At 42.9% G+C, this 72,089-nt stretch overlaps 2 protein-coding genes across 3 annotated transcripts; both read right to left on the bottom strand.

The window, feature by feature from the left end:
- Positions 1-14,633: 14,633 nt before the first annotated feature.
- LOC137431915 (protein-L-isoaspartate(D-aspartate) O-methyltransferase) lies at positions 14,634-45,573 on the bottom strand. Of its 2 annotated transcripts, XM_068123751.2 has the most exons (9): positions 45,182-45,573; positions 41,772-41,876; positions 41,297-41,328; positions 41,070-41,174; positions 29,569-29,689; positions 19,206-19,291; positions 18,927-19,096; positions 18,568-18,618; positions 14,634-14,973 (listed from the first exon to the last, which is right to left on the bottom strand). In XM_068123751.2, the coding sequence occupies exons 1-8, from the start codon at positions 45,303-45,305 to the stop codon at positions 18,606-18,608; spliced, it is 756 nt and encodes a 251-aa protein (XP_067979852.1). In that variant the 5' UTR covers positions 45,306-45,573; the 3' UTR covers positions 14,634-14,973; positions 18,568-18,605. The 2 variants fall into 2 exon arrangements, with proteins under 2 accessions (XP_067979852.1, XP_067979851.1); XM_068123750.2 differs by lacking the exon at positions 18,568-18,618 and having other exon boundaries at positions 45,182-45,470.
- Positions 45,574-52,966: 7,393 nt separating this feature from the next.
- Positions 52,967-71,861, bottom strand: LOC137432133 (prolyl-tRNA synthetase associated domain-containing protein 1). The gene is made up of 3 exons (XM_068123850.2): positions 71,747-71,861; positions 71,456-71,564; positions 52,967-54,062 (listed from the first exon to the last, which is right to left on the bottom strand). The coding sequence occupies exons 2-3, from the start codon at positions 71,537-71,539 to the stop codon at positions 53,631-53,633; spliced, it is 516 nt and encodes a 171-aa protein (XP_067979951.1). The 5' UTR covers positions 71,540-71,564; positions 71,747-71,861; the 3' UTR covers positions 52,967-53,630.
- Positions 71,862-72,089: the final 228 nt, after the last annotated feature.

The following is a 72,089-nucleotide window of genomic DNA, read 5'->3' as shown; positions in this document are numbered from 1 at the left end:
TATTTCATGTTCTTAATGCAGAAAAATAATACTTTATTTTATGTTCTTAATGCAGGAAAATAATACTTTATTTCATGTTCTTAATGCAGGAAAATAATACTTTATTTCATGTTCTTAATGCAGGAAAATAAACTTTATTTCATGTTCTTAATGCAGGAAAATACTACTTTATTTCATCTTCTTAATGCAGGAAAATAATACTTTATTTCATGTTCTTAATGCAGGAGAATAATACTTTATTTCATGTTCTTCATGCAGGAAAATAATACTTTATTTCATGTTCTTCATGCAAGAAAATAATACTTTATTTCATGTTCTTAATGCAGGAAAATAATACTTTATTTCATGTTCTTAATGCAGGAAAATAATACTTTATTTCATGTTCTTAATGCAGGAAAATACTACTTTATTTCATCTTCTTAATGCAGGAAAATAATACTTTATTTCATCTATCTATAATTCCAGTAATCTCTGTCTGTACGTTTGTTTGTCTGTGACCGCTGTTTCTCGACAACCACGGGTCCGATATACTTTTAACTTGCCAGGTATATTGCTGGGGACCCGAGGATGTGCCTTTTCAAGGTTTCATATTAATCGGACAATTACTTACCGAGCTATGTCCAAAAAACGATTCAACCAATCAGAGAGCAGCGAACGATCGCGTGTGCCGAACGTGGCGGGCACACTCTGCCTCGGATGGCACATTTGAGAGCGTATTCATTTATTTCACGTTTGCAAACTATGTTGGCGTTAAACTATGTTTTACAACTAATAAAAACGAATTTGCGTTTCATTCGCTTTCCTGCGCGTTTGTGCACGCGATGGCGATTTCTTTACCAAACTCCGGAAGCCGTTCGCTTTGGACCAAACCATTGCATGTAAATAGAGGGGGGGGATTGTCACCACTCGCAAGCCGTTCGCTTTGGACCAAACCATTTCATGTAAATAGAGGGGGCGGGGGGGGATATAATTTTAGATATAGATATAGTACGGGCATGCCCTAGTGTTCTTAATGCAGGAAAATACTACTTTATTTCATCTTCTTAATGCAGGAAAATAATACTTTATTTCATGTTCTTAATGCAGGAAAATAAACTTTATTTCATGTTCTTAATGCAGGAAAATACTACTTTATTTCATGTTCTTAATGCAGGAAAATACTACTTTATTTCATCTTCTTAATGCAGGAAAATAATACTTTATTTCATGTTCTTAATGCAGGAAAATACTACTTTATTTCATCTTCTTAATGCAGGAAAATAATACTTTATTTCATGTTCTTAATGCAGGAAAATAATACTTTATTTCATGTTCTTAATGCAGGAAAATAATACTTTATTTCATGTTCTTAATGCAGGAAAATACTACTTTATTTCATGTTCTTAATGCAGGAAAATAAACTTTATTTCATGTTCTTAATGCAGGAAAATACTACTTTATTTTATGTTCTTAATGCAGGAAAATAATACTTTATTTCATGTTCTTAATGCAGGAAAATAATACTTTATTTCATGTTCTTAATGCAGGAAAATAATACTTTATTTCATGTTCTTAATGCAGGAAAATAATACTTTATTTTATGTTCTTAATGCAGGAAAATAATACTTTATTTCATCTTCTTAATGCAGGAAAATAATACTTTATTTCATGTTCTTAATGCAGGAAAATAATACTTTATTTCATGTTCTTAATGCAGGAAAATAATACTTTATTTCATGTTCTTAATGCAGGAAAATACTACTTTATTTTATGTTCTTAATGCAGGAAAATAATACTTTATTTCATGTTCTTAATGCAGGAGAATAATACTTTATTTCATGTTCTTCATGCAGGAAAATAATACTTTATTTCATGTTCTTCATGCAAGAAAATAATACTTTATTTTATGTTCTTAATGCAGGAGAATAATACTTTATTTCATGTTCTTCATGCAGGAAAATAATACTTTATTTCATGTTCTTAATGCAGGAAAATAATACTTTATTTTATGTTCTTAATGCAGGAAAATAATACTTTATTTTATGTTCTTAATGCAGGAAAAGAATACTTCATTTTATGTTCTTAATGCAGGAAAATAAACTTTATTTCATGTTCTTAATGCAGGAAAATAATACTTTATTTTATGTTCTTAATGCAGGAGAATAATACTTTATTTTATGTTCTTAATGCAGGAAAAGAATACTTCATTTTATGTTCTTAATGCAGGAAAATAAACTTTATTTCATGTTCTTAATGCAGGAAAATAATACTTTATTTTATGTTCTTAATGCAGGAAAATAATACTTTATTTTATGTTCTTAATGCAGGAAAATAAACTTTATTTCATGTTCTTAATGCAGGAAAATAATACTTTATTTCATGTTCTTCATGCAGGAAAATAATACTTTATTTCATGTTCTTAATGCAGGAAAATAATACTTTATTTCATGTTCTTAATGCAGGAAAATAATACTTTATTTTATGTTCTTAAAATGCAGGAAAATAATACTTTATTTCATGTTCTTAATGCAGGAAAACACGACTTTATTTTATGTTCTTAATAGAGGAAAAGAAACTTTATTTTATGTTCTTAATTGTGTTATTCATGAATAAAAAATAAACAGCACAAAAACGATGAACAAACTTAAGTAAGGGTACAGTTTGGCCAAATTTTAAAGTTGAAGTTACAAACCCAATTTTACCCCATTGCACCTTAAGTTTGCGGATTTGCAGTTCACAGTGATTTTCTAAAATGTAACCCCACGAACAGCAAGGCCCTCCTGTTTGCATTTGAACACTGCGTGTGGTATCATGTTCTATGAACTCCAGTTGATTCTTTTTTTCCACCCCTCTTGGCCTCTCCACTCCAAAGTAATTTAACATCCCTTTCTGTGCAGACTTTAGTTGAACATTGATCCATGAATAGAGATTTGGCCCTGATTAAACAACATTTGAGATATGGCATGTGGTTATATTGAACTTTCCTTTGGCAACTTTCCATCTGGCAAATAATATCACAAATTTTATGTTTCAGCATTATTCGGATGCATGCTGCAAGCAAATGGGCCCAAACATCTTCAAACATTCACAGAGTGGTCGATTCAGTGTGGTATGAATGCTAAAATGGCTGCTGCCATGATCAATGAACTTGGTATCTCCAGCTACTCGGTCCTGCTTGCCTGTGCTGAGCCACCCTCTGTACGAGCAGAGTTGTATACTCAGGTTCAAAGTAAATTCCCCTTTGGTTTTTATGCCTCATTACGGCAACTCATCGAAACGTACTTCACACACAATGAAGGGGAGAATGCTCCGAGGAAGAATGGCATGGGTTACGTTCCATTCGAGGAGAGGGTTCTTACCCCGTTGCTAGATCTTTTGGCAGGACTGGCAGAGGAGCTCATGATGTGTCGTCAGCGGGTGTTTGGTCTGGTGTTCGGAAGTACTTACTTCACCCAGCGAGTCCATAAAAGACAACGTCTCACAATGGAACAGTGGCCCATCAGGTAGATAATTTTTTGAATCATTGTATGATCTAAGTTATTTTTTTGTGGAACTGGCCAATTGAAAGCTTCATTATCATGCATGAAACATTAGATATGCTGTGCTTATGAAAGTTGCCGTGGACATGTCAAAAAAAAATAAAAAATTCAACACCCCATACCCAGAAAATACAATAAAAGCACCAAAAGGTTTCTTGAAAAACAGTTTTCAGTTTCGTTTGTGTTACTCCACAATCTCTGTCATGAATAGACAAGTTATTTTAGAGTTTAGCTTTTTGCAAAATCTGACTTACCTGCTAATCTCTGAAACTACCTGTTACCAACAAAACTCGACACATTCATGTTCCATTCTCCGATCAGTATCGTTCATGCCTCTGTGTTTAAACATTGGTTCATTACTCCGCACACTTATCATAAAACGGAGTTAAGCATTTGATTCATCGTCTACCTGTCCGTCTGTCTAAGTCTTGTTCTTAACCTTTTTGGTGCCCACACCCTTTGGTTTTCAAAATATTTTCTCGCACCCCTTCTCAAACATGAACGATTTAGGACAGCTCTTAGAATTGAAGAACCTCGAATTTGATTCCTAGCACTCGTTTATTAACCAGAAATGACATTTCACACCCCCAGGGGATGCGTGCACCCCAGGTTAAAAGAACCACTGGTCTAACTACTTAATTTCAATTTAGGTTTATAGATTGAAAACTAGAAGAGGAAATTGAACATAAATCGGAACATGAACCTGCAGTTCAGCAGTACTTTGGCTCTGAATTTAGCAAATAGTATTGACTCTCATCTCAAACCTGCATGCACAGTCACGGACGGTAGATCAATTGCTTCATTCTCTGTCAAAAAATTAAAAACATTCCAAACAGAAAACTTACTTATTTTAGGGACGTCACAAAGGACATAAACAATAGGCGTGAAGAAATCATTTAATCTACCACATAAAAAAAACAATTTTTTTTTAATGCCCCAAGGACTCAGAAGACCCCCCCCCAAGGACTCTGAAGATCCAAAATACCCCGAAGACCCAATGGACCCCAAAGACCCAATGGACCCCAAAGACCCAATGGACCCCAAACACCCAAAATACCCCAAACACCCAAAATACCCCAAAGACCCAAAATATCCTGAAGACCCAAACAACCCCAAGAACTCAAATGACCCAGAGGAATGTGTGTGTCTGTCCCCTTGTCCCCATCAATGTCCCTGTGTCTGTCCCTATCCCCTGTTTGAGTAGTGCTTTAGGAGGGATTTGAGGATGGAGGGATTTAATGGGCAATCCTTTAGTACGACTGTGTGTCCACTGGTTTAAAGACCTAAAAGACTGAGGACCCAAAATACCCCAAGGACCCAGAAGACCCAATGGACCTCAAACATCCACAATACCTGAAGACCCAAAATACCATGTGGACTGTTAAAGACCTTGAAGACCCAGAAGACCCTAAGGACTTTGAAGACCCAAATTACCCCAAAGACCCAAACAACCCCAAGAACTAAAATGACCCAGAGGAATCAAATGATCCAGAGGACCCAAAAGACCCCAAGGATGCAGAAGACTCCAAAGGACTCTGAAGACCCAAAATACCCCAAAGACCCAAAAGAACCCGAGGATCCAAAAGACCCAAAACAACCCTGAGGACCCAAAATGCCCCACTCCGAAGACCCAAAGATCCAAAATACCCTGAAGACCCCAAATAACCAAAAGACCAAAAAGACACAATGGACCCCTAACGCCAAAAATACTAAAAAGACCCCAAATACCCTGAAGACCCAAAATACCCTGAAGACCCAAAATACCCTGAAGACCCAAAACACCCCGAAGACACAACATACGAAAAAAACAATGAAGACCCCAAAGACCTAATAGACCCCAAAGACCCAAAATACTAAAAAGACCCAATTGACCCCAAAGACCCTGAAGACCCAAAATACTAAATAGACCCCAAAGAACCAAAAGACCCGAATACCCAATGTACCCAAACGCCAAAAATACCCTGAAGACCCACAATACTAAAGAGACCCAAAATACTAAAAAGACCCAAAATACTAAAAAGACCCAAAATACTAAAAAGACCCAAAATACTAAAGACCCAAAATACTAAAAAGACCCAAAATACTAAAAACACCCAAAATACTAAAAAGACCCAAAATACTAAAAAAGACCCCAAATGCTAAAAATACCCAATGGACCCTGAAAACCCTAAATACTAAAAAGACCCAATGGACCCTGAAGACCCAAAAGACTGAGGATCCAAAAGAACCAAACAACCCCAAGAACTCAAATGACCCAGAGGAATCAAACGATCTAGAGGACCCAAAAGACCCCAAGAATGCAGAAGACCCCAAAGGACCGTGAAGACCCAAAATACCGAGAAGACCCAATGGGCCCCGAAGACCCAAAATATCCTGAAGACTGTTAAAGATGCAAAATACCCCAAATACCCTAAAGACCCAAAAGACCCTTAAAATACCAGGGTATTTGGGGTCTTTTGGGTGTTTAATGAATACCATGAAGACCAAGGACACAAATGACCCAGAGGACTTAAAAGACTGAAAACTCCAAATACTCCAAAGACCCCAAGACCCTTAAAGACCCAAAGGACCACAAACACCCAAAAGACAAACTATGCTGAAGACTGTTAAAGACCCAAAGATCAAAAAGACCCTGGAGACCCAAAGGATCAAAAAGACAAAGACCCCAAGACTCAAAATATCCCAATGACCCTTAAAGACCCCAAACAATCGAAAATACCCAGAAGACCCTTAAATACCGAGTGGACCCCAAAGACCCTTAAATACCCCAAATATCTAGATTGAGGACCCAAAATACTCAAAAGACCTAGAGGACCCAAAAGACTCCGATGAATCAGAAGACCCAAAAGACCCCGAGGACCCAAATGACCCAAAAGACACAAATGACTCCAAGGACTCTAAAGATTCAGCAATGATTTGGAATGATTCAGCAAAAGATTCAACTTTTATCAGCAATGTCGTCTATCCTGAAGTTCTCAGCTGAAAAAGAGAAACAAAATCATTCCTTTTTTTTTACCGAAAGAAAAGCGTAGTTTATATCACGATTTGAAACACGATGGAATAATATTTACCGATATGAACAGTGATGTGGTTTTTTACTGAAATTTTAAGAATACTGTTTAGATTTTGATGATTTGCGTGTGATATTTAACGGATGTTTATATAAATCGTTTAAATAATCATTTGCGCCTCCCAATTGAAGCCCCGCCCTTAGGGCGGGTACCGTTGCTCGTATTAGAAATGCTCCTTCCCATTGCGTAGTGGGATAACTGTCCATAAATGCGTTGGTGAAGGGTAGAGAGGTTTTTTTTTTAACCCCTTTTCTCCCCATTTTCTAGGGGTTAATTGTAAATTACATAGTCATGTGAAAAAGTAAGTACACCCCATGTAATATAATATAACAAATATCATGAAACATTTACATTTTGTAGTCCATTGTATAATTTAAATAAACATAAATGCAAATTTCACATGTGGAAAAAGTAAGTACACCCCGGCCATTTATCAATACTTCAAATACCTAAAATTAGAATCAGGTGCAAATGATTAGAACATCGTCAGAGAGGATCTTGGAGGAACCTGTCTTATTTAAACCTCAAACATTTAGTTTGGTTTGCTCTTTGTTGTTGAAGTGTGCGGCGTCACCATGCCTAGATCAAAAGAGCTCTCTGAGGCCTTCAGAAAGAAGGTTATAGATACCTACGAGTCTGGGAAGGGATTTAAAAAGATCTCCAAACAATTTGAAATCAATCATCCGACTGTCCGGAAGATCATCTACAAGTGGAAAAGATTCCAAACAACTGCCAAATTGTTCAGGCCAGGCCGCCCCAGCAAGTTCAGCCCGAGAGCAGACCGCAAGATGCTGAAAGAAGTCTCTAAGAACCCCAGAATGTCATCATGGGACCTACAGGTAGCTCTTGCCACTGTTGATGTCAAAGTGCACGAGTCTACCATTAGAAAGAGGCTGCACAAATTTGATCTACATGGGAGGTGTGCCAGGAGGAAACCGTTGCTGTCCAGAAAGAACATTAGGGCAAGACTAAAGTTTGCCAATGAACACCTAGGCAAAGACCAGCACTTTTGGAACAATGTGCTCTGGACAGATGAGTCAAAGGTAGAGCTATTTGGCCACAGTACCAGAAGACATGTTTGGCGAAAACCAAAGACAGCATTTGACCACAAGAACCTGATACCAACTGTAAAGCATGGTGGTGGAAATATTATGGTTTGGGGGCAGCTTTGCTGCATCAGGGCCTGGGCATCTCACCATCAGAGAATCCACTATGAATTCTTCATTGTACCAGAGGGTGCTTGAGGATAATGTGAGGCCATCTGTCGGAGATTTGAAGCCGTTACGTGCTCCTCCCCGACCCCCTGGTCACGGTGTACCTCCGAGCCCCGAGAGGAGTCACGGCAGAAAAATGTGTTATTCTGTATGTCAAAGATCAATGGTGAAGCCACACCAATTGTTACTCACAAACAAATATTGTATTAAGATCACACAAGAATAACAGTACAACAATAATATGAATCAAAAGTACAATCAATACCCTATGATGGTACATTCAGTTTTGTAATATATAACTCACTGTGCTCCAAGTGAGTGAAACAAGAACATCCCCAATGTCTCTAATCCCCGGCTTCAAGCCATTGTCGATCCGCTCCAGCGATCGACAGATCAATGTCCAATCGAGACCAGAATCCCGTTCGGATGATAGTCACAGTCACACGGCCAAAGCTGTGCAAAGGCGCCCTTAAGGTGACTGGGAAATCCAAAGGTGCCCTCCAGGCAACTGGGAAATCACACCCTCGGGTATGGACTTTCACGGCTCACAGTCGGCGAACCGCAAATTAATCTTCAAAAGCCACGGTGCACATACACACACCGAATACGTCTGAAAGCGGTGAAAACGGCTGACGAAACAAAGAAACCTTGCTCGACACGCGAGTCAAAATGGCCGACGACCCGTTCTTGAGACGTAACGGCCCGACGATAATTCTCCTCGGAATCCACCGCCAAAAACCTGACACGCAGGTTGATCGGTCACAGCGATGACAACTCTGTCGCAGGAATCCCTTTCCCAGGAAACCCGAAAGTTTGCTAGTGACTCCCGTTCGACAACGTTTGCTTCAGAACTCGGAGCAGCTCTGCTTTCTTGTCCGACTCACTCGCTCCGCCCTCTTTTCTCCTCTTCCTCTTCGTCCAGTTCCTGTTTCATTTAAAACATTAACCTTTTACCTTTTGACAATAATAATAGCTATTTCCCTCAAACAACAATAATATTTAATACATGGAACCAGAAATGTTTCAAGTGGATGAAAACCACAACGGAAGTGACGAATCCGTAACAAAGCTCAACCGAAGGTGGACCTTGCAACATGACAATGACCCTAAACACACCAGTAAATCCACCAAGGAATGGCTGAAAAGAAAGAAATGGAGGGTTCTGGAATGGCCAAGTCAAAGCCCGGATCTAAATCCCATCGAGATGTTGTGGGGGGATTTGAAACGAGCTGTGCATGCAGAAACCCCTCAAACATCACACAGCTGAAAGAATTCTGCATGGAGGAGTGGGCAAAAATTTCTCCCAGTCGATGTCAGAGACTGGTAGATCATTATAAGAAACGCCTACTTGAGGTTGTTTCTGCCAAAGGGGGCAATACCACCTATTAGAGCCAAGGGTTTACTTACTTTTTCCACATGCGAAATTTTCATTTATGCTTATTTAAATTATACAATGGACTACAAAATGTAAATGTTTCATGATATTTGTTATGTTATATCACCTTTATCTATCAATATTGTTGAAATGAAGATGAAATAGCTGTATGTTGAAATATGTTGAAAAAGTCAAAACTTTACATGGGGTGTGCTTACTTTTTCACGTGACTGTATGAGCTTCGTGGGTGTGCTGTACAATGTGCGTGCTAATTTGCATATTGCGCCAAAAGCTGGTTTTAATCGTGCGCCAAATCTCCCCTTCCCCTCATCTTCCAGTCTCTGAATCTTCCCCTTTGTTACACGATAAGGACACCACACTTAGCTTTTATTAAATACATTTTTTAGTTCCACTTTATTTTGTTTTCATTATAATTTTCATGTTAATTTCCATTGCATTAAGACATTGTACACGCCATTCATTGCCACCTGAAAAACCTCCACTCGCCACAACATTGGATCCAACTACACATGACTCTCACGTGCCATCACCCTCACCTCATCAACCGAGCAGCATTTGCTGCAGATGGTACGGAGGGGGAATTGGAAGAGAAATCTCTGGAGGCGGCGGCCAACGCTTTCATTCGCCAGACTTGGTTTTACCTCAGAACAGAGGCGATAATTCACCATTTGCGTCCTGTGGACATTAATCGCTCCGTCTGTTTTTACAAAACTATTATACGCTTCAAGCATTCATCCCATGCTGAGGGCAAGTCGCTACCCCTCCCACCCATGTTAATTGCAAAGCCCCATGCCGTGGTGCGTCTGAAGTGCCTTCTGGGGCACATCGGCTGTGAAAGGCTGGTGAAGGCGGAGCGAAGTGGCGATGTGCCAATCAGCATCATGGATTGCACCGAGAACCTTCTAGATTGTACTGGCAGGCCCCGCCCTCGCTAATGGATTATAAAAGCACCACTGACAAAGGCCCTCACTCCCTCTCTCCGGCTGCCACTCCCTGCCTGCGTGCCTGCATGCTCTCACTGCATGTGCGTTGGTGGACGATCTGAGCTCGAGTGGTGGTGCTCGCATTGGCGGTTCATAGCTCGAGGCCTTGGCGTCGACGAAGCAAGCAAACCGAGGTGGGCCAAACCAAGTTGTGCTCACATATTCCTTTTAGACTCACACAGTAGGACTATCCTCTCACACTTTTTTATTCTTATCTTTCTTTCTTAAACGCACACACACTTTCGCATTCCCTCTTGCATCATCCACATTACACGCACTTCACCTGCAACTTGACTCTCATTCCACCATCGTCACCTCAGTATTATTTCGATCTTTACCCCCTTCTTTATCGTTGGGTTGTGAAAGCACGACCGCTTTCGCCGGGTAAGCGAGAGGCCGTGATCCTCACACTGTCTCTATCTTCTGTTCTTTTCTCCCTCCATGAATGTCTGCTGGGCACCCTGTACTGTGTAATAGTGATAGATAAGGCATAGGTTAAGGTTTTGCTCTCGGTCATTTTCTTTCCTGCTTATAAATATCGCTGCACCCTTCGTTGTAGCGACTGTTTGTACATTTTGATTTACATTCCCCCCATTGCTCCCTTTGCTTGTACCTTCCCCTCCCATGAACATTAAAGCCCTTGAGTTCTCTCCCCCTTCCCCCATTTTCTTGATCCCTCCTGTGCCTTTTTAAAAATTCTAATAAATCCCTTGAAGTTCCTTTCCAATCTATTCGTGCCCGTCTTTTCTTCCATTGATCCAGCGCGTTCGCACTAGTTTAGCAAGGGAGACTATCATTCCCCGACTAATTGGCTCATTAATCCAGCTTGCACCAAGCGGGTGCTCAGCTGCCATCATTAAAAGATTTAATTAAGATAAGATTGCTGCATAGCCAAGGGCGCGTATCCCGGTCCAAAGGTCACATGACATTCAGGTAAATGGTATTCGACGGCAGATACTGAAGCACATGAATAACTGATTAACTGGTTGGCATCTGCGGTTGATTAGCAACCTGCTGCGGCACAAAGTTATTAATGCACGGTAGCCTCAGGCCTGGCAAGTTGGAGGGGAACCGAGGCTACCCCCTCTTAGTAGACCACTGACCCAGGGCTGCTACAGTATGTTTTAGCAGGTGATCTTCAGTGTCTATGTATCATTCACTGACACATTAATCTTATATCATCTTTGGTCAGGTATTTTAACTGTTACTGGTTCTACTACCAGTTTTTTTTGTCAGGAGAGTGCCTGGTGAGAGTGGAACTAAAAACATGATCCACTAAAAGGCTGATTAGCTCCTTGTGAGTCAACTACCATCCAGTTTGGTGTTTGGCTTGCTTTTGCTGATCTACAATTTGCCCACTCAGTTGGGTCTTCAATAGCTCGCCATTTTTTAGTACCCAGTGGGTTGTCAATTTGTTTGTTACTTCCACCACCGGAGGTGGATGGAGGTTATGTTTTCACCTGGGCTGTTTGTCTGTGAGCAAGATATCTCAAAAAGTTGTGGATGGGTTATGACAAAACCTTGGGAATTGGGAAGGTAACAACAAGCTGATTATATTTTGGTTGAGGTCTGGATGCCGATCCGTCCTATCAATGGGCTACAAAGCGTAAACTGTTCACCAGGCGTCGGTATCCACTCCACCAAGAGCCATTCTGGTTTCCATATGCAAACATGCAATGGGAAAAATGTTTGCAGTGGTAGACAAAGCTGGAATACTTTCCATGTTGGAACTGCAGCACCTACTATCCTGAAAGTGTGCAAAAGTGAGCAAGTTCTTTGCACTGCAAGGCAGTCAGACAAGATCAGATGAAACCAGATAAGTAGCTTGTGCTGCAGTGGGTTGTGGCAGCACGGACCAAATATTGGAGAACAAAAAACAAGGTGGATGAATAAATTTGTGTGAAACATGTCATGGGGGGTGGGAGAGGGGGGGGGGGGGATTATTTTCAGACTCCTCTCCACCCAGGTTGCACAATTACGTTTGAGAACGCACAGTGGCTTATTGCAAAAACAGGGTTGGGGAGGGAATGAAGGATTCCCAATTGCATAATCTCATTGCAATTCTGGTCCAGATAATGTGTGAAATGATTCACAAGATGCAAAATTCCCACATTTCTGGATGTATCATATCTACATACATTTGGTCCTCACTTAACATCGTGATTACACTCTCGAAAAATGTGACTTTAAGCATCTTACCCTGAACTCGGTTCGAATCTTCTTGAAGGATTTTGGTCTCAAGTAGATTTTGACTGAAAACTATTTTTATTTGGTTGTCCACAACATCTTGAGAAAATGGAGCTATCTTGTCTAAATTTCAATCTAATGATGATACATGAACTCCACTTTGCACATCTGCAAAAAGTAAGATGTTATGTCGTTGGGGTAGAGATGACTTCAGACCAGGTAGATTTGTGTCGGTAGCATGCTCAGACTTTCGTGAAGAAGATGAAGAACCACCACCATGTAATAAGTAGAGGACATGTTTAGTCCGAACGTCAGATTAAGTTGTATATTTGTCCCCGTCACGAGGGGACGGGGCATGTTATTTAGCTCAAGCATTAGGTTAAGTAATTCCTTGTACGTCATTCCCGATGTGATTTACCCCTTTGGCTCTTTTGGCACCGCACCACACATTGGGCTAGAATCCCACATTAAACACCCTAATAATAAAACCTACTGGAATCCAGGCATCAAGAAATAGGGCTGACAACCCCAACTTGGCAGGCACACACAGTTTTTTTTCTTTTTTTTTGTATACATAATCGAGGCTCGGTGAAAGAGCTAACATTTATCACACAAACAAATCAAACAGACAAACAAACAAAGTATATAAAAAGGGGAGCGGTAGACAAGATGGGGAGAGAAGGGGAAGCACATAAACACATTTGTGAGGGACATCAGGAATGTGTGGGAGGGAGAGGGCTTGGGGGGAGGCGGCATGGGAAGGGGGGGGGGGGGGGGTGGGAGAAGTATAAACACAAGGACACCAAGGACTTCCAGGAAAGAAGTTGGTATTTCAAAAAAGAGGATTTGGGGTGAAATTAGCAGGGGTAGAAAAGATCAAGGTTTTGGATGGGGGAAGATAAGAGATGGTGGTGAACAGCTGTTTTAAAGACCTAGAGGGAGGAGTGGGATTGAAGGGAGTGGGGGAGTTTGTTCCAGAGGCGGGAGAAAAGAGGAATGAAAGAGTGAAGGTGTGAAGGTCTTGGGCTACAAAGCCGAAAAAATTTGCACCTCTATATCTCCGTAACCACTCATGGAAAAAATCGATTGCCTTCCGTGACTCTCCCGCTGTTAACTGAGAGCTGTCACACGACAATATCATTCGTACTGAGGAAGTTAGAAATAATGTCGGTACCACTTTTTTATGGTCACCCTGTATTTTTATAATACAGTCGAGGATCGTGGAAGAGCTGGGACCACTAATTTTGTTTGAGTATTTGTTGACAATCAAGGTGGCTTTACTGGTTACCCTCACCAGAGAAGAGGGTATTGCATTTGGGTCCATTTGTTTGACTGTCTGTTTGTCCACACAGAACATAAGTATGCTTTTCTCTGCAACCGTTGGTCCGATTGCCAACCAATTTTCACCATGGGAGCACCTCCTCCAGTAGAATTTTATGACGTCATAGGTCACGTGGTATGGACGCCATCTTAGAAAAACCGAAAAACTTTGCACCTCGATATCTCCGAAACCACTCATGGAAAAAATTGAACCATGGCTCTACTGTTACGTACTCCATACTGGGAACGTGTTGCATGATGTAATCGGTGCCTTCATTATGACTTCATAATTAGACAAGTAGGATTTTGATCTTGATCTTGATCCGATAATTTTTTTATTTGTTGAGCATGATCGACACAAAAACTGTATGGGCGAATTAAATTGATGACATCAGTCATGTGGTTCGGCAGCCATATTGAATTGAACATATATCGATGTCAATAAACCACACTAGCATAGCAGCTAATAACCACCACACATTACATCCTGGCGAGGGTCCGCAATCCGATTGCTCTTGTGGTACAAATCGGTTCAAAATTTTATTTGGACTAGGATCACAATTTTGTTTGAGTATTTGTTGGAAGAGAATTTGTTGACAATGAAGGTGGCTTTGCTCATTTGCTTTTGTGGTGCAAATAGTTTCAAAATTAAATTTGAAAAAAAATCAAAAGAAAATCAAGGCAACAGGTGATTGACCGACCGAATCTGCATGATGGTGACTTGACCCGATTGACACTCCGAGTTTGCAATTAAGCGCTCTCCTCAAGGTGTTGCAAACGGCTGCCCTGAGGCATGTGACCATTGTAAATAACCACTTGTGCATACCCCATGTCACCATCATGCAGATTGTCAATAGGTAGATCGATCCAGCTTCAGCATAAATTACCAAATTAATTTTAAAAATAAAACAAATGCTTCATCAATTTAAAATTCAAACCCAAAATGCATTTTGCAATCTCACTGGTTTATTTTGAGGAAATTATTCTCAATTCATCACAGCAGAGTTTTGTGATTATGCAATGTGTATTTGAACATAGCACCAAGCACTTAAAACCAGAAAATGTTTACCAGCAGTCAGTGAAAACCATTGTCTGGTTTCAACAGAACCAATATGAGCATGTAAAGTCCACCAATCCCATTTTCCCAACCACCATGCCTCCCCACACCGTTGGAAAAGGCCAATCAAAATACACAGTTATGCAAACTTTAGTAGCAGCAGCAGCAGCATCACCATCAGTGGCGTGAGATCAAAACATTCCACTCCAGCCATTCACATCTCCTCTCTGCAGTCAAAAGGAGGGAGGAAGGTTATAATGATAATCTACTAAAAATGGATGTGTGTGTGTGTGTGTGTGTGTGTGTGTGTGTGTGTGTGTGTGTGTGTGTGTGTCATATACTTTTTGTGTATTAATTAATTACGTACTTTTGAAATGTACCCTTTAACCCTTTGGACTGCTGACTGCTGAGACCTATTCGACCTTTGAAGACCCTAAAGACCCCGGACGACCCAAAGGTCCCCGAGGACCCAAAAGACCCAGAGGACCCAAAAATCTCTGAGCACCCAAAATACCCTTAAGTCCCTGAGGACCCAAAAATCTCTGAGCACCCAAAATACCCTTAAGTCCCTGAGGACCCAAAAGACCCATAACATCCAAAAGTCCCAGAGGACCCAAAAGACCCAGATGATCCAAAAGTCCCTGATGACCCAAAAGACCCCCTCAGTCCAGCAGGCAGGTAAGCTACAACGCAGTGAAGGCCAATGTAAATTTGGTACAACGGGCCCACTAATGAAAATGTTTCAGCACCAGATCAAAAAAAAAGAAAAGGAAAAGCACAGCCTCATAGATTTCTCTGACTCAAGTCAACTGCACAAACATGTGCTGACGTCGTGATGAAATATCGACAAGTTACTATCTACATTATGTTAGTACATAACATATGTGAAAGACAAGGCTGTTGTTAAAAACAATCTTGGGGAACAATTTTTGTTGGTGAAGTTATAATCTTACAATGCATGTGATATATACGAACATAACTGGTTATAAAACAACCATAGGAAGAGCAAAAGACCGGAATCAGGAATGCCTGTTCCACAGAAAAGAAAAGCATTATGAAAGAATGGATCAGGTGCGCATTGAATTTATACTTGGAAAGAGTAATGAGGAAAGGGTTTCTGGGAAGGGCAGTAGTCAGGCAGAGAGGTAAGAGGGTAGGGAAGAGCAAGACCAGAATAGGGGCAGAAAACTATGAACCAACTGCAAAGCCACCAACCTGTAGCAAGAAGCAGGCCCTGACATGAGATGCCAATGCAATGAAGAGTATTGGATTACAGGGCCTCAATCAGACAAAATGCAAAGTAAAAGTACCAGTCCACAATGGGGAGCCATATTTGATGACCGCATAAAGGCTTTGGACACACTCGCAAGTTGAATATGGAGGAATAATGGATACCGAATATCACTCACACACACACACACACACACACACACACACACACACACACACACACACACACACACACACACACACACACACACACACACACACACCGCCTAGGTTTGAATCTCAGCACAGATATAAACTGCTGCGCTGACGTTTCACAGGCAGGGAGATTTATCAGTGTGTGTCGTCCCTCAGAAGGACGTTAATCTGGATCCACATCTGGTCGCATCAAATAGTAGACGTTAAAAATGTCAGTGTCCTTTGCAAAGAGTAGGCAAGCTATTGCTGGCACCATGAACAAATGATAAAGTCCTGCACACTTAGTGGAGTATCCTGCATCGGAGTGCTGACCCCTCCAGGAACGTATCAAGCCAAAAAATCATTTTGCAGGAATCAATGCTCCATATAGACTACAAAGCATGGTGCACAAGGCAGTTGGGAAAGAATGACAAAGGAGTGGAGATCAGCGGTTAGCCAAGATTTGGGGGAAGGTAATGATGCACAACTCCGATTGTGCGATTGTGGTCTGATGAGGCTTGAGGGCAAGAGGAGAAAGACGAGATAGAAGGCAGTGGAAAACTGCTCTACCACCAACCCGTTTGTGGTGGGAGATGAACAGAGGCTGCACCTCAGCCTCCTACTATCACCTGGTGTTGGCCTAATGGTTGGGGCAGCGGGTTTGGGATCCTAAGGTCCTGAGTTCGAATCCTGTTGAATTAACGCCAGGTGGGATTGACTCAGCTTGTCATCCTTCCGAGGTCGGCAAAATGAGTTCCAGATAACCGGTTATAGATAGGCACTGCATCAGCGGCAGACGTGCCCACTGAAAACGATGCAACCAGCAGCCGGGTGGCTGCACTCGATCCACCACCAGCCTCCTACTGAGATAGTAACATTATCATTGAACCAATGAATTGCACAACGTCCTGGGAAGCAAGGTGAGATGTGGGAATGCCATTCCACAGAGAAGAGCCACCATAGTCAATGGCAATCCAATGCAGAAGTAGGATAGTCTTATGGATCTTTATGTAACGGTGTGTGTGTGTGTGTGTGTGTGTGTGTGTGTGTGTGTGTGTGTGTGTCTCGAGATAGGGAATGACATTTCAGGTGGTTGGACCAGCTACTTATGAGGATGATGCGACTGTGGCCTGCCCGTTTTTGGTGTGAGGGACTTTTCTGTGTGGAGTCATCCACAAATGATATACGATAGTGGGTTTTTCGAAACAGGCCAATAAGTCATCATACTGTATAGAATTTGGCTTGTGTGTTTGACTTTTATGCAATCCTAAACCGCTGGGTAGAATAAGTTGAAATTTGGTGGTTGTACTTGGGGTGCGATCAGGGAGGTTTGGGAGGGGGCGGCGGGAGAGATGACCAATTCCCTACGTAAATGTGTATCGTACGCACCATCCGGTGGTGGGAGATTTTTCTTAAGTCAACTGTGGAAATTACTTGCAAATTACACATACATGGCATAGTCCAAGTGCTTTTTACTAACCCCTGCCAGAAGGAAGGGTTAATATGCTTCTGTATGGAATGGATGGTTCTAGTTAATGTAAACCAAGAACAGGATCGGTCCCAGGCTACAACATAAAAGATCACCAGCCCCTCAAGCTACAGCATGTGGAAAGGATGCCACTGATGACATCATTGCTTTTGAGTACAAAGATGATGCACTCGTCAAGGAGAGAATCCCAGGTACAATTGGCAGAATGTTTATAGATCAGAACTCATTGGCAGAGTGTGTTGGATGCTCGGGAGATGTCCAGCGAGATTGCTCTGACCTCTTGGTTGTGTTTGAAAGCATCCATCCATGTCAGGACATAAGCAAATCATGCAAGTGACAAAAACAGCGTCATGGTGGGAGCTTTGCGGAACCATGCCCATGAAAGTGTAAAAGGGTGCCAAGAGAAGGCTGGCATGGAATAAAATCCTATTGAGTGGGAGTGGGTATCACATTCCACCTGATGTTCACATTCCCCAGGGTATTCAATCTGTTAGCATGATGGACAGTGCAGATGTAATATGAAGAATAATGAGAAAAGTTGATAATTTTAACAAGGTTGGATATTTGATCCAACAACAGACTTAAAATTGAGAAGACATAGGAATACTGAATGGTTCTTATCATACTCAAAGGTATAAATACTCCACTGAATTGAACTGTTTATAACACCTTCTTCTTCAGTACTTTTTATTTTATTTTAAATAACATTAAAGTGATGACATAACAGCAAAGTAACTTGTGCTTTCTAATCGTATGGCAGCATAAATCTGTTTGCATTTGAAAATGTAAGCCAATTTGCCCCTTTAGAACACCTGAATTTCATTTCTAAAAGGAACGATCATCCTCTATAAGAATGAGAAACAACACAGAGCGATCACAGCAAAATTGTGACATGGCGCAAGCAAGCGAAGAGCATGCATGTACACACCAGAAGAAAAAATTCAGTTAGAAAAACTGCTGCAGCTGTTAAATTGTACATCTGCAAAAGGACAGACAAGATGAGAGGAGTTGGAAAATAACAGATCAAGAGAACGAAGCAAACATCATAAGACTGACTGAACTGTGTTCTTCACGTACATACATTTCTCAAAGGTGATGAACATGTTTAGCATCTAAAGTGTCAGGTTACTGCCAAATTTTTTACCTGTTTATTATAGGGGGAATAATGTTCACAAGGATCAATAACAAATCAATGAATACAGAATTTACACAAAACTCAAATCGTTGTGTACTCAATATGCCAAAGCATGATCCAAAGAAATATATGGGACGGTCACACGAACACACCTTGACCACTGTGCATCTCGATCAGTGAGAGGTACATAAATAACCCCCATGAGGCGCTTCACGCTGATCGATCCATTTGCCAACTTGTCGTACTGCTCCAGCATCTGATCCCCACCAGCAGGTCCTACTGGGAGCACCAGCCTTCCCCCGGGCTTCAACTGATCGAGGAGCTGGGTTGTTGAAAAGGAATCGTGAATCAATTTAGCAATGGTCAGATGCCTCAAGCTCGACCTCTGTTTCCTTCATGCTAAGGCAATCCTGGGACAAGGCAAGACTCACAGGCTGTGGGACAGATGGAGCTGCAGCTCCAACATGAATGGCATCAAAAGGAGCATCCTCCAGATAGCCCAGCCTCCCATCCCCAGCTGCAAATATTGAGAGAGATTGGTAATTAATAAATAAGTAAATAAGGCCACATCAATTATATTGTGTTTGACAAGCCCCGCTGATGCTTAAAATAATTGGTTCACGAGTTATCAAGTGACCACTATATTCATCATGTGTGTGCGTCTGTGTCTGTGTGTCCGCAGCATAACTACCCGATGATATCATCCGATCTTGATGAAACTTGGGTGGGAGGTTGATATCATGATCTAGTTGTCCTGCCTAGAGTGGGCGTATTGCGCCCATTGTGGGCGGAGCCACGCCCGAAAAAGATGTCTTTTTAGGGGGTAATCGAGTTCAAGCTACATCTTCTCCGAGGGAGTTGGTGGAATCTGACAGGGGTTTCGGTATTTGGTTAGGCCAATGTCATGTGTCTAGCCACATGGAGCTCGATTTTTCATTTATTTATTTTTCATTCTTTAAATTGTTTTTTTTTTTCATTTCATTTTTCACCGAATTTTCGGTATTGTGTAGCTAACTAACCTCATAACTGATTATACATTATTTTCTATCTCATTTCAAGGTCAGTCACCTTCGTTTTGACATTTCCGAGCCTGGCCTGTCTGGGCCTGTTTCGGTTAGTCCGTCGTTTGTCATTGAATACTGCTCGCTCGTGAACAATCGTCGTCTTCTGACTTGTAATTTAAAAAATCGAAAACAAAATCTGGAAATTGTCATTTTATTTTTTGCTGCACAAGTTGTGACAGTATTAAAAAAAACATATATTTATTTATATATATATATATATATATATATATATATATATATATATATATATATATATATATATATATATATATATATATTGTTACAGACGCGGTTGTGGATGTTGGTTTACCGAGCGGTTTGGTATGACCGCGTCTGCACAGTTTACCCGATTATACTCGAACGTTGGCCGAGTCGCGCTATGCTAAATCAATTAAGGAAAGGACACAACGGCTGGATTAAATGACACGACACCAGGGGTACAGTTCTCAAGACCTCCGGAGGAGGTTATAATATTACGGAACGTTGAGATTACAGGGATGAGAGGTACAGCATAGGAAGGTAGGCACTTAATCACGGTCTTATAGTAACCCCGACAGACCACAGATAAACAGGACAAAGACTGACTCACACAGGGATTGATGGCAAGGAAGGGCAGGTAGTCGAGGCTCAAGGTGCACCTTGGCGCAGTGGCAGAATCGACCCGGTCCGGTCCAGAGATGCGGGAGGTCTCGTCGCGCTGGAGGTGGCGTCTGTTTCTCCTTCGTGGCTGAGGCGCATCTGACGTCACGTCCGGTAAGTCGCTGCGTATATCCGGCGGGGAGTGACACGCCCTCGGCTCGTTAGCTCCGCCCCAGATGGAATCGGCCCGCCGCTTCTTATTGGGTGCTGGGGGTTACCGGGCTCCGCCCTTGACGAGGAGCTGACAGCCAGCCCCTTCGTGGTAACCCCGTCGGCGCACATGGGTAATGGCGGCTAACCGAGCCGGAGTGAGGACGCACACTCCCCGCGCGCGGTTGTGGTAGTTGTTGTTGCTGTTGTTGTTGTTTCATGGGGAAGATGGGAGGAGGTATGGGGAGGTCCTAAACTCACTACTGGTGCCATACAACAACATTCTGGTGCAACGAAGAGTCAGAATTAATGGAAACGAGTCCTTAACTGACATAGACTAAGAATAACTAGCAAGATGTCCGAAAGTTGTCTACGTGAGATGCGGTGGACCTGGGCACGACATTTAATGGGGGAAAAAGGGGAAGGTCGGTTCAACAGAGGGTTATTTACAGACAATGGGACTAGGGAATGGGGGATTGGGGATAGTTGGGGAGTATTGGGGAAATAGGGGAATAGGGGAATATTTACAAGCGGATATGGAGGCCAAATCCCATATCCGCAACAATATATTGTTGCGGATATGAGAACTGTATATTTTTTTTGATTGTGTGCTTTATTATTATTATTATTGTTTATTCTGCGCCCCCTACCTCCGGAGCTGTGTAAAGGTGAAAGGGCATCCCATAATTAGTCCACAAGCATACACGTCAGCCAAATAATAGAATACCCCTGTTTGATAGTTATCTCTTATTCTGTGTTTTAGGGTAAGGCTGTGTCTCCCATTAATTGAAGTACTCCATTGCACCAGTGAAAGAGAATAGATCCCCTTTCATTCACATCCCCCTTTCGTCATTGCCGAGCCTCGATTGCCAATTACCTCCCCTCCAAAACCACCATTGAACAAGCGCTCGGGTCGGAGAAGAAAGGCGTGCCCGCCCGTCGTCATCAAGGGCGGAGCCAGAGGGTCGCATGACCAACCGGGGCCGAGGTGAGCACACCGATGGGCGTGTCCTGAAGGCCGGCGGCTTAATCGCCGGAGGCGCTATAAAGGCGCGCGCGCAAGCGGTGGTGAAGGGTCGGAGTCAGTCAGTGGAGTCGGTGGTCAGTTGGTTGCGTTGGTTGCGGTGAGGAGTCGGTGGTGGTGGTCAGTTGGTTGCGTTGGTTGCGGTGAGGAGTCGGTGGTAAAGAGTGAGTGGACCAAGAAAGAGTTGAGGGTTTGGACCAGACGAGTCGGACAAGTCCTGGGAAAGCACGCGACGTCCACAGCAGCCACAACAGCAGCTTGGGGCCTGAACGGCGGTTTTGAGCAGGGCCGCGAAGGAACGGCGGCTGCTAAACGCTCCGGTTGTGCTGCAGGACCCCCTTGGACCTTCCTCTCCCTCCAGCCATCCACCTCCTGCCTTTCCACCCTTCTTGTGTACGTGAGTTTGTTTTGTTTGTTCGGTCCCTGGGTTAAGTCTGTATAAGCTAGTATTTGCACTGTGTCACCTGCGTCTTATGTGTTGTAAATAAACTTGATTGCTCCTTTTTGCTTGTGTGTGTACAATAAATCCAATTACTCTTCTGTCCGTCTTCTCGTTTTATTCCTTTTCCTCTTTGCGTTTCGTCGTTTTAGAGTTTTCCAGATTGGGCAGCTGCGGTGCGATACGGCCAAAGTTCTGGGTGAATCGGGTGAGTCGGGGATCCTGTAACGGTCGCGGTTGGACCATCCGATCGGCCCATCAAAACATCTAAACCGCGATCAGTAACAATTGGTGGCGGGAAGTGGGATTGGACCCGAAGCGCGCTTAACGCGCTCAAAATTATAAAGTGCTGAAAATTTGTGTTGTTGTAAAGGAAAACCCGAATTTTGAAATCGCGCCATGGCTGGTCAAGGCGACGGGATGCCGGTGGGAGAGATAGACGGGGTAGAATCGACCCAGGACCCCAGGGAAGAAGTGGGGGAAATGGTGGAGGAGAGTAAAGAAGGTGTGGTTGAGGGGGTATCAGGTGCACAAAATGGCGCTCTCGCGCACGAGGTTTCAGGCGCGCAAAAAGGCGCCTCGCACGAGCGCGGGGTAGCCGCGCCCGCTGCGCAAATAGCGGGAATTGATGTGCGGGACCTCATGGCGCAGATTAATGCAACCATACTAATGGCAAATATGGGGCTAGAAGCAAAAATGGATGCTCAGGGTGAGCGAATGGGACAAATGGGAAACCAAATGGGGGAAATGAGGGACGAAGCGAGGGGTACCAATGCCCAAATCGGGGAATTCGACAAGAAATTTGAAGGGATGAAACATGGGTTAACGGGGGTGGAAAATAGAATGGCTGCCCAGGAGAATCAGATAGAGGGGATGAAAAATGGGTTAATGGGGTTAGAAAATAGGATGGAGGACAAATTGCGGTAGATAGGAGAGCAATCCGCCCGAGAAATTAAACAAATGGGAGAGCAGATAGAGGAGGTAAAAATCGGGGTAGAAACCAAATTGGATGCTCAGAGGGATGAATTGGGACAGATGAGGGCGGCATCTACAAAAGAAAGGGAGGAGATGAAAGAGGAGATACGACGAGGTGTGAGTGAGGAGGTTTCGGGGCTACGCGAGGAGGTAAAGCGAGGTGAGAAGCGTATGGAGAAAGAGGTGAGAAATAATACGGCGAAGTTACGAGGGGGAATAGAAGATCTGACGGAGGAGGTGGAACAGCTGACAGAGGGACAGACGGAGTTAGTGGAGCAGGTTCAAAAGAACACTGCGGTACTAGGAGGGTTAAAGGCGACACAAAAAGAAATTAAAAACGAATTAATAGCGACACAGAGGCAATATCAGATGGTACGTGAGGAACTGACAATGAGGGTGGACGAGGTGACAGAGATAATGGAGACAAAGGACCGGCAGGTGAGGATGCACATCGAGACGGTCACGGTAGCCTTAGAGGACGAACTTGAGGAGACGCACCGAGAAATAAAAGAGGTTAAACAAAAATTAGAGGAAGTGGAAGAAGAGGTGAGTGAAATTAAGAAGTGACGGACAGAAACTAAGAGAGAAATCCAGGAGGAGGTAATGGAATTGGTACAAGGTCGGTGCTCAACTCATAATGTGCTGCTCACTAACCAAATAAAAAGTTTGCAGGTGGCAAAAGAGGTGCGGAGACGAGGTGCCAAGGTGAGTGGCGAAATATTCGGCAATGTACATGATGTGAGGAAAGCTTCAGTCGGCTTGGGGATTGGTTTGGATCCGGGTGTTCGTGAAAGGCCGTTGGTGAAGTGTGCGACAGGTTTGGTGTGCGAAAAAAAGGTGTGCGAGAATGTCCGACCATGGGGTGTGTGAGGAAAAAGTGCGCGCCGACCAGTGAGTGTGCTGTCGAGAGTGAGTCGGTCGTAGCGCGTGTGCGAGGGGGTACATGGAAGCGCGGTGTGGTAAGTGTTACGGAGGAAGTAACGAAAGAGTGTGCGCAAGAGGATGCGCGAGAAAGGTGTGTAACGGACAGGTGCATGGGGAAAGAGTGCGCTGTCAAGAGTGAAGGAGAATGCACGCCTGTGGTGAGTGTTACAGAGGATGTAACGGGAGAGTGTGCGCAAGTGTGCGCGAGAAAGGTGTGTAACGGACAGGTGTGTGAGGAAAGAGTGCGCTGTCGAGAGTAAGGGTGAGTGCGTTGTCAAGAGTGGTGGTGAGAGTAGTGAGAGTGACAAGGAGCATGAGTTGGTTGTGACAGGTGAGCGAGGATGTACACCTGGAATGGAAGGATGCACACCTGGAATGGTAGAGCGTGTGTGGGAATGCACACTTGAGTTGGTCGTGAGGCACGTGGTTGGGTGTGCGAGTGAAAGCACACCTGTGATTGTCACAGAGGAGGTGACCAAGAAGGGGGCGCGAAGGTGTGTTGGTGAGGTGTGCGAGCGACGAATGTGTGCCAAGGTGTTCGGTGGTCAGGTGTGTGACCAAGTCTGTGGGCGGAATGAGTGTACCGAGGTGTGTAAGGAAAGGTACGAGGAGCATGGGAACAGCTGGAGGTATGAGCAAGAAAGGGGTAGCGTATGCATGTAAGCATCCAGGTGAGGCATCGACGGTGACCGGGTTAGCGGTTAGAGCGACTTTTAGCCGAATCGGGCCCTCGGTGCGTGCCGGGCTTCGCGTGCCGCGAGAACCAGCGGGGATCTGAGCCACGGCGGGTTCGAAAGGACCGCCGTACGCGATCCACGCTGGGCCTTGCTTGGAACGGCCGCGTCCGTGCTCCACTAGGCGGAGCGGGCAGCTCGATAGGAAGGGTCGTCATGGCGACCACTTTTTATTGAGACGTGCCGGCAGGTCGAGATCGGGACATTGGATGGCTCCACGCCGAGGTGGTGCGTGGGATCTCGGCACGGGTAAGCCCCCGTCCCTGCACCGAGTGCCGGACGCATCTAGCCGCCGGCACCAAAGAACCCGCGTTCATTGCTCGGCTGTACGAAGCCGAGCTTTAGAAGGGAATTGGCGCACCGAGAGGATGTAATAGGTAGACGGGTGATGAGGTTAGTGTTTTGGACCCAAAATTAGAAAAAGGCGAAATTTGATGATTGGTACGGTGATTGGCAGAATTTTTGATTGGTTGGATTTAGGTGTGCGAAATTAATAGTAGGACCTCCCCGATGTGGTGGGATGGCAAATCCACCATCCCTCACAGTAGGGGGGGCAAAGGAGCACTAGCTTATGGGGTTGATGGCAGTGAAAACTAGCCCGGGTGGGTTAGGATATTGTGTGTAGGGATCTAGCGAAGATGACATTAGGTGACGTTAAGATTAGTTAGTGACAAGGATACCTGTAGTGGGGATGCAGGTAGATTAGTATGGATGATAATGACGAGGGAGCGCAATAGTTTAAAGGGACGACTGGGAAGCGCAAGTTTCAGAGGGGAGTAGTTAGATGAGATGATGCCGTGTGTTTGAGGATTGAGCAGGTGTGATTGCACAGGTGTGCAACTGAACAGGTGGATGGAGCAGTGTATGAGTGAGTGAAGGTGATTGTGTATTGTGCTGACCCAATGGTCCAGGAAGAGGAGGAGGGTGCAGGTGGCACCAGGTATGATTGCACAGGTGTGCAACAACAGGTGTATGTGGCTGTGTGGAATAAATGGAGTATTGGAATGGATGGTCGTGGAGTGAGTATGGTGGAAATTGTGGAGTGGAGTGGATGGTGCGAAGGTGTGAATGGGGGAAGAGTGGACCCCCATCACGGATACCCGGGGCGGGTAGTGTAAGTGTTAGGTAGAGGGTATAGGTAAATTGTGGTTGGATATTGGCATCTGTGGTGCGGGTGACAGAATGGTATTTGGATGGGTGCATTAGTGTTGTGGAAATGGCTGGGCGTGTAGCCTGTTAGTGTGTGTAGTTGGTTTGGGCACTCCACCACTGTGAGGATGTCGGCCAGGTGAGGCCGCAGGTGGGCTCTGGGAGCCGGTAGTTGTGGATGGGGCCCGAGGATCCGGAGGACGGACCCGGGTAGCCCAGTGCCAGAGGGCACCAAGGGGTGACAGAGCCAGGAGGGGCCTTCCCAAGTTAGTTAGGTTAGGGTGAGGAGCTAGGTAAGCTCGGGTGGCAACTGCAGTGGTGGAGGTGTGCAGGTGGGTAGACCTGCTGGGAGAGCTACACGTCGCAGCCCAGAAATTGTGCGAGGGCACCGGGAGATGAATCGGGGGAGTGAGACCCCAAATTGAGAAGCACCACAGTTTGGTCAATGGGAATTGGTTTTTAGAACCCATAGTTAAAGTGGCCAATGGATTGGCAGGGAAAGACCCCGGGTAGTGTAAAGTGTGTTAAAGTCATTTAGAGGATAGTTAGGAAGAAGGATCTCCTCGCACCATCTGCATCCACTCACCTGAGGTGACAGGTACTCCACACCATGCCATGTTTTGATTATTTTTTACTATGCAAATGTTTGGATTGTGAGACGCATCATGACGTGGGTGTGACATTGTGCTTTGATGTTCCATCTCTTCCTCCTTATGAGGATTGATGATGAATTTGGTGATGGCAAATTTTGAAGTAGAGGGATTGTGGTGACGAATTTGGTATAGAGGAAATATGGGGAGACGTGACAGTAGCGACGGATTGGTAATGTGTAGATTTTTGTACATATGGGGTAAGGGCAAGGGTAGTGTAGGTGACAGGGGGGAGACGTACGGTCGGGACGAGCTTTCTCACTTCGCCCTCCGTACGCATTTCGCCTTGCATTGCCTTATTGATGTGTACCCTTGTGACCTTACCCCTCGCTCAATTGTCCCTCTTTTGTCTCCCACATGACCTGTGCGCCATTGGGCGCCGAGGGGAGCGTGCGTGAGTCGGCCATTGTGCGCCCGAAATTCCCAGAACCAGCTGTCTGCATCGATGCACCACACTATGGACCACATGCCTGTGGCCGAGCACCACTGATGGAACCCATGGGTTGGGGCATGGCCCCTCTGCTGGAACCGGCCATGAGGGCCCGAAATCTTGCTGGCGGACCTTGGCCACAGGGCACCGATGCCCCACAGGTGAACCACACGTAGTCGGCCCTGTGGGCCATAAATAAAAGAAAATAAAAAGGACACATTGGGCACACTTTATTGCAAATAGGCCGCCAGTAAGAAAATGAAAGAATGACAACATCTGGAAGAACAAATAATAATAACCAGCAGAAGGAGCCGAAGAGCAAGAGACCACCTGCAGGGTTAGGGGTTGTTGATTTTATTTTGATTGAACATTGATGAACAATGGTGACTGCACCGATTGGTGCTTGGGTGTATATTGGTGCGTTTTTGGGTGCTTTCATGGTGCGTCGATGCAGAGCAGACTGTCTCCCCCCCAGAAAGAACAATCACAGGTCCTGGGTTAGTTTTGTAAATAAAAATAGCGTCATTGTAAATAATGCTCCCCACCGTCAGTGTATAGTTTGAAGACCATTCCGCAATTCGGTTAACTGTGGGCGTAAGTCTGTTAGGCAGAGTGCAATGGAGCAGCGGGACACATTTATTTATGTTTTAAAACTGTCGCACTCAGGGTCAGGTTAAAAGTAGAGGGAACTACACCTACGTGTCACACTAAATAAAAGTTGTAGGCCCGGGACGTGCCTAAGAGGAGGAGGGTGCAGTGTTGCGGATATGAGAACTGTATATTTTTTTGATTGTGTGCTTTATTATTATTATTATTGTTTATTCTGCGCCCCCTACCTCCGGAGCTGTGTAAAGGTGAAAGGGCATCCCATAATTAGTCCACAAGCATACACGTCAGCCAAATAATAGAATACCCCTGTTTGATAGTTATCTCTTATTCTGTGTTTTAGGGTAAGGCTGTGTCTCCCATTAATTGAAGTACTCCATTGCACCAGTGAAAGAGAATAGATCCCCTTTCATTCACATCCCCCTTTCGTCATTGCCGAGCCTCGATTGCCAATTACCTCCCCTCCAAAACCACCATTGAACAAGCGCTCGGGTCGGAGAAGAAAGGCGTGCCCGCCCGTCGTCATCAAGGGCGGAGCCAGAGGGTCGCATGACCAACCGGGGCCGAGGTGAGCACACCGATGGGCGTGTCCTGAAGGCCGGCGGCTTGATCGCCGGAGGCGCTATAAAGGCGCGCGCGCAAGCGGTGGTGAAGGGTCGGAGTCAGTCAGTGGAGTCGGTGGTCAGTTGGTTGCGTTGGTTGCGGTGAGGAGTCGGTGGTGGTGGTCAGTTGGTTGCGTTGGTTGCGGTGAGGAGTCGGTGGTAAAGAGTGAGTGGACCAAGAAAGAGTTGAGGGTTTGGACCAGACGAGTCGGACAAGTCCTGGGAAAGCACGCGACGTCCACAGCAGCCACAACAGCAGCTTGGGGCCTGAACGGCGGTTTTGAGCAGGGCCGCGAAGGAACGGCGGCTGCTAAACGCTCCGGTTGTGCTGCAGGACCCCCTTGGACCTTCCTCTCCCTCCAGCCATCCACCTCCTGCCTTTCCACCCTTCTTGTGTACGTGAGTTTGTTTTGTTTGTTCGGTCCCTGGGTTAATTAAGTCTGTATAAGCTAGTATTTGCACTGTGTCACCTGCGTCTTATGTGTTGTAAATAAACTTGATTGCTCCTTTTTGCTTGTGTGTGTACAATAAATCCAATTACTCTTCTGTCCGTCTTCTCATTTTATTCCTTTTCCTCTTTGCGTTTCGTCGTTTTAGAGTTTTCCAGATTGGGCAGCTGCGGTGCGATACGGCCAAAGTTCTGGGTGAATCGGGGATCCTGTAACGGTCGCGGTTGGACCATCCGCTCGGCCCATCATAACATCTAAACCGCGATCAGTAACAATATATATATATATATATATATATATATATATATATATATATATATATATTCAATAGCAGTCTTCTGTCTTATGAGGATGCCAACAAAGAATGATCTTTTTGTGGTTTCGGTGTACTGGTATAATGTCGCTAAACACAACTTCGCATTGAACAATGCAAGTTATTCTGGTGTAATGACATTCAATAACAACATCTGTTAAACAGGGAACCTTCTTCGTTGTTCAAATGTAGAGTTTTCATGGTACTATATTCCAGTTTCAGTGCACATGCGCCCTATTGTCTCATCCGATACGAGCACAAAATGGTGGGTCCTTCAACATCAGACACCACATGCTTTTCAATAAATAGAAGATCAGTGCCTCTGCACGAAACATGAACTGCTGCAGAATAAACTAAAAGAGGTTCAGATAGGAAACGATTTAGACAAGGTTGACTCCAGTTAATGATGTCGATAGTGTTTGATGTGAAGTTTTGGTTGGCAGTTCAGTCGAAAGGCTGTACGTCAAATTGCGAAATCAAGAAAAAGCATGTGCTCCATTTGACTTTGGATGAAAGTATATAAAATTTATAGAACGTGTCAGTCTTTTGTAATTCCCTTAATGAGATCCTTTTAAAAATAAATCCCAATGCGAAAATAGTTTTCACTGTCAGCACAACTTAAAAATAAACAAAGAATGACACTCACTTATTAATTTAAGTCTTCCCGTACTCAGAAGGCCAGGGTCGTCTTTTTTCACGTTTTTGATGGAGTCATTGACGAGCTCAGGGATGTGGTCGATGCCAATCACCTTACCATGAGATCCAACCTGCAATGCAGCATTATCATGAGATACAACCCACATCATGCAGTTTTCAAAAAAGAGGTGAACGGCACTCTTTGACGTCACGATGTCGACCAATATACCTCCGCCCACATTATTACATCATTATACATACTTGCACCAAGTTCGATTTAAATCCCTTCAGCTGTTATCAAGAATCACACAGTTTACCTGGAATGACCTCTGACCTTCGACGCTGAAATCTAATTAGTTCATCTCTGCATCATAATATACTTACACCAAGTTTGGTCAAAATCCCATCGCTGGTTCACAAATTAGTGCAGCAAAATGATTTTTACCTTGACCACTTGACGGCATAATTTAATCCGTTTATCTTTTCATCATTATCCACACTTGCACCAAGTTTGACTTGGATACCTTCAGCAGTTCCTAAGTTATCGCGGTAATGAAAACCCATCATGGATGGACGAATAACCCAAAAACATAATGCCAGTCACCGGAGGCATAAAATGTGATTTATTTGTTAACTCAGCGAAACAGCCAGAATAGACAGATTGTGCTCACTGAACTGTTGGCAGTTAAGAGGCCCAAGATTCATATTTCTATGTATTGATCAATCCAATTTGATATCATTCATAATGTCTTGAGTTATGCAAGTTTCACCTTCTGCTTCACTTTGCTTCCAGATCATCTCTGCCACCGAAGGTGGACAGCAGTCATGTTTTCACCCGTTTGTAACTTGCAAAATCGAACATTTGCAAGTACAGTATGTATATTGGTTGGTCTGGTCTGTTATTTCATGTCTGTCTGTCGCCAACAGGTCACGTTTTTACTCCGATCTTCACAAAACTTAACCACCTGGTAGAGGCAGCGACAGGTTGGAAGCCTATTGTTTTGGAGGTCAATAGGTCAAGGTCACAAATCACCAATTTATATCCAATTAACTTTCTATCCATATATACAAAAGAGATGTATGTATGTATGTATGTATGTATGTATGTATGTATGTATGTGTGTGTGTGTGTGTGTGTGTGTGTGTGTGTGTGTGTGTGTGTGTGTGTGTGTGTGTGTGTGTGTGTGTGTGTGTGTGTGTGTGTGTGTAACGGCCAGTGTATTTATTCCTCTGTCACGGAGGAAGTGACCTCACATTCAAGGAGATGATGGTGCTACTGCCTTTGTCCCATTGGTTGGACAGCTTGCCTGACTCCGCCCACAATCAAAATCATCTGCCACCATTTTGTGAAGCAGCATAGGCCGCAGGCTTCAGCCCTTCGGCGCCAGGGGTCAGCCCATGGCCCAGTGCAATTAGAATTGTCCCAGGTAAATAACCACAATATATTACACATACACATGAGCAGCATGCATGTTTTTGCTTCGTGTATGCACACCGGGTTATTTTTATTATTTTCGGGATAATCTCAGCAGCGATCTGTGGTATTATACACTGCCCAACTTATTTAATAAATGAAGGCTTTTGATCGTAATTTCAATTTAAGCACGACTTTTCAATGCTGAATTGTTTGACAATATAGAAGGGTGTTCCTTCACACATGTAATTCAAATAAAGAGGAGCAATTTGCTCGATTTTTGTTGACATTGCACAAAAATTGTTGTTTTGAAGATCGCTCTGTTGAGGTAATGTGTGTGACGAAAGCTTGGTGTTGGCTTCACGGTTAAGGTGACGAGCTCAAGTTTTTAGGATCTTGAGTTTGAACCCCAGTCGTGCTGATAAATAACAACATCAGGTGGGATTTTTCAGCCCTTCATCCTTTTGAGGTCAGCAAAATAAGTATGGTACCAGCTTATTGTAAGCAGGGGCATTTCATCAGTGGCACAACAATGCCCCCACAACCACCAATGATGCAAGCAGCCATAGGCTGCATACGAAATATAATAGTGTGTTTGTCGTTGGCTGCTATCTCCACCCATGGGATGGTTTGAGGAGATGGTAGAGAGACCTACCAATTCTCAAAGTATTCACATGTGTCGCTGATTGTTATCTACATTTGCAGGTTTCAGAAGGTGGAAGAATGTTATCCCAGAGCTCAATCTCCACGTCCTTTTTCGGTAAAGGATCATTATTCATGAACCAGATTGTGAAACATTTTACTTATAGCTTCGTTCCAAGGGTTAATGGAACTCTTTCGGCCTTGGCTGCCAGCTTTGCTTGTTTCAAATGGTTCTTAATATTTCTCCTTTACCATGAGGCCCTATGCCTCATGCACAGAATACGCTTTGCAGTGCAGGATGATTTCCTTCTCCGCTAAGTCCCAGCTCTGTTCATTTAATCTTCTCCGATTCATCTGGAACCAGGCGTTGTTGGTTTTACAACAGGAGATAACTTTTTAGCTCTTAGCTTTGGTGTAGAGCTCTGTCCTATAATGAGGCAGGGATCCCCTTCCTCACTACTGGAGAAGGTGCAGTCATTATCCGATTCAGTACATATAGCAGCTGCTCGGTGTGGTCACACAGATTTAGGCCTCATCCTACAAGGGGTCTGTGTCCCTTTTAACATTTTCTCAGACTGATTGTCGTTGTTTGGCATTTTTTTTTTAATACAGCCAGCCATTTTGTTTTCCCCAAGAATAACATCAGATGGGGCCTCGACAGCTTGATAGGGGTCACCGATGTCATGCCAGGGTTGTGTTTGGCTGCTCCCTTTCGCCTTACTGGTTTGCTTCATAGCTTGACATCGCTCGGGATCGATCCCAGCAGAGGTATCCATAACCAGACAACCAAACTCCAAACTCCCTAATGCACAACTTTGTGTGCGTCGTTGGTTGTCATTTCCATATGCGGATTTCAGAAGGTGGAACGGAGCCTTCCCAGGTATCAAGGTGTCCGTGTGTGTGTGTGTGTGTGTGTGTGTGTGTGTGTGTGTGTGTGTGTGTGTGTGTGTGTGTGTGTACATGCAAGAAGTTGCTGCTGTTGGCTGCTATCTCTACATATGGGTGGGTGCATGTCAAGAGGTGGAACGGATACCTACCAGGCCTCAAAATGCCACCTCTATGTGTGCGTATATGTGTGCATGTATAAAACGCCGCACGCGTCAGAGAAAAAAAAGGTCCCGGGGGGGGTTGGGGGGGGGGCAAAGAGAAAAAAAGGTCCCACGTGGCAAATAGAAAATTTTGTGCAGATCAGTGACAAAAAAAAAACAACTCAATTTAATCCATTTTTAATTCAGGCTGTCACAACAAAATGTGAATAAAAGTCAAGTGGTGTGAATACATGCAAAAAATACAAAAGTTGAAGGCACTGCAGAAGTTTTTCATCAATCCCCACTCGAGACCGGTGCTGCTGCTTCCAATCTTGCTATCCCAGAAGTGATCCGAGCGCGAGGCTTCCCACTTTATTGGCATATCTCGTCAGGAAATGAAGTCCCAAAGTCTGTCTCACCCAATTCAGGCAAGTTGGTGGATTATATTTCCGATGGTCTCAATTATGTCCTCACTCCTCCCCCAACCTGAACACGTCCAGAATCGCAAACCTATTTACTCCCCAATTTTAAACTGAACACTCACCTCAAATTCCTTCATCATATTATTTTATCTGTATGTATATCTAAGCCTGGTGTTGGCTTAGCGGTTAGTGTGCCGGCTTGGGATTCGAAGATCCTGGGTTCGAATCCCGGTCGATCGCTGAATTAACACCAGGGGGGTTGACTCAGCCTGTCATCCTTCCGAGGTTGGCAAATTGAGTACCAGCTTACTGGGATGAATGATCCCGGTGTGTACCCCGGTTTAGAATAGGTACACCGTGTCCCTGCGCATCATAAGAGGCGACTATGGGTTGGCGTCAGGAAGGGCATCCGGCCATAAAAACATTGCCTCAAACAGGGAAGCATGATTGTCATGGGGCCCGCAAGGCTAACCCCCGCTCTAGCGGGGAAAATGGCCTTAAAACGATCATTCATATTATTTTATCTGTAGAACTATTATTGTGCCTGTATGTATTATTTTTGTGATGTATTATACTTGCATTATTATGTTTGTGCCTCTTCCCATCACCATCAAACCTTTTGTCCTCCTCATCCTTCCCTTTCTCCTAACTCTTCTGCAATCTCTGACACACTATCAACAGCTCTCCCAACCTCCCCCTCTCACCCCTCATCTTACCCGACCCCTCCCCTCTCATGTCCTGTACCCGATGCTCCCCCTCCCTCTTCCTTAACGGTATGGACCTGAAACATCCGGGGTCTTCGCTCAAACCTCACTGATCTCTCCATACAGGTTGCTTCTAACAAACCAGATGTGATCTGCTTCACAGAAACTTTCCTCCTTCAAGATGTCTGATTCTTTAATATCACTTCCTGTTTATCCCTCCTCTGGTATGATAGACCTGAGCCTCGTCCTGGTGGTGGGGTTGCTATCTTTATCAAAAACTCTTCCTCACTCTCCTTGCACTGCCCTCTCGCCACCCCACCCCCAAGAGTACCTCTGGCTGCAGCTTCCTCTCCGATCCCACCTTTTGTACATAGTCACATGAAAAAGTAAGTACATCCCATGTAAAGTTGACTTTTTCAACATATTTCAACATACAGCTATTTGATCTTCATTTCTTCATTTGATCTTCACAATATTGATAGATAAAGGTGATATAATATAACAAATATCATGAAACATTTACATTTTGTAGTCCATTGTATAATTTAAATAAACATAAATGCAAATTTCACGTGGAAAAAGTAAGTACACCCCTACATTTATCACGACTTTTTTTTTTTAATGTATACAAGATCGAGGCTCGTGAAAGAGCCAACATTAATCACACAAAAAGTCAAATCGACACATAAAACACAAAATAAGGGGAGTGGTAGACAAGATGGGAGAGAGGAGGAAGGACATAAACAACATTTGAGAGCAGGGACATCGAGAGAACTGTGGGAGGGAGAGGGCTTGGGGTATAAAACATATGAACACTGCAACGACTTCCAGGAAAGAAGTTGGAATTTCGAAAAAGTGCATCTGGGGTGAATTAGCAGGGGTAGAAAAGATCATGGTTTTGGATGGGGGAAGACAAGAGATGATGGTGAACAGCTGTTTTAAAGACCTGGAGGGAGCAGTGGGATTGAAGAGAGTGGGAGAGTTTGTTCCAGAGGCAGGAGAAGAGGGGAATGAAAGAGTGAAGGTGAGCAGAGAGCCTAGATTTTGGCAGTTTAACCATAAGAGGGTTGCTGGCAGATCTTGTGCGACCTGGAGGAATATTTGGGGGACAGAGCAGAGAGAGCTGGGAGAGCAAGGCCGGAGAGGAGCCGGTAGAAGACAGAAAGACCACCAACCTGCCTGCGGTGAGTGAGTGAAAGGCCCTCGGAGTTAGCTTCATCGCAGGAGATTCCAATGATTCTGAAAGCTTTGGCTTCAACAGCGTGAAGCCGAGCTAGGTGTGAGGCAGGAGCACCGGCCCAGAGGGGGGAACACTACTTCAAATACCTAAAATTAGATTCAGGTGCACCAGCTCAGGTGCAAATGATTAGAACATCGTTAGAGAGGATCTTGGAGGAACCTGTCTTATTTAAACCTCAGACATTTAGTTTGATTTGCTCTTTGTTGTTGAAGTGTGCGGCATCACCATGCCAAGATCAAAAGAGCTCTCTGAGGCCTTCAGAAAGAAGGTTATAGATGCCTACGAGTCTGGGAAGGGATTTATAAAGATCTCCAAACAATTTGAAATCAATCATTCGACTGTCCGGAAGATCATCTACAAGTGGAGAAGATTCCAAACGACTGCCAACTTGTTCAGGCCAGGCCACCCCAGCAAGTTCAGCCCAAGAGCAGACTGCAAGATGCTGCAAAAAGTCTCCAAGAACCCCAGAATGTCATCACGAGACCTACAGGTAGCTCTTGTCACTGTTGATGTCAAAGTGCACGAGTCTACCATTAGAAAGAGGCTGCACAAATTTGATCGACATGGGAGGTGTGCCAGGAGGAAACCTTTGCTGTCCAGAAATAACATTACGGCAAGACTAAAGTTTGCCAATGAACCAATGAACCAGCAAGGCAAAGACCAGCACATCTGGAACAATGTGCTCTGGACAGATGAGTCAAAGGTAGAGCTATTTGGCCACAGTACCAAAAGACATATTTGGCGAAAACCAAAGACAGCATTTGACCACAAGAACCTGATACCAACTGTAAAGCATAGTAGTAGAAATATTATGGTTAGGGGCAGCTTTGCTGCATCAGGGCCTGGGCAGCTCACCATCAGAGAATCCATGATGAATTCTTAAATGTGCCAGAGGGTGCTTGAAGATAATGTGAGGCCATCTGTCGGAAAGTTGAAGCTCAACCGAAGGTGGACCTTGCAACATGACAACGACCTGAAACATACCAGTAAATCTTCCAAGGGAATGGCTGAAAAGAAAGAAATGGAGGGTTCTGGAATGCCCAAGTCAAAGCCTGGATCTAAATCCCATCGAGATGTTGTGGGGGGATTTTAAACGAGCTGTACATGCAAGAAACCCCTCAAACATCGCACAGCTGAAAGAATTCTGCATGGAGGAGTGGGGAAAAATTTCTCCCAGTCGATATCAGAGACTGGTAGACAGTTATAAGAAATGCTTACTTAAGGTTGTTTCTGCCAGAGGGCAATGCCACCTATTAGAGCCAAGGGTGTACTTACTTTTTCCACATGTGAAATTCGCATTTATGTTAATTTAAATTATACACTGGACTTCAAAATGTAAATGTTTCATGATATTTGTTATATTATATCACCTTTATCTATCAATATTGTTGAAATGAAGATCAAATAGCTGTATGTTGAAATAGTCAAAACTTTACATGGGTGTCCTTACCTTTTCACATGACTATGTCTGAACCTTGTGAGCGAAATATCTTGAAAAATAAACGAACTACTAACATAATCTGGTGTGTGGGACCAACTTCTCTCCACTCATCCCAATTCTCTCTTCTTCACATGTGGTGACTTCAACTGTCATGAAGCCAGCTGGCTTGGGTGTGGGTACCTCTCTCACCAGACATGGCGTCTCAGCAAAGGACTTCTGCGACTCACTGGGACTGACACAATCTGTAAATTTCCCGACCCGGATCTCAGTCAATGGAGTATCTTCTCTTCTCGACTTGGTTATGACAAACTTCCCTGCAAATGTCTGCTGCTATTCTTCTGCTCCAATCGGTTCTTCTGATCATTTCCTTGTTGAAGTGGACATCTCGCTGGCCATTGTCAGAGAGCCTCCTCAGCTCTGACAAGTCCGGCATTTCACTCAGGCTGACTGGCACGGTCTTCAAGCAGCCATAAATCATCTGGACTGGTCTCCCATCTCTATTGCCTCTGACATCAACTCTTCCTGGGAATTCTTCCAAAGTAAACTGCTCTCTCTCTCATGCACAGATTTATCCCATCTCGCCTTCAGTTGTCATGCCCTTCCTCTCGTCCATGGTACACTGAATCTTGTGGTGAGGCAGTTGCCATGAAGCAACTTGCCTTCACCTCATGGAAGGCTAATCCAACTGAAGAAAATCTCATTTCCTTTCACAAAGCTCAGAACAAGTGTGTGTCCACCCTCAGGAGAGCCAGGAAGCAATATATCTCCACTCTCAAGACCGAACTCTCAAACCTGTCTCCATCTTCCAAATCCTGGTGGCTTCTGGTCAAATCAGTTTCTGGTGTTTGTTCCTCCTCCATCCTCTCCCTTACCTCAAACGACTGCACAGCTGACACCGCACGTGATAAAGCCGAATGCCTCAACTCTGTGTTTGCCTTAAAATCTTGTGTCCCGAACCCATCTCTCTCTGTACCCACCTTTCCCAGTCGAACCCAGCTGCTCCTGGACCCTGTTCTCTCCTGACAAGGTGGAGAAGTTTTTGTCAAACCTAGACTCTGATTCTGCAACTGGACCAGACTGCATCAGCCCACGGATCCTAAAGTCCTGCTCTGCCGCTCTATCTCACCCTCTCTCTGTTCTCTTCACCCTCTGTTTCACTAAAGGTCATCTGCCATCAGCTTGGAAATCAGCCAACCCGGATCCATTTATGTTAATTTAAACTGGTCACTTTGCACAAAAAAGGTGCAAAAACAGATCCTTGCAACTACAGACCAATAAGCTTGCTCCCAATGATCAGCAAGGTCATGGAATCAATCATCGCTTCTGACATCAAATCCTTCTTTTTCTCCAATGGCTTGATCTCGGATCATCAATTTGGATTCAGACCAGGTCATTCTGCTTCTGCTGTATCAACAATGGAAGGAGGTCCTTAATGCCAAACAGGAAATCAGAGCTGTCTCCCTTGACAAATCATGTACCTTCGATACGGTCTGGCACCCCGCTCTGCTCTCCAAACTCTCCTCCTGCGGTATCCATGGAAATCTCCACGCATGGCTTGCGGACTTACTCTCTGGTCATAGTCAACGTATGGCCCTGAATGGATTTCTCTCATCTCCCCTTCCTGTTCAGGCTGGCGTTCCCCAAGGCAGTGTTCTGGGCCCTGGGCTTTTTCTGATCTTCATCAATGATCTCTCCGACTGTCTGGAAAATCCTCTCTGTCTTTGCTGATGACTTCACTCTCTGCCGCTCCATACCTCATCCCTCAGATCTGCAGCCTCCCCATTCTCTGCAGACCGGGACAAAATCACAGACTGGTCAAACAAGTGGAACATGTCTTTCAATCCTGACAAATCTCACACTCTCACTATGTCTCTCTGAAAAGATCGTCTGGAAAACCCTCCCATCTACTTTCTGAACAATCCTCTCCAAGACGTTCTGTCACTCAAGATTTTGGGTCTCACTATCTGCCATTATCCTTCCTGGGAAAACCACATTTCCAAGCTGGCCTCCAAAAGCAGTCGCCGACTGGGCATCATCCGTCATGCGAAGTCCTTCCTTGGCACATCAGAGCTCCTCACCACATACAAGGCTTTAATCCGCAGCTCAATGGAATATTGTTCTCCCCTCTGAGCTGGTGCTCCTTCCTCACACCTAGCTCGGCTTCACGCTGTCGAAACCAAAGCTTTCAGAATCATTGGACTCTCCCGCGCTGACTCTAACTCCGAGGGCCTTTCACTCAATCACTGCAGGCAGGTTTCGTGGTCTTTGTCTTCTACCGACTCCTCTCCGGCTTAGCTCCCCCAGCTCTGTGTCCCAAATATTCCGACAGGTCGCACAAGAGCTGCCTTCAACCCTATTATGGTTAAACTGCCAAAATCAAGACTCTTTTCACCTTCACTCTTTCATTCTTCTTTTCTCCCACCTCTGGAACAAACTCCCTCACTCTATTCAATCCCTAACAACTCCTCTGTCCAGGTCTTCAAAACAGCTGTTCACCACTATCTTTTATCTTCCCCAATCCAAAACCTTGATCTCTTCTACCCCCGTTAATTCACCCCAGATCCACTTTTTTGAAATTCCGACTTCTTTCCTGGAAGTCCTAGCAGTGTCCATATGTTTTACACCTCTCCCTCCCCCTCCCAATTCCCGTGTCTCCTCCTCCAAGCCCTCTCCCGATGTCCCTGCTCTCAAATGTTGTACTTGTGTGCTTCCCTCCCTCTCCCCATCTCGTCTCCCACTCCCTTTATCTTATGTTTTTTGTGTCAGTTTGTCTTTTTGTGATTAATGTTACAAAAAGGAAAAAAAAGAAAGAAAAGAACAGCCCCCCCCCCCCCCCCCCAGCACACCTTTCCTTTCTGCAATGCATATGCAATGTTCTTTCTTGTCTCCATTTGATCTGTGAATCTGTGAATTCACTACGCACCTCCAAGAAGCAAGATTTGTGTTTGCAAAAACAGAATTAGAATAATAATAACTAGACAGGCCACTTTATAACTACGGGCAGTTATGACCAGGTTCCAAGCTGCCCCGCTTTGTTACAGCCCCGCTTTATTACAGCCCCGCTCTTTTTTGGAAACATGACCCCTGACGCTTTCTTCTTTAAATTTAAAAGAAATTCTCACTGCCAGACCGTGCGACCCATCACGTTGAAATTTTAAACATGTATTCTCCTTGACGACTCAATCATACTTGTAAAGTTTAACTTCAATCCTTGTGGTGGTTTCAGAGAAATAATTATTTATTTTAATTTGATCCAACATGGCTGCCAGACCATGTGCCTATGACTTATTCATAAACACCCTGGTATTCCCAAAGTTTGGGGAACATGTGGATGAAGTTTCCACTCAATCTGTCGAGCCGTTCTGGAGAACTTGATTATTTAATTTTTTTTACGCCTTGTTGCATAAAGCATCCTTAAGGAAAGATTTGAGGATTTACTTACGTTTCGCCTGAAGAACATCAAGGTGAGGATGGTTGCATATATGAATATTCCTCAAGTTTTTCATAAAGTTTAAGGGAACCCCCCCCCCCCCCCCACCCCCTCAAACTCAAACCTTTGAGTTTCCAAAAGGCATTCTTCATGGAAATTGGACATGGAGAACAATTATTGCAGCACAACACCAGAGGCTGATGCACAAATCGCCTTTTTGACACTTCCAAAACCCTTCCGCTTAGCAGTACCTGGCCAAAATAGTATGGCATTTTACATCATCACGACCAATCAAATTTGCCGCTCATAGACCAGAATACCAGAATCCTGGTGTTGGCTTAGCGGTTAGGGTGCAGGCTTGGGATCCTAGGATCCTGGGTTCGAATCCCGGTCGATCGCTGAATTAACGCCAGGGGGGTTGACTCAGCCTGTCATCCTTCCGAGGTCGGCTAATTGAGTACCAGTTCACTGGTAATTCCCTGCTTGTCGTAAAAGGCGACAAAAAGGGTTGGCGGCAGGAAGGGCATCCGGCCGTAAAACATTGCTTCAAAAACGGGACCGAAAAACAACAACCACGGTCCCCGAAAAAGGCCAACCCCCGCTTGCGGGGAAAAAATGGCCTCTAAAGATGTTTTTTAAATTTTATTATTCATTCATTCAGACCCCGACTATGTCCTTGTTTCTCAAGACTGTATGAGGTAAGGAGTTCGATGAACTCTAGCTTTTTAGGTTTTTTTGTACCAGTTATATTCTGGTCTTGCTCATGCCCCCTCACCTTTCTGTGTAGCCACTGCTCCAACAAGTCACACACATTCTCCAACAAACCTTCTTTCTTACTGCACCAAAATGCCAAAGTTCTACATTCACCTCCATTCTTTCAGACCCTTATTTTCTTGCCTGTGCAACTGTCTCTCCGAGTCAGTTGTTTCAAGCTCTTCTCTACAGATTTCAAGTCTGCTGCCTAGTGCCAAGTCATAGTCCCTCAGTCCCAATCCCACCACTAAGCTTTCTTACACCTACTGAAAACCTGTTTCCACCTTCCTGCAATTCCTTTCCTTGGGTCAGGAACAATGTGCGACAATGGATATAAATTAGAGGAAAGGACTAACATCTGTACTGAGTTTCACTTAATGGTTCACAACTTGTTGCACACCTATCCCCAAATCATCTCACACTACAAATCCTCTTACCATGCGGCTGAAGCAAGAAGCCAGAAAGCCGCTCCCGGAGCCCACATCCAAAGCCGAGGCATTTTCATGCAGGTGTTCCGAAAGTAACTCAAGTGCATGGGCATGCTGCAGATAGCAAATGACATGACAATAAGCTTTTTGATATACTAACCTCTACCCACAAGTGTTAAAGAAGGCACAGGTGGTTGGTCACTTACAAAAACTAACATTACACAACTTGTACTTACCATGTGTGGAGCACTGATGGTTGCCTGGTAACCTGTGTAAAAATAAAACAAAGGTTTTTATTTTATAACATCTAACTTCAGTAGAAAGCAAAACTGGCTCACTACCGTATTGTATATGCAAAAATGGCATACCAAGTCATCATATACAAGATAGTAAAACATTCAACCAGCCAAGGTAAAACACAAAATATTGGATACTTTGTATGCAAATTACAGTTGGACATCGAGCAAAATAAAAAATATAAAATGCAGACTTTGGAAAGGCTTTACATTTCACAAAAACAGTCACTTGCAAATTAAAACAAAACATCCACGGAAACTTTACACGTCTTGATTACAATGTTCATGATCTGTTTACAAAACGCACCGCCATGCAGAAAAAGGTAATGGTCGTTGCAGACAGTTTATATACCCCCACTACCTTATTCTCCATCCCCTTCCCCTCAACAAAAAATGAACTTGAGGATAAACACACCTATCGACTGTGGCGTGTCCACATATGGGTTGTATTTGGCATAGTGGACTCGATCTGTCGCCAGCATTACCTGATAAACACGGTCAGACTTGATGACACCATTTTCTGCAAACACAAAGCACAATATGGGATTCACCAAAAATCAATTCCGAATAAAAACCAATAAAACTTGTATTGTGAGATTTCAAATGACACCGATCTGAACATTCCCCCAAATGAGAATGCTTAATGCTTGTACCGGGCCATGTATCAGCATTCCAATGTCTAAGTAACTCACAAGCAACATGGACCAAAAATAAAGCATCCCTGCAAACAGATACGTCAAACACAGGGTGTGGCTATGAATACAGTGCAACATGCACAGGGCATGGTAATCGCTACAGTGCAACAAGCACAGGGCATGGTAATCGCTACAGTGCAACAAGCACAGGGCATGGTAATCGCTACAGTGCAACAAGCACAGGGCATGGTAATCGCTACAGTGCAACAAGCACAGGGCATGGTAATCGCCACAGTGCAACAAGCACAGGGCATGGTAATCGCTACAGTGCAACAAGCACAAGGCATGGTAATCGCTACAGTGCAACAAGCACAGGGCATGGTAATCGCTACAGTGCAACAAGCACAGGGCATGGTAATCGCCACAGTGCAACAAGCACAGGGCATGGTAATCGCTACAGTGCAACAAGCACAGGGCATGGTAATCGCTACAGTGCAACAAGCACAAGGCATGGTAATCGCTACAGTGCAACAAGCACAGGGCATGGTAATCGATACAGTGCAACAAGCACAGGGCATGGTAATCGCTACAGTGCAACAAGCACAGGGCATGGTAATCGCTACAGTGCAACAAGCACAGGGCATGGTAATCGCTACAGTGCAACAAGCACAGGGCATGGTAATCGATACAGTGCAACAAGCACAGGGCATGGTAATCGCTACAGTGCAACAAGCACAGGCCATGGTAATCGATACAGTGCAACAAGCACAGGGCATGGTAATCGCTACAGTGCAACAAGCACAGGGCATGGTAATCGCTACAGTGCAACAAGCACAGGGCATGGTAATCGATACAGTGCAATCACAAACACAGGGCGTGGTAATCCATACAGTGCAATCACAAACACAGGGTGTGGCTATGAATACAGTGCAATCACAAACACAGGGTGTGGCTATGAATACAGTGCAATCACAAACACAGGGTGTGGCTATGAATACAGTGCAATCACAAACACAGGGTGTGGCTATGAATACAGTGCAATCACAAACACAGGGTGCGGCTATGAATACAGTGCAATCACAAACAAGGTGTGGCTATGAATACAGTGCAATCACAAACACAGGGTGTGGCTATGAATACAGTGCAATCACAAACAAGGTGTGGCTATGAATACAGTGCAATCACAAACAGGGCATGGTAATCGCTACAGTGCAATCACAAAGACAGGGCATGGTAATCGCTACAGTGCAATCACAAAGACAGGGTATGGTAATCGTTACAGTGCAATCACAAACACAGGGTGTGGCTATGAATACAGTGCAATCACAAACACAGGGCATGGTAATCGCTACAGTGCAATCACAAAGACAGGGCATGGCAATCGCTACAGTGCAATCACAAACACAGGGCATGGTAATCGCTACAGTGCAATCACAAAGACAGGGCATGGTAATCGCTACAGTGCAATCACAAAGACAGGGCATGGTAATCGATACAGTGCAATCACAAAGTCAGGGCATGGTAATCGATTCAGTGCAATCACAAACACAGGGCATGGTAATCGATACAGTGCAATCACAAACACAGGGCATGGTAATCGCTACAGTGCAATCACGAACACAGGGCATGGTAATGGATACAGTGCATTCACAAACACAGGGCATGGTAATCGCTACAGTGCAATCACGAACACAGGGCATGGTAATGGATACAGTGCATTCACAAACACAGGGCATGGTAATCGCTACAGTGCAATCACGAACACAGGGCATGGTAATGGATACAGTGCATTCACAAACACAGGGCATGGTAATCGCTACAGTGCAATCACAAACACAGAGCATGGTAATCGATACAGTGCAATCACAAACACAGGGTATGGTAATCGATGCAGTGCAATCACAAACACAGAGCATGGTAATGGATACAGTGCAATCACAAACACAGAGCATGGTAATCGATACAGTGCAATCACAAACACAGGGTATGGTAATCGATACAGTGCAATCACAAACACAGGGTATGGTAATCGATGCAGTGCAATCACAAACACAGAGCATGGTAATCGCTACAGTGCAATCACAAACACAGAGCATGGTAATCGATACAGTGCAATCACAAACACAGGGTATGGTAATCGATGCAGTGCAATCACAAACACAGAGCATGGTAATGGATACAGTGCAATCACAAACACAGAGCATGGTAATCGATACAGTGCAATCACAAACACAGAGCATGGTAATCGATACAGTGCAATCACAAACACAGGGTATGGTAATCGATACAGTGCAATCACAAACACAGGGCATGGTAATGGATACAGTGCAATCACAAACACAGGGCATGGTAATGGATACAGTGCAATCACAAACACAGGGCATGGTAATCGATACAGTGCAATCACAAACACAGGGCATGGTAATGGATACAGTGCAATCACAAACACAGGGTATGGTAATCGATACAGTGCAATCACAAACACATGGCATGGTAATGGATACAGTGCAATCACAAACACAGAGCATGGTAATCGATACAGTGCAATCACAAACACAGAGCATGGTAATCGATACAGTGCAATCACAAACACAGGGCATGGTAATCGCTGCAGTACAATCACAAACGCAGGGCATGGTAATTCATACAGTGCAACCACAAACACAGGGCATGGTAATCCATACAGTGCAATCACAAACACAGGGCATGGTAATGGATACAGTGCAATCGCAAACACAGGGCATGGTAATCGATACAGTGCAATCACAAACACAGGGCATGGTAATCCATACAGTGCAATCACAAACACTGTGTATGGTAATCCATACAGTGGAATCACAAACACAGGGCATGGTAATCCATACAGTGGAATCACAAACACAGGGCATGGTAATCGCTACAGTACAATCACAAACGCAGGGTATGGTAATTCATACAGTGCAACCACAAACACAGGGCATGGTAATCGATACAGTGCAATCTATCATACATCAATGCATTACATTACAACTGAGCACGTGGTTGCATCAGCAAAGATGAAAAATAACCTTTTGGTTTCAGATATTTATGGCATCGCACAGAACTCGTCCTGGAGCGATAATCACCGCAGTGAGCAACAGTTCTCTTTCAGGGAGACAGATGGAGACAGAGAATAGCAAAGAGAATGTAGTGATTGTGCCTGCGGACTCACTGCGGAGGTTTCCCACCAGCTCGGCGTTCGAAGCTCCCGAAGAGCGCCACGCCATGATGGAGATCCGTTCACTCACCAGGAGGAATGCATAGGCCGGCAACACCCCGCGCCATACGCGGTACATTACCACATAAAATGATGCAATCTCTATTTATTGCTATTAACTTCCGTGGTTTTGATTTAAAATTAGTTTTTCTTTTACGGGAATTCTTCAGCATTCGCTTTATAGTTTTCGAGGTTGTCTTCCTAACTATAAAATCACAACGACTCCTTTATCGTTTATTTTATTAACAATAATTTAAAAACTGAGCTGTTTGATATTTTTGGTAACTGCTAATGTGTATATTTTTGTTGCGTTAATCGTGAGCTGCTTCTAATGCGCCCTCCAAGTCGACACTTGCCCGCCACTTCGTTTCTGAGGTGACGTCATAGTGAAGCACCAAATGGTAAATTCCATCAATAACGTAATTAATTTCATTGGTAAAAGTTACTATGACGTTCCTTATTATAGTCTATAACTTTTAAACCTCCTTTAGTAAGAATATCCTTTTGGAACTAGGTACTCTGGTTATACTGTATTTTTGCAAATTCCTTAATTGCATGTCAAAGGTATTGTGGATGTATTTGAAGAAGGAGCGTTGCTGGTCCATATAGTCCGGGAGCCAAAGGCCTGAATTTTGGTGAACCTGGTTTTGTCGGATAAAGTTTTTTTCTTTGCTGTTTCTTATAGCCTGGGGGTATCTCATTAAGATTTAGGAGGGTGCCCGGTGAGATCCCTTGGGCAACTCAAGATATTGTTACGGTTCTCCGCCGCCCTTCTTCCCTTTACCAAGGGGGATTAATCACCTTGTTCTTTCTGGGCTTGGCGGAACCGAGAGACTTGAAACGCCTCTTCCGGGCAAAACGCAAGGTAGGGTTTCGGGACCAAGTCTCGCTCGTACCTAAATCCCTGCGCCGCCACGGAAGCGAGGAAGCAAGCCTCGCACGAGCCACGCGTGATCTGGATACACCGAGCGGATTGAGTACCACGTGGTCAGTGCAGTTTTAGGTAGTGGAACCCGATTCAAGCGGTTCTATTCGTACCACGCTTAGCCAATGAGGAAATCACAGGAACGATCGAATGGAAAAGGAAGAACACAGGTTTAATTATGATTCCCACACGTATATACAGTGATCGGTGGACGCAGAGACACAGAGCAGCACTTAGTCAGTCTTATCTTATCACCCAGACTCGGGCCCGTCACACTCACACAGGGAATTGCAGGCAGGTCGACGTTCCGGCCAAAAGCGTCGACGTGGTCGTCCAGGAACAGCCCTGTCCGGCTCTCCACGGTCCCAGCACGTCCCGCGAAGATGGCTAGCAGGCGGTGGAAGGGTTCTTGTAGTGTGTCTCCGGAACAAAAGGCAGCCGATGAGGTAGAACGGAAAATACGCGTCTCTCAGCGCGGCTGGCGGTTAAACAACCGTTATCACTCGCGTAACTGAATGCACTGTACGCAGCTCGGCTTAAAGCTCAACCGAGCGTCGCTTTATATATGAGCGCGTATTCTGGTTCATGCGCGTTTTCCGCCGATCGCGTATCTCTCAAAGTCCTCTTCGGCTCACCGTGCTCCTTCAACTCTCAAGTCCTTTGACGCTCTCCACTCACAAGTCCTCAGTTCATCAGTTCTTCTCACGCGAGACCTTTGTTCAACGAGTCCTTTTACTGCTGCGAGTACTCACTGGTCAGTCCTCCTGGGAGCTTTGTGCGACGCTTATATAGATACGCCCCAAACCTTCTCGAACCCTCTCGAACCTTCCAACCACGCCCTGTGACACAGTGCTGCCGGCACACCCTCTGAGCCCTGGTTGGCGGCTCGTGCTTACCGTCAGCTCCTCTGCCGCCCCTCATTCGGCCTCGCCCCGACCCTCCTAGGCCTGCCTCGTGTTAATTCGCCCAAAATGAACCAAAGTCAGCGCAAAGGGGCATGAGGCTAGGGAGGCGAGATAGTCAGTAGAAGTAGGACCTATTCTCCTTACTCTACTCAACGCAGAATTAACATAGGAAAAGGACTAAGCTCACAAATACTAAGAGATAACTACACTATCGCGAGGCTACATGTTGCTTGTGTGACTGACTATGAGGGGGAAATTTTAACCTTTATTATACTGACTACAAAACTCAAAACCGCAACAATATTAACCCCTTTATGTCCGATACGCCCAAATCATGACAAACAGGAGTTCCCTTCGTTTCTTCACAAAGTATGTTTATCAAAGGCTCTAACATGCTTGTTTTTATAATTATTCATGCAGTAAGGTGTCGTGAGATAAGATGGTTCCATCCGAGGGATGCCCTCCATCTCCGAAACGTTACTCATGATGCTATTCCGACGCCGACCGCGTGGGGAGGATTTATATACCAGCTATGAGTAAGGATGGGTCATTCCGCTCTCTTGTGTCTTCGAGTTGGTAGGATTGTTGCCAGATCTGTGTTACATTTGCTAATATCTCTGCAATGGCGTAATGGTGATGAAAGTGGCCAGAGATGCTTGCTTAATAGCTTTTGTGTTTCCTTTGTAGATCAGTCACATTCAAGTGAATAAAAGCTCACAGCTTGGAGTTTTGGTGAACCGTCTCGTTTCGTTTCACCACATAGGGCATGTGCAAGCCATTTTTAAACAACAGTTTAAGCAACAGTTTTGATAATTAACCCTTTTCTGATCGATTTATGGTAAGACACTTGGGTGGTGTAAGGCGTACACAAACAAAACAATGAGAATTTGATGGTTTGCCATTGTCACTCAGGTTAATGAGATACTTCAGTTAGTTAGGAGTGCAATAGGTGGCAGCACTTCATTGTTTTAACTTCCTGATGCAGGAAAACACATGTTTGCCATTCCTCTGTCTTAAGTTTTCACTCCAGCCAAGCTTCAGATCTTGGTTTTTGGCTGTCTCACAAGCCATAAATGTAAGTAAATGTACTATAGAACCAACTGATTAATGTATGTGAAATCATTTATATGATCAAGGATGCTTCCAATGAAGTTTTAATTAGATGAAGCCAACCTCTCAGATTAGTATGTGCTGCCTTCTTTTAGCAGGTTACAAAACTGTTTGCATCAATGTGAATCCTTTCTTGTCAAGTGTAGTTGCATACTTCCATTACTTCTGAGAATTAAAGCGGACCCTGAAGCCCTATAATTGACAAAATTTATCTGTTATCAATCCTTTAGTCGATAAAATGAGACCACTTCTTTAATCTTAATGAAAACAATTTCGTAAATTAGATGTTATTTTCACGAATTAGAGTTGTTGGTTTTTAACTTGATGGTTTATCAATGTTGCCAGTACTGATGCACTGAATCAGAGTCTAAATTTTTGGGGTAGAATGTGAGAGTCTTACATTTTTGTACAGGGTTGACATTGATGGAGCCTGATCTTGAGGAATGCTACTTCAGTTGGAAGTTCAACTGTCGTACGAAGACGGAACAGTTGATCCGTGCAGGAGCCATCCGAATAACGAACATTATCCGGTGTAGCAAGATATATGTTGATGAAAAACACTTTGAGCTTGAAAAAGCATTAGACAGGAACAATGAATTAGACAGGAACAATCTAGTGACCGTGATATTGACGTGAAGGATGTCCTTTCCTATGAGCTTGTACCTGTCCCAACCGCAATGTTCACAAAGGATGGAATGCGGCTTTGTAAAGCCAAGTTCACACTCAAGAGGTTGCTCCAGGTTGAAGTCTCCAGGAGGAATGCTGGTGATGCAAACGTCACTGTCATAGATGGATCAGCCCTTCTTTGAACCATCCATTGGCCAGCAGATGGCACAGTAGCCGATTTCATTGCGAATGTCAAGGAGCGGATAACTTCATACCTGACAGACAGTGACGTTTACCTCATCTTTGACAGGTACCACGAGTACAGTATAAAGTCCGTCAGGAGGGATGGCAGGGAGACTGGGGTTAGCAGGAAACATAATCTGCTACGGACAATGAAGCTTCCAGCCCAGAAGGTTGTCTTGTCATCTGTTGAAAACAAGAAACAGCTTATCCGAATATTATGTGATGAACTGACTCAGGACAGGCTTTTCCATCTACGGAGCACGGAGAAACACAAGTTGGTTGTGACAGGGGAGGACCCTTGTCCCATCGAAATCAAGAAGGAAGAAAGAAGGAGCCGGTACGATCTAGAAACTCATCATGAAGAAGCCGATATCATCATTGTCCAACAAGTCTTGGAGTGTGCTGGAGAAGCCCATCAAGTCTCTGTGGTTTGTGATGACACGAATGTGTTCGTATTGCTACTTCATCATTACCAATTGGCAAGACTGGAAGTGCCACTGGCCATGGAATCCCCAAGCAAGGAAAGGGCAATAGTGGACATCAAGTCAACACTGGCTAAGCATCAAGAAATTGTAAAGAACCTTTTACCTGCCCATGCCATATCAGGATGTGACACTGTAGCATGTTACTTTGGCATTGGAAAAGGCTCTGTAATCAAAGCCCTGAAAGCTGGATATGAATTATCGGCCATAGGCAATGTGGACGCACCGCTCCAACAAGTCATTAATCAAGCCACTGGCTTCATCTCAGCCTGTTACGGCATAGAGGACAGCAAGGACATGTCACACACAAGGCTGCTTGTATGGGGGGAAAAGAATGGAAAAGGTCATACGTCTGCACCAAACCTGGCTGCTCTTCCGCCAACGAGAGAAGCATTTATTGAAAATGTGAAGAGGGCCCACTTTCAGGCAATTTTGTGGGGAACCCTCAATGTAAATCCTCCGCCAGCTCTGAATCCAGAAGAATTTGGATGGAAGAAAGACACAATCAACAGGTCACTGAGCCCAACCAATCTACCAGAAAAATGCCAAACTTGCCCCAGACTACATTTTGGAAATGATCAGATGCGGCTGCAAAAGTGAACCCCTTTGTAACTCCAAGAGATGCAGTTGTCAGGTTAAAGGCTTAGCTTGCACAATGTTTTGTGCATGTTTCAGGGTAGGATGCTCAAGCCCCAAGTAGCCTGAACTAGGCCATCAGAATGCCAGTGTTTCTAATTCTACCATGTATTGTAGGACATGAAACAGCACACTACAATCTGTCAGTAGGTTTCAGAACTTGTCCTTGCTCGTTTCAAATTTTGGACAGGGACACGTTTTGGGCCACCCTGTAGTACATAAACGTGATTTGATACATGTTTATTGTAGGTTGGTAGATAAGGGTTAAGAAGGGTTCAAAATTCCTCATAGTCACTGTGACATTATTCTGTAGATTTCTCTCTTCATTTACTCTGGTCTACAAAATGTCGATTTCTAAAGCGTGTAATCAGAATTGTGGAAATTCACTGATTTGGAACAGCTAGAAAAGGATTAATTGTTTCAAATTTGAATCATATTTGATTGTACATTAAGTACTGTGTGAATAGATATCAGAGACAGCAAATTTGATGCATTTGATGTGAGTATTCACCATGCAATTATGAGAAGTTCCCATTTTTTCATGATTTGGGCGCATAGGGCATGAAGGGGTTAATATCTTGAGTTGCCCAAGGGATCTCACCGGGCACCCTCCTGAATCTTATTGAGCTACCCCCAGGCTACAAGAAACAGCAGAGAAAAAAAAACTTTATCCGACAAAACCAGGTTCGACCCCACGGCTCCCGGACTATAACCGCTTCATACTCCAGGTCTGAATCTCTAAAGTCTAAACTCTAAACGATGACAGTTCAGTTCACCTTCATTTTCGTGCCAGATTTGCATATTGTTGTACCGGTGCCATGGTTGCTCACTCTCCCCGAAGTGGTGTAGCCTGGGTTTGAATCCACACCCAGCTATAAACTGCCATCCTGGTGTTGCACAGGAAGGGTGATTCATTAATGTGTGTGCCATCTCTCGGATGGACGTTAAACGGTGTCCCGTCTGCTTGCATTAGTTGGTGGACGTTAAAAATCACATGGTGTCCTTCGTGAAGAGTAGGCGAGATATCTCCAGCGTCCTGAACAAATTAATAATTCCTGCCCTATCTACTGCTGGGAAAGGGATGGCAAATCGGCCAGCATGACCCCAGGCCAAGAACATTCTTCGGTGGAACCAATGCTCCTTACCACAGAGTATGGTACATCGGATCGGACCAGGGTTGCATGATGGCCTCAATGTAGCACACTCATCTCTAAGCTGTCTAGTCTGGGTTTGAATCCCGTCCCAGCTATAAACGCATTCTGGGGTTTGGCAAGCACGGTGAGGCATCAGTGTATACCGTCTCTCAGATGGACCTTAAACTGGCTCTCCCGTCTGCTGGCATTAGTTAGTGGAGCCTGGTGTTGGATTAACGGTCAACGTGGCTGGCTTTATACACTACATCACCCCCTTCTAATTTGTGGATTCGGCTGTTTCAGCCACACCCATTGATGACAGGTATATATAATCCAGCACACAACCATGCAATATCCACAGACAAACATTGGCAGTAGAATGGGCCGTACTGAAGAGCTCAGTGACTTTCAACATGGCACCGTCATAGAATGCCACCTTTCCAACAAGTCAGGACGTCAAATTTCTGCCCTGCTAGAGCTGCCCCGGTCAGCTGTAGTGCTGTTATTGTGAAGTGAAACGTCTAGGATCAACAACAGCTCAGCCGCGAAGTGGTAGGCCACACAAGCTTACAGAACGGGACCGCCGAGTGCTGAAGCACGTAGCGTATAAAAATCGTCTGTCCTCAGATGCAACACTCAATACCGAGTTCAAAACTGCCTCTAGAAGCAACCTCAGCACAACAACTGTTCGTCGGGGACTTCATGAAATCGGTTTCCATGGCCGAGCAGCCGCACACAAGCCTAGGATCACCATGCGCAATGCCAAGTGTCGGCTGGAGTGGTGTAAAGCTCGCCGCCATTGGACTCTTGAGCAGTGGAAAGGCGTTAACTGGAGTGATGAATCACGCTTCACCATTTGGCAGTCTGAAGGACGAATCTGGCTTTGGTGGATGCCAGGAGAACGCTACCTGCCCAAATGCATAGTGCCAACTGTAAAGTTTGGTGGAGGAGGAATAATGGTCTGGGGCTGTTTTTCATTGTTGGGGCTTGGCCCCTTTGTTCCAGTGAAGGGAAATCTTAACACTATAGCATACAATGACATTCTAGATTATTGTGCTTCCAACTTTGTGGCAATGGTTTGGGGAAGGCCCTATCCTGTTTCAGCATGACAATGCCCCCGTGCACAAAGCGAAGTCCATACAGAAATGGTTTGTCGAGATCGGTGTGGAAGAACTTGACTGGCGTGCACAGAGCCCTGACGTCAACCCCATCGAACACCTTTGGGATGAATTGGAATGCCGATTACGAGCCAGGCCTAATCCCCCAACATCAGTGCCCGACCTCACTAATGCTTTCGTGGCTGAATGGAAGCAGATCCCCGCAGCAATGTTCCAACATCTAGTGGAAAGCCTTCCCAGAAGAGTGGAGGCTGTTACAGCAGAAAGGGGGGGGGGGGGGGGGACCAACTCCATATTAATGCCCATGATTTTGGAATCAGATGTCCGATGTTCGGGTGTTCGCACACTTTCGGTCATGTCGTGTATCTTAGGGTCCTGAGTTTGAGCCCCTGCCATTCCAATGAATTAACACCAGGTGGGTTGACTCAGAATGTCATCCTTCCGAGGTCAGCAAAATGAGTATCAGCTGTCTGGTAATGTGGGGGGGGGGGGGGGGGGGGAGGGGACGGGACTGCATCAGCGGCACATCCGCACCCCTAGAAAATGATGCCAACCAGCAGACACATGCAGCACGCAGAATAATGATTGTTGCACCATAACGTTTCACTAAGCACAACACAATATAACACGACGTAGTTCACTGTGCCTTTATCACAAACTGGGATAACAAAATATAACAGGCAAGGACAGAGACAACGATACTAGTTCAGTTTATACGAGTTCAGGAACTTCACTGCAAGTGGCCGAGACAGGTGTTCATAAAAACCACGAGATAGAAAAACATGCTTTAAGTCGTGCGCGTTTATCTTCGACCCAAAATTTGAAAAACAATGAACATGCACTTCCATCGCAGTGAGGTTGTACATCGTCATATTTACAATCACATAATGCTGAACATGTGCCATTAATGTAACATTGGAAACACCCCCTGAACAAAACATGGAAAGCCAGACTTTATTAGGACGACAGTCGGTAAGTGTAGGTCGACAAAATAAGGACGTTGAACTGTCACAATCAAATGTTGAGAAGGTTGTTCCAATTCCTTTTTCTTATGGCAGTGAGCATACCCCTATCAACATCTGGAGAACATTTGTTGCCAATGAATAAAAGGCCTGTTGACCTCTATATTTTGCATAATGACATCTGAATTGTTGTGGTATATCCTCGCAGTTAAGGGAAACTGAATGGACCAGGCCACAGAAGCACATTCCCAAGATGTTTTTCCATCCTTCCTCATGGGTGCCGTTCATTTTCCAAAATCAATCACAATAGGTTCGTGGCCTGTAGCTTGCACAAATTGCAAAAAATCTCTACATTCCAGGCCCAGAGTTGCACTGTTAGTCATCGGGTGGAAGTGCAGTCGTGTGGAAGGGTCTTTAAGGAATGTTGCATCAAGAACAAGTGTTACCTGGCTTTCAGTGTCCTTGAAAAGAGCCAGTGGTGAGACACAGCCTTTGCCTATACAAAGTGTTTCCAGCATGGTTGTGTCATCAGCGAAACGCAAGGCACCGCTACCCATTCCAAGCTGCTTGGAGAGCTCATTGAGATTTATGGGACGATCGTGTCGACAGGACACCAGCCACAGACCCTTTTTCTTCTTGTCACGAAGGAAGAGATTTTTAGCATGTATTCCAGAAAGATGACTCACATGTGGCATCATTTCCTCCACAGTGAATACCTGAAAAGTACATGATGACAAATGTTAGTACGTTAATCAACATTTAATACACAGCATCTATACTGTACTACAAAAGTGAATTTGTATATTTGTATACAGTACTTTTTTGTTCATATATGCTTCAAAAACTAAAAATCTACTGAACCAAATCCAACCACATTTTGCATGTTGCCCAAGGGTACCCCATGTATGGTTTCTGTCTGGGTATCAAAACTGGGGGAGGAGGTTCAAAGTGGAAGGAAGACCTCAATTCCATCTATATAAATGTGTATCATATAGCACCACCTAGTGGTAGCCAGTATTACATCAAATCATTTTAATATAAAGAAAGTTTAAACAACTTTAAGAATATGCATTAAGGTGATGTTGAAATATACACAACAACACAACAGGCATTTTAAGGCCATTTTCCCTGTAAAGGCAGGGGTTAGCCTTGCGGTCCCCATGCCAATGTTCTCCATTTTGCCCTATTTTCTGCATCTCCCCTTGTTAACCCCCCCCCCCCCCCCACCCCCCGTCCCCCTTGCCCACATTTCCTCTTCGACCATCTTTAGCCAAGTCTTTCTCGGTCTTCCCCGTCCTCTACTTCCTTCTACATTCATTTCCATCACTCTTCTCAACCAGTCACTTTCATCCTTCCTCAACACATGACCAAACCATCTCAACCTGTTTCTCTTCACAGCATCCATGGCAGGCTCTATTCCCATCATCTTTCGCAATTCATCATTTGTCTTCCTCTCTCTCTCAACGATACTCCACACATCCACCGAACCATTCGCATTTCCACCCTTTCCAGCCTTCGTTGCTGCTCTACGTTCATTACCCATGTCTCACTCCCATAAATCATAACACTTCTCACACATGCAGCATACACCTTTCCCTTCAGCTTCAACGACACTCCCCTCCTTGTCAGCACGCCACTCAGTTCCCGAAACTTCTTCCATGCACATCTCACTCGAGCAACCGTTGCCGAGTCTGATCCACCTTCTCCATTCAGCATGTCTCCGAGGTAACAAAATGTTTTCACACCTTCCAACTTCACGCCATCTCCAAGATCCAACTCAACATTTCCTCCATCTGCACCTCCCTCTGTGCACACCTTACACTTGAATGTAGCTGCCACACTGGTTAATGACCCTCTCAAACCACTACATTTTTGATGAACCCACTCAACGCACATTGTACATTGAATGGAATTCACTCCAACACCCTTCCTGCACACAGCACACGGCCACTTCCCAGTTCTTTTCACCTCACCACATGCTTTATCACTTGCCATCACCTTCGTTTTTCCGATATTCACCTTCAGACCTTTTGTCTCCATACATTCCTTCCACTTGTTCATCTTCTCCTTCAGTCCATCCATACTTTCTGCAATCAACACCAGATCATCTGCATACAACAACTCCCATGGTAAACCCTCCTTTACGTTCTGAGCCAGCACCTCCATCACAGCTACAAATAGTAGTGGACTTAGTACCGACTCCTGATGCACTCCCACCTTCACCTCAAACTCACCACTGTTCCCGTCCTTCGTCCTTACAGCTGTGCGCGCTCTTTTGTGCATTGCCATCACGACTCTGATCAACCATTCCTCCACTCCTAACTTCCTCAATGCCCATGTCACTACTTCACGTGGAACCCTATCGAATGCTTTCTCCAGATCAACAAACCCAAGAAACAACTTCTTCCTCTTCTCCATATACTTCTCCTGCAACTGCCTCACAATAAAGAGCGCGTCTGTCGTTGCTCTTCCTGGCATAAATCCAAACTGCATTTCGTCAATCTTCACTTTATTCCTTATCCTCCTCTCCAACACCCTTTCCAATACCTTCATTCCATGCTCCAATAACCTTATCGCTCGATACGAGCCACAGTCCAGAGGGTCACCTTTCCCCTTGTATAGAGAGACGAGGGTACTCAGTTCCCAATCCACTGGAATGCGGCCTTCTTTCACCACCAATTGCAGATATATCTGTCATTCTCTTCACACCCCAATTTCCCGCTGCCTTCAACATATCTCCCACAACTCCCGTCGGCCCTCCCGCTTTTCTACTCTTCATTGCTTTTATCGCTTCCTCAACTTCCTTCTCGGTTATCTTCTCTGCCGGTCCTAAAACTGGGTTACTCTCTCTGTTGCCATCCCATTCATTCTCTGCATTCAACAGTATTTCCATATATCTCTTCCATCTTCCTTTAATTCCATCTGGGTCCGCAACGATTTGTCCCACTTCATCCTTCCAGCAACTCACCCCCATCACATCACACCTCTCTTTCGCTATCTGCTTTGCTAACCTGAATACCGCTTTCTGACCCTCTTCCGAATCCAAGCGTTCTCCGAACATTTTCCTACATGCCTCCTGTGCCTTTGCCACCTCTTTCTTTGCAGCCTTATAACTTTCATGCTCTGCCTTTTCTGCCCCCATACCCTTCGCCTTCTGCCACTCCTTGAACTTCTTCCTCTTCTCGTCAATCTTCTTTCCAAGTTCATCATCCCACCACCATGTTTCCGAGTGCCTCGGTGGTCCTTTTGTCCATCCACATACCTCACCAACGGCTCCCAACAGACTATCTTTCATTGACATCCAACCACTTTCAAGCTAAACCACATCATACTCTACCATACTCAGCCTCGCTTTGAATGCCTCCCTCACTGTCACCTCTTTCAACCTCCACACCTTCATTCTTGGTTGGTACTTCACCCGCCGAGCTCTCCTCGCACCTTTCACCCTTATGTCGCAGACAACCAAGTGGTGCTGTGAAACAGCCTCCTCCCCCGGGATCACCTTTGTGTCCCGGAGGTGCCCCCTATCTCGCCTATGCACCAGCAGGTAGTCAACGGTTGTCGTCGACCCACCTGACGTGTATGTAACAAGCTTATTATCCTCTTTCTGGAACTGAGTATTACAAATCAACAAATCAGCTCCATCAGCAAACTCCAAAATCCTTTCACCTTCTCCATTTCTCACACCATATCCGTAACCCCCATGAACTCCCTCAAAACCGTCCATACTCCTTCCCACATGTCCATTTAGGTCTCCTCCTACCACAACAACTTCCTCATCTTTCACGTTTGCCATTAGCTTCTCCATAGCACACCATAACTTTTCCTTCTCTTCATCGCTCCGACCAACCTGCGGAGCATATCCCGAGATGATGTTCACCAAGAGCTTTCCAATCATCATTTTCACCATCATCAACCTTTCACTCACTCTTGTCACACTCACCACACTGTCTACAAACTCCTCAGAAAACAGGACACCAACACCATTCACGCCCTCCGGGCACCCTTGCCACACAAACTTGTATTTCTGTCCCTGCCTACCCTTCAACATTCTCACACCACTTCCCTTCCATCTCGTCTCCTGCACACAACATATGTCCACTCTTCTTCTGACCAATACTTCCACCACTTCTCCTGATCTCCCTGTCATTGTCCCTACATTCCATGTCCCAAACCACAGAAACCAATCTCCACGTCGGGCATTAGACGTTTCGTCGTCATAAATGGAATGATTTCCACCCTTTTGATGTTGAAATATGAGTGAGAAAAATTCAAAATTTTCAAAACATTTCATTTTAAACACTAATTTTAAGTGGAGGTTCAAAACAAAGCAACCAACACCGAGTGTCTCAGTGAAGCGGACATGATTTTTGCTCACACCATATAAAAAGCAGCAAGGATGGTATGTGGAGATAATTATGTTAGCTGACTTCCAAGCAGATGACCTCAGGCAAATTATTGACCTCAGACAGAGTGAATAGAGCAGTATGTGATGATTGTGATGCACAACATGCCATCCTTCGATTAAACACGTCAGCAAAGCGATGGGTAAAAATACCTCGTACTTTTATAATTTCAGAGATTTTTATGCCTCCGCCGACAGTCGCTGGAGACATTATGTTTTCAGGTTGTCCGTCCGGCCGTCTGTACGGGCTAAACCTCGTTTTTTCTCAGCAACCATATGTCCGATCGAGATAAAACTTTCAGGGTAGGAGTGACACCCATGCAGAATGTTTTTATGATGATTGTCATGTTATAGGTCACGTGGTATGGCAGCCATCTTGGATTAAAAGCAAATATTCAAAAATGTATTTCTCGGAAACCGGTGAATGGAAAAATTTGAAACTTGGCACATTGTCAAGTACTCCCAATGGGGAACAAAAGCATGATAATGATGACATCATAGGTGAGTTCTTAGGGTTAGTATGAAAAGTAGTATGAACCACCTTTAGAGGCCATTTTTCCCCGCAGAGCAGGGGTTGGCCTTTTACTGGCACCATGGTCCCCTTTTTTGAAGCAATGTTTTATGGCTGGATACCCTTCCTGCCGCCAACCCTGTTGGTCACCTCTTGCTACACAGGGAATTACTAGTGAACTGGTCCTCAATTTGCCGACGTCAGAAGGATGACAGGCTGAGTCAACCCCCCTGGTGTTAATTCAGCGATCGACCGGGATTTGAACCCAGGATCCAAAGATCCCAAGCCGGCACCCTAAACGCTAAGCCAACACCAGGCTATCATAGGTGAAGTGGTATACCAGCCAAAAATGTTTTAATTGAATTCCTTATCCTAAAAATCTGAAATTGCATGCACATGATCTATGACCCATTTGTATTAAAATATTAAATTTATGACATCATAGGTCACATGGTTTGGCAGCCATATTGGATTGAAGGAAAATATTAAATAATTATATCTATGAAACCGCTCACGCTATTGATGCGAAATTTTACAAATATCATCTAACAGCACTGTTGCATATAGTTTGAAAATGATGATGTCATAGGTCACGTGGTTTGGCAGCCATTTTGGATAGAAAAACTAACCTTATCCGATCAATACGAAACTTCACAAACGTGATCCCCTACCCATACATATTGTTAAGTTTGTAGGGGGTAGGCAGTGATTACCTTAGTCCAGGTAGAATTGCATCGGTAGTGTGCTCCGACTGTCATGAAGAAGAAGAAACCCCATGTATCATAAGTAGGAAATTCGTTTAGACCGGATGTCGTGTAAGCGCGTATCTTCGTTCCCATCACGAGGGGTGGGGTTATGTTAATTAGTTAGGGATTATGGGAATTAATCCCCTGTATGTAATGGCCTTCGTTATTTTTCCTCTGTTCCTTATGATAAAGCAGCACACACACAGAAAGAAATCGCGCATTTATAACGAAATAAAACCAACCGGAAACAGGACATTGAGCATTACCGCCGATACCACCGACCTGGTGATCACAAAGACCGGCAATGTCCGTAAGGCCACGCCCCGAAGAGCAAGGACTGCTAAGATGGGACTATGGGAATGGTGGAGCAGGCACGGATGACGTCAGAGCCTTGAGTATAAAAGAACACTCTCCCCAACATTTTGGCCTCTTGAAGGAGGGGCATTCATTGAGACGCCACAATTTTATCTCTCTTGACTTGCTCTCATCTTCTGGCTTTGGTGGTGAACGGTCACGATTTCATATTTCGCTCTGCTTTGGGATTTCACGGCGAGTGGTCAGAGTTCATAGCGCCCCTGCATGAGGGGAATTCATTGACGAGCGGGGGCGAGTGGAATGGGTGCGGCCTGCTGACTTCGCGCTCGGCGGTGAGACGCGGACTGCACAGGAGGCCGAGTTCCCACTCACGGCAGTGCAGCCTGTGGTTCCCGCACAAGGACAACGTGGAGGCCTGTGACGAACCGGGACGATTCCTGACGAGGTTCAAGAGCCGCTCAGAGCTAAGTGCCCATAAACTAACGCATTTATTTTCAGTTACTTTTCCCTTTGTCTGTATTTGAGTCTGTATGGGGACGTCCCGTTTTAAAATCTTATTTTGCCGTGTTTTATTTTGTTACCGGCATGCTTCAATAAAGCCGGTATTTTTGTACATTTTAATTCCGTGTCGGGTTTGAGTTGATCATTGCAGGTTCAAAGACGTCGGGTGGAAACTGCCAAGGTAAGTTGGTCATTCTCCTTTCCCTCGCGTGTAAAGAATACCGTCATCATTGGATTGAACGCCTTGGAGTTAAAACTCGTTTTGTCATCCGTGTCCCCTGTGGTGTTCACTACAGGGTAGGCACACGACAATATACAGAGTGATGGCATCTACCCATTGTGGGACTATGCGGAGGGATATTGGCAACACAGTCACATTGTTCTAGTTTTTTTAATGGAATCCTTCAAATGGACTAACAGGCATATTTCCCTGCTCCCCAGTCTACTCCACGCCTAATCCCATTCACCCCCCTCTCCACCATAAAGGTGTACAAAACCTTCATCCAGTGTCATGGAATAGGGCTCCCCACTGATCGTGGAATCTAAATCTCTCTGAATCATAGGAATCCCACATCAGGAAACTGAGTTTTTAGGGTCTGCCTCTTCCTCAACATAAGCAGGTTGGTGGTTGTTTTACTGGCTTTATTCTGGTCTTACTCTTAATACACCCTCACCCATCCAGCCAGTCCCTGCTCCTCCAGGTCACAAGTCTTCTGCCAGAAACCTTTCCTTGTTGCCCTCTCCAAATTTAAACTCAGCACTCACCTCCATTCTTTCATAACTCTTCTTTTCTCACCAAGCAGAACTATCTCGCGTCTCGAGTTTTTACCTTCATAATTTTTTAACTGATTCCCATTCTCATTGTCTCCTCATTGAGGAGACCTCATTGAGGAATGAGGAGACCTCATTGTCTCCATTTCTACGACTGAACTTTACCCATGACTACCCACAATGACTTTGTTCCCATCATTATCCTGCCAGTTCTCTCCTTGTGCTCTGGTGCATGACTGTTGTCCCAGTTTTCTCTTTGCCCCATTTTGTCTGGTTAGCCATTAAACCTTGTTGTTCTAAGATCTTTCACAAGCCTCGCACCTGTGTTTATTTTTCAAAAGCTTCAATAATTTCAGAGATTTTAGTGCATCTCCAGTAGTGATGTCACCAGATATTTTTCAGTTGGTTCACCAGATACTTTATTGTATTAAAATCTATTGAACAACCCAGTATTACTGCAATGTGATCTACTATATAAGAGAGCCGTTGGTCTGTCTGTCTGTGTGTCTGTCGCCATTTTTCTCAGAGATGGCTGAACGGATCTTCGTCAAACTTTCAGAGGTTCATTAGTGAGTGCCTGGGAGTGTTTTAGGCAAAAAAAAATAAAAAAAATAAATAAATTTAAAGTTCGTTTTTTTCGATTAAAAAAAATCAAATATAAAAATCGCTCCATCGTTCCTAAGCCTTTTTGATTACCTTCGCAAAAGCGGAAGGTTATGTTTTGATCGCTGTGTATTTATTTGTATGTCTGTGTGTGTGTGTGTGTGTATGTTATTCGCATAACTCAAAAAGTATTCAACCGATTCGCATGAAATTTGGTGGGATGATAGGTTATTATCCGGGAACCATTTGATTAGATTTTGGAATCGATCGGGTCAAAGGTCAAGGTCAAGGTCATGAAAAGGTCAAAATCGTCTTTTTACCATAGCGCGGTCAATTTGTGTCCAATTTGTATGAAACTAATGCCAAAATGCTTTGCTACACAGATCTTGTAGTCTTTTATTTTGGCAACAAAAGTAGCTGCGGCGAAGGTATGTGCTCTACCGAGTGCCCGTTCTAGTTAATGACAGTTATAATTATATACAAGTACACAATACACATTCACATAAATAAATACAAAACAATTCGCAAACATTTGAACACAAATGAATCAAACAATTCCGGAAGTTTTCGAAGTTGGTGGGAAGACTTCTTCATCTTCTTCTTAGTTTATAGATTGTTATTTACAGTATTTACAGTATTTATTATTTATTATTACTGATTTGACATTTGTGATGGATTCTGATTTCGATGTAATTGCTTTTCCATTATATTTGCCCTCATTTCAAATATGTTAATGTTTCTTTTTCGCTTGAGCAACGCCGGGTACTCCAGCTATAAACACAAAGACAACTTTGTCTGGGGGGATGAGGGGGGGGTAACATAGACTATGTGGCCGCGGCCTCATGCGGGGGTGTGGGGAACCGGGAGAAGGGCGTAAATTCTCCTTGTAAATGTGCACCGTGTAGCGCGTGGCTGAGGATATGAAAATTTCCTTTTTTACTTGGGAATTCCTTCACCTTTTTTACCTTCGTCCACTGAGGTTATGAAGAACTCTTTGCAGGGGAAATTTTTTCCTCCTTTCCAACCCCACCTCTCTCCCCCAAACAGAGAAGCATGTCAAAGCCACACCCCCACCCCCCAAAAAGATGTAGATGGAGTACATCTTACCCCCTCCCTCTCCCCTCCCTCCCCCTTCCACTCCCCCCATTCCCTTCCTCACCCCTCCCTCTCCTGCCTCCTCCCTCCTCCTCCCCCCTCCTCCCTCCAACTCCCCCCCAGCCCCCGGCAACTCCTATAAGTATGATACACATATATATATACAGTCACGTGAAAAAGTAAGTACACCCCATGTAAAGTTTTGACTTTTTCAACATATTTCAACATGCAGCTATTTGATCTTCATTTCAACAATATTGACAGATAAAGGTGATATAATATAACAAATATCATGAAACATTTACATTTTGTAGTCCATTGTATAATTTAAATAAACATAAATGCAAATTTCGCATGTGAAAAAAGTAAGTACACCCTTGGCTCCAATAGGTGGTATTGCCCCCTTTGGCAGAAACAACCTCAAGTAGGCGTTTCTTATAACTGTCTACCAGTCTCTGACATCGACTGGGAGAAATTTTTGCCCACTCCTCCATGCAGAATTCTTTCAGCTGTGCGATGTTTGAGGGGTTTCTTGCATGCACAGCTCGTTTCAAATCCCCCCACAACATCTCGATGGCATTTAGATCCAGGCTTTGACTTGGCCATTCCAGAACCCTCCATTTCTTTCTTTTCAGCCATTTCTTGGTGGATTTACTGGTATGTTTAAGGTCATTGTCATGTTGCAAGGTCCACCTTCGGTTGAGCTTCAACTTTCTGACAGATGGCCTCACATTATCCTCAAGCACCCACTGGTACAATGAAGAATTAATAGTGGATTCTATGATGGTGAGCTGCCTCAGCCCTGATGCAGCAAAGCTGCACCAAACCATAATATTTCCACCACCATGCTTTACAGTTATCAGGTTCTTGTGGTCAAATGCTGTCTTTGGTTTCGCCAAACATGTCTTCTGGTACTGTGGCCAAATAGCTCTACCTTTGACTCATCTGTCCAGAGCACATTGTTCCAGAAGTGCTGGTCTTTGCCGTGATGTTCTTTCTGGACAGCAAAGGTTTCCTCCTGGCACACCTCCCATGTAGATCAAATTTGTGCAGCCTCTTTCTAATGGTAGACTCGTGCACTTTGACATCAACAGTGACAAGAGCTACCTGTAGGTTCCGTGATGACATTCTGGCGTTCTTAGAGACTTCTTTCAGCATATTGCGGCCTGCTCTCGGGCTGAACTTGCTGGGGTGGCCTGGCCTGAACAAGTTGGTAGTTGTTTGGAATCTTCTCCACTTGTAGATGATCTTCCAGACAGTCGAAAAATTGATTTCAAATTGTTTGGAGATCTTTTTAAATCCCTTCCCAGACTCGTAGGCATCTATAACCTTCTTTCTGAAGGCCTCAGAAAGCTCTTTTGATCTAGGCATGGTGACGCCGCACACTTCAACAACAAAGAGCAAACCAAACTAAATGTCTGAGGTTTAAATGAGGCAGGTTCCTCCAAGATCCTCTCTGATGGTGTTCTAATCATTTGCACCTGAGCTGGTGCACCTGATTCTAATTTTAGGTATTTGAAGTAGTGATAAATGTTGGGGTGTACTTACTTTTTCCCATGCAAAATTTGCATTTATGTTTATTTAAATTATACAATGGACTACAAAATGTAAATGTTTCATGATATTTGTTGTATTATATCACCTTTATCTTTCAATATTGTTGAAATGAAGATCAAATAGCTGTATGTTGAAATATGTTGAAAAAGTCAAAACTTTACATGGGGTGTACTTACTTTTTCACATGACTGTATGTGAATTTTTTTTAAAGTTGAATATAGATCCCTGGTGCCTAAATTTACACTCAACAATAAATAATAATACGAGTTCCCTTACAAGGAACTTTAATGCAGGAGGAGGCACACCAAAGCCTATGAAAGTGTTGCCAACCTATGGTTGTTTGTCTGTGCTCTACACCTTTAAATGCTGAGCATCAAGTCAAGCAAGGAAGCAACACGAATCATTCCCCTGTGCACGTGAAGCGAAAAGTGGGGTTAAGCATTTACTTCATGTCTGTCCATTCGTCTTATTAGTTTGTGATGGAGGAACAGCTCATTTAAATTGAACGTTATATTTTGAACACGAATCAGGACATGAATAGGACAAGTGTTTTGTTTTATCATATATTGCCTCCGAATTCAACCTCATCACACAGAGGAGTGAAGTAGTTTGTTTTTTTCACTCTGTCTGCCTGCTGGCAGTCAAACAAAATTTTAAATCATTCCAAACAGGAAACTTACTGTTTTTAAGGACGTCATAAAGGATACCAACAACAAGCACGAAGAACTAATGTAACGTGCTAGATAAGGTGATCTAATCTAATACATAATGGGTAAAATGGCGGTAAATCCGGAATTAATATATTTATACACTTTTTAACCTCTAAGCCTTTATTCAAATGGAATTACATATTTCAACAGTGTAGAAAACAAATCAGATTCATAATGCCTCCAATAACCATGCAATGTAATCGATATATAGCATTAGAGAACATGGCATGTGCTTTGGGGTAAAGAAGAGGCGGCCAATATGGGTATGTACCAATCATCTCCATCAACTCGTCTTTATTGCCGCAATCAACAACATTGCCAGTAGGCTACATTCTTGTATCAACTTTATCATCATTATTATTACTAGGACGTGCCCGTACGTGGGTGCCCGTTCCTTGCCAAAAAAAAAAAAAAAAATGTCTTCGCCCATGCCCATGGGCGTGCCCGTAAGTGCGTGATGTGACCGTACAATGAATGTATCGTCCCGACGCCGCAGCTCGGATGGCGCTGCAGTTAATCGGGCCTGTATCGGCAGAGTTATTATAAACGTGTACTACAATCGATCGTACCTTACAACAATCAACACAGATTGCAACGTCAAATAAATGAATACGTTCTCAAATGTGCCGTCCGAGGCAGCGTCTGCTCGCCACGTTCAGCATCAGTACGTCGTCACTATGACTATCCGTAAGTCCGGAAGTGACGTCCTCATTTGACTGTCCGGAAGGTCGCATATCGCAGTTACGATGAATCGCAAATTAGTTTTAATTAGTTTTAAAACATAGTTTAACGCCAACATAGCGCCAGCATAGTTTGCCAACGTGAAATAAATGAATACGCTCTCAAATGTGCCGTCCGAGGCAGAGTCTGTTCGCCACGTTCGGCACACGTGATAGCTCGCTGCTCTCTGATTGGTTGAATCGTTTTTTGGACATAGCTCGGTAACTACTTCTCCGATTAATATGAAACCTTGAAAAGGCACATCCTCAGGTCCCCAGCAATATACCTGGCAAGTTTCAAGTATATCGGACCCGTGGTTGTCGAGAAACAGCGGTCACAGACAAACACACAGACACACAGACATACACACACACACACACACAGAGATTACTGGAATTATAGATAGATTAAAGGTAAATTTCATGATCTTAATAAGTCAAGAAAATAAACTTAATTTTGTTCTTCATACAGGAAAATGGGCCTGATATTGGCTTAACGGTTAAAGTAGCTGGCTTAAGATCTACGGGTCCTGAGTTTGAGCCCCTGTCGTGCCGCTAAATAACTAACACCAGGTGGGTTGACTCAACCTGTCCTCCTTCCGAGGTCGGCAAGGTAACAGGGGGCACTGCATCAGCGGCACAGTTGCGCTCTCAGCAATGCCAACTGCAGCTACAATTTGCATCCCATACAAAATAATAACTCCAGAAAACAAACTTTATTTTATGTTCCTAATACAGGAAAATAATACTTTATTTCATGTTCTTAATACAGGAAAATAATACAGGAAAATAATATTATTTTGTGTTAGTTTTCCCAATTTCAGCTTTAGTCTCCAGCATTCTCAGGTTTGGACTCCCGCATAACATTCGCGTTTGCACGACGTTCATTGTGACGTCTTCTTACGCCGAGCAACGGTACCCGCCCTACGGGCGGGGCTTCAATTGGGAGGCCCAAATGAAAAGGCTAAATATCGGAAATTGAAGGCTTTTTTTCTTTTAAACGATTTATATAAACATCCGTTAAATCTCGATCGGTGCAGTCGTTTGTGCGGCACCCGGGAAAATAACGTCATGCGGGAGCAAGTATCAGCGGGATGTGGCAGTGTGGGAGTCCACGTTTGCACCGATCGCTGCACCGTGTGCCGCACAGACGGCTGCATCGATCGCTGCACCGTGTGCCGCACAAACGACTGCACGGCTGCATCGATCGGATGTGGCATGAAGGAGGAACTGCCCTTCGGCATGAAGGAGGATCAGATCTAACAGATCGCTGTCTCCATCGATCTTGCCAAGGCCGTAACACCTATCGGCTCAAAATCCTTTTAACTGTTGATTTGGTACAGTTACACGTATCGGGAATTTGGTACAGATATCGGGAGTACATACGACAGCGATTGTGAACACGATTATCGATCACGATTCACGATCACGATCATCACAATCATAGTGTATCGATCACGATTTGAAACACGATGGAATAATATTTACTGATATGAACAGTGATGTGGCTTTTATTGAAATTCTCTAGATACTGTTTAGATTTTGATGATTTGCGTGTGATATGATTCAACGGATGTTTATAAGAATCGTTTAAAATAAAAAAAGCCTTCAATTTCTGATATTTTGCCATCGCCATATGCAGATTCGCCACGGACCCACGATCGATGTTTCTCTACGTGAATGTACCCGTTTGTTTGAGAACAGGTACGTTTTTCATGGAAGTCCTTCAGGAACTTGCTGTCCATGTCTGACGTGCGACTGAAGGTGCTACAGGAATGTGGAATTTATTGGTTTCATGCTTTAGCATTCACCGTATCTGCATTGCCTGTTTGCTTCTGGCCTCCCACCCGTGTGTTAGCACGGGTATTTCTCTAGTGGTAGTAAATTCATTCAAAAATAACTAAAAATGTCGGGACGGGCCCCGGGAAGGTTATAGGCTAGGTGGCGAGGCCGGTCGAGGCCGCTGCGGCCGGGCTGGGCCCATTTCGCAATTAAAAGCCGAGCTGAATTATAGCAGTCAATCTTCTACGGCCGTGAGTAAAAGCTGAATTATAGTCGTAAATTCATTCAAAAAGAACCCGGGCAACGCCGGGTGCATTCAGCTAGTGTTTTTAATGCAGGAAAATAATACTTTATTTTATGTTCTTAATACAGGAAAATAATACTTTATTTTATGTTCTTAATACAGGAAAATAATACTTTATTTTATGTTCTTCATACAGGAAAATAATACTTTATTTTATGTTCTTACTGCAGGAAAATAATACTTTATTTTATGTTCTTAATACAAGAAAATAATACTTTATTTTATGTTCTTAATACAAGAAAATAATACTTTATTTTATGTTCTTACTACAGGAAAATAATACTTTATTTTATGTTCTTAATACAGGAAAATAATACTTTATTTTATGTTCTTAATATATGAAAATAATACTTTATCTTATGTTCTTACAACAGGAAAATAATACTTTATTTTATGTTCTTAATACAGGAAAATAATACTTTATTTTATGTTCTTAATACAAGAAAATAATACTTTATTTATGTTCTTACTACAGGAAAATAATACTTTATTTTATGTTCTTAATACAGGAAAATAATACTTTATTTTATGTTCTTAATACATGAAAATAATACTTTATGTTATGTTCTTACTACAGGAAAATAATACTTTATTTTATGTTCTTAATACAGGAAAATAATACTTTATTTTATGTTCTTAATACAGGAAAATAATACTTTATTTTATGTTCTTAATACAGGAAAATAATACTTTATTTTATGTTCTTAATACAGGAAAATAATACTTTATTTTATGTTCTTACTACAGGAAAATAATACTTTATTTTATGTTCTTAATACAGGAAAATAATACTTTATTTGATGTTCTTAATACATGAAAATAATACTTTATCTTATGTTCTTACTACAGGAAAATAATACTTTATTTTATGTTCTTAATACAGGAAAATAATACTTTATTTTATGTTCTTAATACAGGAAAATAATACTTTATTTTATGTTCTTAATACAGGAAAATAATACTTTATTTTATGTTCTTACTACAGGAAAATAATACTTTATTTTATGTTCTTACTACAGGAAAATAATACTTTATTTTATGTTCTTACTACAGGAAAATAATACTTTATTTTATGTTCTTACTACAGGAAAATAATACTTTATTTTATGTTCTTACTACAGGAAAATAATACTTTATTTTATGTTCTTAATACAGAAAAATAATACTTTATTTTATGTTCTTACCACAGGAAAATAATACTTTATTTTATGTTCTTACTACAGGAAAATAATACTTTATTTTATGTTCTTACTACAGGAAAATAATACTTTATTTGATGTTCTTAATACATGAAAATAATACTTTATCTTATGTTCTTACTACAGGAAAATAATACTTTATTTTATGTTCTTAATACAGGAAAATAATACTTTATTTTATGTCCTTAATACAGGAAAATAATACTTTATTTTATGTTCTTAATACAGGAAAATAATACTTTATTTTATGTTCTTACTACAGGAAAATAATACTTTATTTTATGTTCTTAATACAGGAAAATAATACTTTATTTTATGTTCTTACTACAGGAAAATAATACTTTATTTTATGTTCTTACTACAGGAAAATAATACTTTATTTTATGTTCTTACTACAGGAAAATAATACTTTATTTGATGTTCTTAATACATGAAAATAATACTTTATCTTATGTTCTTACTACAGGAAAATAATACTTTATTTTATGTTCTTAATACAGGAAAATAATACTTTATTTTATGTCCTTAATACAGGAAAATAATACTTTATTTTATGTTCTTAATACAGGAAAATAATACTTTATTTTATGTTCTTACTACAGGAAAATAATACTTTATTTTATGTTCTTAATACAGGAAAATAATACTTTATTTTATGTTCTTAATACAGGAAAATAATACTTTATTTTATGTTCTTAATACAGGAAAATAATACTTTATTTTATGTTCTTAATACAGGAAAATAATACTTTATTTTATGTTCTTAATACAGGAAAATAATACTTTATTTTATGTTCTTAATACAGGAAAATAATACTTTATTTTATGTTCTTACTACAGGAAAATAATACTTTATTTTATGTTCTTACTACAGGAAAATAATACTTTATTTTATGTTCTTACTACAGGAAAATAATACTTTATTTTATGTTCTTAATACAGAAAAATAATACTTTATTTTATGTTCTTAATACAGGAAAATAATACTTTATTTTATGTTCTTACTACAGGAAAATAATACTTTATTTTATGTTCTTAATACAGGAAAATAATACTTTATTTTATGTTCTTACTACAGGAAAATAATACTTTATTTTATGTTCTTACTACAGGAAAATAATACTTTATTTTATGTTCTTAATACAGGAAAATAATACTTTATTTTATGTTCTTACTACAGGAAAATAATACTTTATTTTATGTTCTTAATACAGGAAAATAATACTTTATTTTATGTTCTTAATACAGGAAAATAATACTTTATTTTATGTTCTTACTACAGGAAAATAATACTTTATTTTATGTTCTTAATACAGGAAAATAATACTTTATTTTATGTTCTTACTACAGGAAAATAATACTTTATTTTATGTTCTTACTACAGGAAAATAATACTTTATTTTATGTTCTTAATACAGGAAAATAATACTTTATTTTATGTTCTTAATACAGGAAAATAATACTTTATTTTATGTTCTTAATACAGGAAAATAATACTTTATTTTATGTTCTTACTACAGGAAAATAATACTTTATTTTATGTTCTTAATACAGGAAAATAATACTTTATTTTATGTTCTTACTGCAGGAAAATAATACTTTATTTTATGTTCTTAATACAGAAAAATAATACTTTATTTTATGTTCTTACTACAGGAAAATAATACTTTATTTTATGTTCTTACTACAGGAAAATAATACTTTATTTTATGTTCTTACTACAGGAAAATAATACTTTATTTTATGTTCTTAATACAGGAAAATAATACTTTATTTTATGTTCTTACTACAGGAAAATAATACTTTATTTTATGTTCTTACTACAGGAAAATAATACTTTATTTTATGTTCTTAATACAGGAAAATAATACTTTATTTTATGTTCTTAATACAGGAAAATAATACTTTATTTTATGTTCTTACTACAGGAAAATAATACTTTATTTTATGTTCTTAATACAGGAAAATAATACTTTATTTTATGTTCTTAATACAGGAAAATAATACTTTATTTTATGTTCTTAATACAGGAAAATAATACTTTATTTTATGTTCTTACTACAGGAAAATAATACTTTATTTTATGTTCTTACTACAGGAAAATAATACTTTATTTTATGTTCTTAATACAGGAAAATAATACTTTATTTTATGTTCTTACTACAGGAAAATAATACTTTATTTTATGTTCTTAATACAGGAAAATAATACTTTATCTTATGTTCTTAATACAGGAAAATAATACTTTATTTTATGTTCTTAATACAGAAAAAATAATACTTTATTTTATGTTCTTAATACAGAAAAAATAATACTTTATTTTATGTTCTTAATACAGGAAAATAATACTTTATTTTATGTTCTTAATACAGGAAAATAATACTTTATCTTATGTTCTTAATACAGGAAAATAATACTTTATTTTATGTTCTTAATACAGAAAAATAATACTTTATTTTATGTTCTTAATACAGGAAAATAATACTTTATTTTATGTTCTTACTACAGGAAAATAATACTTTATTTTATGTTCTTAATACAGGAAAATAATACTTCATTTCATGTTCTTAATACAGGAAAATAATACTTCATTTCATGTTCTTAATACAGGAAAATAATACTTTATTTTATGTTGCTAATAACTCTTTTATTTGTTAATAACTCTATAACTCTTTTATACCCCTAAGTTTGTAGATTTGCAGTTAACGGGGATTTTAAAGAATGTAACCCCACGAACGACAAGGCCCTCCTGTATAAAGTTAAACATCGCGGGGTAAACGTGTTCTATGAATCGTTGTTTGGGGTTCGAACCACCAACCTTCCAGAACTCAGAGCAGAAGCTCCAACCTTTACAGAACCGAGTATGTCTAACGAACACGTCAATGACCCACCTCGGGATGTTCGGTGCATTCAAACTCGATGTTTAGCTTGGTTAGAAAATTTTCACACTCTTGTCGTAGTACACCTGACGCCATAATATGGTACCGTAGTATTAAACACCTGTGTTACGTACAAATGATCGTACAGGAGTCAGATTACGGCAATGGCATCCGCGTACAATGCTCTACAGTCTACATAATGCAAGCACACTTAGTAGTTAAAAAGGCAGTAAAGGAAGGAAAAGCCGGAAATTGCTTCTGACAATGAAGCTTAAAATAAAAGGCCTGAAGACGTATACTCACTCATACCACCTGTAGTTATATTTCTTTAACCTCGAGTTATATAGAGATTATTTTTTAACCTCATCACAACAGAGAGTTAAGTTGGATGATGATAATGACGAAGCCTATGGCTCTGGATATTACACTTACAGTAGGCATGAATTTGTTTTAAGCACGTTAAAAGTACGAGACATGGAAATTACAAACCAAATCTCTTTTTTTATTTAAAACAGAGTCAATATTTATATTAAACAATATAATTCATAAAATCTACTATATTTTTCCCGTTATTATTTTCCTGTTCCTTCTGCCTTGCTTTTGTTTTTAAGCTGTGCATGCAATCCATGTGTGCATTTTCTGTAGT

This window comes from Myxine glutinosa, chromosome 1 (genome assembly GCF_964187855.1).
Source record: "Myxine glutinosa chromosome 1, kmMyxGlut1.1, whole genome shotgun sequence".
In the NCBI taxonomy this organism is placed as follows: domain Eukaryota; kingdom Metazoa; phylum Chordata; class Myxini; order Myxiniformes; family Myxinidae; genus Myxine; species Myxine glutinosa.
This window is presented reverse-complemented; position numbering and strand designations above follow the sequence as displayed.

Bases quoted from the DNA above. Each gene is read 5' to 3' on its own strand.
- LOC137431915 (XM_068123751.2), bottom strand. From the start codon at position 45,305: ATGTACCGCGTATGGCGCGGGGTGTTGCCGGCCTATGCATTCCTCCTG. The intron at 41,329-41,771 runs GTGTGTTTATCC...ATTTTTACACAG, and splicing joins GGACACGCCACAGTCGATAG to GTTACCAGGCAACCATCAGT. The intron at 19,292-29,568 runs GTGAGTGTCATT...CAATATTTGCAG, and splicing joins GGGAAGACTTAAATTAATAA to CTGGGGATGGGAGGCTGGGC.
- LOC137432133 (XM_068123850.2), bottom strand. From the start codon at position 71,539: ATGGCGTCAGGTGTACTACGACAAGAGTGTGAAAATTTTCTAACCAAG. The intron at 54,063-71,455 runs GTGGGTCATTGA...TGTACTTTTCAG, and splicing joins AATGCACCGAACATCCCGAG to GTATTCACTGTGGAGGAAAT.